This window comes from Pseudorca crassidens, chromosome X (assembly GCF_039906515.1).
Source record: "Pseudorca crassidens isolate mPseCra1 chromosome X, mPseCra1.hap1, whole genome shotgun sequence".
Taxonomy (NCBI): domain Eukaryota; kingdom Metazoa; phylum Chordata; class Mammalia; order Artiodactyla; family Delphinidae; genus Pseudorca; species Pseudorca crassidens.
Genome location: NC_090317.1, coordinates 43,834,003 through 43,906,091, shown reverse-complemented (window position 1 = coordinate 43,906,091; position 72,089 = coordinate 43,834,003). Strand labels below are relative to the sequence as shown.

The window sequence follows — 72,089 nt, the reverse complement described above, 5'->3', positions numbered from 1 at the left end:
ATGAGATTTAAGAAATGTAACAGCAACTAATAGAGTATGTGATCCTTGATTGGAACCTGGTTTGTAAAACTGCTGTATACCACATTTTGGAACAACTGGGAAAATTTAAATATGGAGGGGATCAGATACGGGGAATTATAGTTAATCTTATTATAGCAATGATGGTATTTTGATTATGTAGGAGAATGTTCTTATAGTATGAAGATGCATGGTAAATTATTTAGGTTGACATGGTATAATTTACTTTGAAAAGTTTAGACAAAACTGTAAAAGAAAATATTTATTTATTGAACCGAGGTCTGTATATAGGTGTTTATTTTCTTATTCTATCTTTATGTATGTTCTAAATGTTCATTAAAAATTTAATGAAAAGAATGAGGTTGAAATAAAGGCATTTCTGATAAATAATAATAGAGATATTTTCCAAAAGTAAGTTCACAAAAAGAAATTTTAAAATTGTATTTTGGGCAGAAAAGATGATGTTTTGAGATGCAGTAAGAATGAAAAGCAGCAGAAGTGGTAAATATGTGTCAATCTAAAGAAACATTGGCTTAAAAAGAATATCTTGCAAGATGAGAACATAGTAAAGTATTAAATAAATGACAATACAAGATTGTGAGTTGGGAGGAGGTGATTAGAGTTTAAAATGTTTTGAGTTTGGGAGGAACATTAAGAGTTCTTCATTTTATTTTATTTTTTAATAAAAATGTGTAGGGTAACCACTAACATAGTAGAAATCGAGTATGTAACTTTTGAAGTAGCAGATTCTTAAAACATGGAATGAGGAAAAATACTCAAGTCAATTCATAAGACAGAGGGGAGAAAAGTAGATGAGGTTAGAAAGGTAGAAAGCACAAAATAAAACGGAAGATACATTTAAATAGGTCATTTGTTACAAAAATGTAACAAGATTAACACTCAAAGGACAAAGATTTTTCAGACTGGATACAAAAAGAATCTAATCATATCCTGTTTGCAAGAAACATATCTAAAACTAGGGTACAGAATGATTGAAACTAAGAGTATAAAAAATTACATGTCGTGCTAGCTAATCAAAAATTTCTGGTGTAGCTTTATTAAACTCTGAAAAATAGAACTTCATCAAAATGGTAGCTTCAGAGGCTTCCCTGGTGGCGCAGTCGTTGAGAGTCCGCCTGCCGATGCAGGGGACACGGGTTCGTGCCCCGGTCCAGGGGGATCCCACGTGCCGCGGAGCGGCTGGGCCCGTGAGCCATGGCCGCTGGGCCTGCGCGTCCGGAGCCTGTGCTCCGCAATGGGAGAGGCCGCAGCAGTGAGAGGCCCGCGTACCGCAAAAAAAAAAAAAAAATGGTAACTTCATAATGATAAAATATCTAATTCATCAGGAATGCATAACAATTACATTCTGTAATCACTTAATAACAATTTCAAAATATATAAATAAATATTCAATGAATTACATGGAGAAATAGATATGTCCATCACCATGGTGGAAGATTTAAAGATTTTAAGTGTTAGATTACGGAACAAAAAAAAACAAGTGACACAGAAGTTTCAACAATACAATAAGCTTAATTTAAAGCATGCATATAAAACACTGCACCTAACAATTGCCAGAATATACATTCTTTAGAACAAAACTAGAACATTTACTGAAACTGACCACACAAAAGTTTACAAATCAAATCTCAACAAATTTCAAAGAGTTGTTCTATAGATTATGTTCTTTGACCATAATACAAAGAAGTTAGAAATCAATAGCAAAATGACAACTAGAAACAACAACAAAAAGTGTTTTGAAATTTAGGCACACTTCAAAATAATCTATGGATTAAAGAGGTCAATATGGAGGTTATAAAATATTTACAACCGAACAGTAATAAACATATTTTACCACAACTTCATTAACGTCTTGGGATCAAATTTGCATTGGGTTGACCCTAACAAACACATTATGTCATTACATCTTCAGGAAAATGTTATGAGATTTTCCATTTTGTAGACAAGGAAACTATCTTCAGGAGGGTGAGATCTAGCCTTGTCAATATACATCACAATATTACTCATATTTTCAGGTTTTTAACTCAATCACTTCTTTCTGGCTACAAAAGTGTTAAACATTTGTTGTAAATTAATTCCAGCAACACAGATGCATACATCCCCTGTGTCTTCTCTCCTTCTACCTCTCTATACAAAATATCTTGGGCTGATTTTTGGATTAACAATACATCTAGTCTATCTTTCCATGCTTTTTCACTTAATATATCATGCCAGTCTATTGCAGTTACAAATCTAATCTCTTCTTTTTAAAGATTGCCTAGTTTTCCATTTGTTTCTGGGTGAGGGACATTGTGCTTCTTTCTGATTTTTACAAACTAGCTACAGTAATCAACTTTCCCCATACAATTTGCAACTTGAGGAGGGAGTATATCTACATGATGTCCTAGACCTAAAACTTTTACCAAAAAGCCTGAAAATTGTATATTATTTATTTCAAATAAATCTTCCAAACATTGTAAATATATTCCTGCCAAAAATGTATTAGTGTCTAGTTCCTCACACCTTTGCAAGCATGGGCTGTTCTTTGTATTTTTAATTTTTGTGGAGTTTGATAGAAAAATTTTTCAGTTAGCAATATAACTTATTTTATATTTTACATTTTAATAATATAACTAATTTTAATGCTCATGTAGCATTCTATCCTATGACTGTGACATGATTGAACCAATTCATATTGTTGACCGTCTAGGATGTTTATCATTTTCCCTATAATAAAATATACAGCAGTGAACATTGTGGTAGGCTAAAAGTTGCCCCCTGAAAGTTATCCATGTCTTAATTCCTGGAACCTGTGAATGTTATCTTACATGGCAAAAAAAAAAAAAAAGGTTATTTTGGGATTTGAATAAGGAAATTGAGATGGGGAGATTATCCTGGATTAGTAGAGATGGCTCTAAGTGCAATCAGAATGTCTTTTTAAGAGAGATGCAGAGGGATATTTCACACAAAAGAGGAGAAGACAGACACAGAAGAGGAGAAGGCAATGTGACTATAGAGGCAGAGATTGGGGCATGCCGAGGAATGCTGGCAGCCACCAGATGCTGGAAGAGGCAAGAAAGGGATTGTTCCTGAGAGCCTCTGGCACAGTTCTGCCAACACCTTGATTTTAGCTTGGTTATGCTTATTTGGGATTTCTGCCCTCCAGAATTGGGAGAGAATAAATATCTGTTGTTCTCAGCCACCCAGTCTGTGGTAATTTGTTACATGAGCAATAGAAAACTAATACTAACATCCTTTTAGTTATTTTTATTTCTTAAAGTATATTTTTCATATATATCATTTGACTCAACTTACCAAAGAATTAAGAAATTTGCCCTCTTTCTTCTGTCCCCAAATTTATGATTTTAGTAACAGAACCTACAGAACTGTATATATATGTGTGTATGTATGATTGTGTGTGTGTGTGTGTGTGTGCACGTGCATGTGTGCGCACATTGCATATCTGGTGATGTCTAAAGAATTTCTCTTTCCCCTTGCAACTTTATTGCTGCCCTGCCCCTGCCATTTCTAAATTCTGGGTTATAACAGATGAATTAAGCTGGTGATTTTCAAAGATGACAATTTTAATTAGTTTTGAACATCCTTTACTGTTTCATTAGGATAAATTTTTATAACTGGAAATGCTGACTTAAATAGAATGTCCCAATTTAATTCAATTTCATAAGTGGCACCAAGAAAACTACCAATTTACAGGACATAAATTGCAATTGAATAATAAGGCATGGGGGAGTGAAGAATGTAGCCATCCTGACATTATTTCACAAAGGATGGGCACTAGTTTTTGTCAAGGACCATCTTTCAGGCTTTAGCCACAGTTAGTTGACTTACTAGTGATTAGTAATTGACAAGAGCTTATGCACAAGTGCCTCCTGAAGCAGCTTTGCAGTAACTCATGAGAAGACCACAATGCTTGGATTTAACCAACCTAGGTATCCATCTCAGCACCAGGAGGGGGAAGCACAAATCTTAAGGAACATATGAGGATATTTAAAGCAAAATTGAGGCAAGAGGTAGATGGGTCTCCCCAGGGTAAGCAACTGGACATTCATTCCCTGTGGGCTGATACTCCAAGATAAGAATAGCAGGACAATCGAGAGAGGAGGCTGGGCCCTGCCCAGATAGAATATAAGAGACCACATATTTCTCATTCTCGAAGTCAATGAGACCTTCCTGACTAACACAGGGTATGGAGGGATATAGGGAGGTGGATTTGGGGATCAGTCAGAGGGACCGAGAGAAGTAGGTGGCTCTGGAGAAGTAGGGATATTATCAGCCTTAGGAGGAGCTAGGTTTCCCCCCTGAGAGACGGGAGAGCTTAGAAGGGGATCGTCTAAAATGTCAGGAGAGTTCTGGTTCCCCAGGTTTTGAATTACAAGAGCTGTATAGGGCGGGATTTTGGTAAAGGACCGTGAAAGCCTGAATATAGGGAAGCCTCAGTCCACTTTCCCATCCTGTGGCAATAAAGACCTAATTGTAGAACAATATTATAATTTAGAGACCCATTTTCAGGCCATTTTTCTCCATTCCCCAACTTTTACAAAGGCCAGGCACTGTTACAGTAGAACTTAAGTTTTTCCTTTCTTAGCCCTCTATTTTAAAAAAATTCCATTTCTAGGACTTCCCTGGTGGTGCATTAGTTAGGAGTCTGCCTGCCAATGCAGGGGACACAGGTTCAATACCTGGTCCATGAAGATCCCACATGCCATGGAGCAACTAAGCCCATGTGCCACAACTACTGAGCCTGAGCTCTCGAGCCCATGAGCCACAACTAATGAGCCTGCACGCCACAACTACTGAAGCCTGAATGCCCTAGAACCCACGCACCGCAACGACTGAGCCCACGTGCCACAACTACCGAAGCCTGCACATTCTGGGGCCTGTGTGCCACAACTACTGAGCCGACACGCTACAACTGCTGAAGCCTGCGCACCTAGAGCCCATGCTCCACAGGGAAGCCACTGCAATGAGAAGCCCACACACCACAACAAAGAGTAGCCCACGCACAGCAACAAAGACCCAATGCAGGGTCCCCCCCCAAAAAAATTCCAATTCTTAAGGATACACTCCAGAGGTATTCCTTCTGGCTTGGAGGGGGATCCTGCCCTGTTGAGTAACCTACAAGAGAGGTTGTAGTAACCTACAAGAGAGCTTGTTGAGTAACCTACAAGAGAGCGCTCCTAGAAATGGAATCCGGCGTCCCAGAAACATTTACCAGGAGGCTTTAACCTGAAGGGGTTCAGGGCATCCCCCAAATTCCCTTTGAACCTGATGGGGTTTCAAGCATCCTCTACTCCTCATCGATTTCTGACTAGACGTCTCTGGTCTTCCGTGGTACCTTGCCCAAGGTGTCTCCCCACGTAACCAGGGGAGGACATTTGAACTAATGCAGACCGGTTGCCAGGACTTTCCTTAGGAGAGATCCCATGGCTATAGAGCTTATATCCTATGATGTCTTCCTATGCTGGGGTGTATTCCTCATGACTGAGCATCTACAAAATTTATAATTCGGGCTTCTGGATGGCGGCCAGCCCAATAGGCTGTCCGTAGCAGTGTGTATGCTGCCAAGGCCTGGACTAAAGGGGGTCCGATAGATGCGAAGAAGAACCCTTGGAGAAATTGGAGTTGAGTGCTATGGAAGGTGGCATGGGGTTTAAGGCTTGAAGGGCAGGAGATGGAGAAATTCTCATAGTAAATTTCCGGGTGTTGAGTGAGGTGAGAGACTAGACAGCAGAAGAACCCCAAATCCTTTGTCCTGTCTGGCAGCTAAGATAGAATTGGGAATTGTCTGACAATTTTGTCTGACACAGCAGCACTGGGTTTGGCAGTGGTAGGGCCCAGGAATCATTTAAGAATGATATCCAGGAAATCCTTCCCTAAAAGGGCACAGAGATATGAAGTGAGAAAGAGACCTTCTTGTGTGAGTAAAGTGGGAAGGAAAAGCATAATGGAGTGTTCCATACGGGGCAGTGAGAGAGGGAGAGTGAGAGAAAGAGAGAGAGACCCCTGGGGCTCCTGCACGGTCGGAAATCACATTTCCACCAGGTCCCAAAGGACAGCGTCAGCTGTCACCCAAGCGTTATTTTAATCTGCACAGCCTGGGGAATCCCCCTGCCACCCCCAGTGTTGGAGGAAGCCATAACACTGCAGGCAGACAGAGGTTATGCCCTGCAGGTCTTGAAAAGAATGCAAAGCGGAGAGTGAAAGAAAGAAAGCAAGTGCAAAAGTCAGAGCCCTCAAGCCTCAGCTGGGTGAAGCCCACAGTTTACCTTGAAGTCCCAGGTTTCGGCAACAAATATGATCTCTGGTGGCCTCGGCCTTCAGCAGCTTGAAGCAGGGTTTTGGTTCCCACACCGGCAATCCAATCCAGGCCACAATGGCGAAAGTGCCAAACCCTAACCGCTAGACCACTGGTCGGTGACAAGGCCCTGGCCCTTCAGCTTTGCAGAAAAGAATTCCCACAGAGATGGAAAGCAGTGACACAGGTAAAGTGTTTATTAGGAGGAAAAAGTGTACAGTATGTGTAGATAGACGCACAGACAGACTCAGAGAGTCATGCCCTCATGGTAGTTTAAATCACTTATATGGGGCATTTCTTCCATGTTTCCTTTGGCCAATCATTTTGATTTGCCTGGTTTAGAGTACGTATTTGGTATATCTCAGGATCCTCCCATGTGTGCACATGCATCTCTCAGCCAAGATGGATTCCACCAAAGAGGCCTATGGGTAGCTTAGCATCACTTGCCTTTTGACCTCCAAGGAGCTTTCTAGTCGGGAAGGTCTCCTTGACTTCAAGGATGAGAAATATGTGGTCCCTTATCTTCTAGCCTCCTCTCTCGATTGTCCTGCTATACTCATCTTGGAGTATCGGTCCACAGGGAACGAATCTCCAATTCCTTACCCTGGGGGGACCCATCTACCTCCTGTCTCAAAATGAGTAAAGACCATGAAGAGATTTGTCACAAAACAAGAAATAAAGATTGCCAAATAAAGTATTAAAAGTATCTTTAAATTCACATGTAATAAAAGAAACATACTGATTTTCATCTATTGGTGAGGTTCACAGTGGTAAGGTTTTTCATTTAAATTACTGAGTACATAAAATTAGAGGAATTTTAATTTTACAGGCATGCCAATACCTTGCTGTAAGGACTGTAATATTGTATGAATTTTAATCAGGAGTAATTTGTGGTAAGTATCAATGAACAGAGGAGGCCCAAACTTTTGGCTTCAGCACTTTCACTTTTAGAAATACCTCATTAGGAAATTAGGTAGACAAGTGTGACAAGATAAAATATGTCTATGGGTTGGTTATCACAGCTTAATACATTAGCCTCTGTTTATTTTTTCATATTAATATTTTAAAAGTGAGTGACAGTTTAGCTTTCTGGTAGCACTAATAAGTGCTATAGGTAGCATCTAAACCACCAATAATGGGGAGCTCTGGGAGCTTTTAAAGGGAAATGCAGATGCTGATGAGAAGGGACAGTGTGTCCACCTAATAAGGCTCATATCCAAATGTTAGATATCAATTGCTTTCCTCCTTTCTGGATAATTTTATAAATGTCACAAGAATTGCCTCACATTCTCTAAACCTAGACTGCATCATACCAAGAAGGCAAAGGGTTAGGTTCTCCTATCAGCTGCTGTCATTAGACTCTGAAAGGGAAGGCAAAAACTGTTAAGAAGAAAGTGTACTCAGAGTGTGTACCCTTCTAGGCAACTGAGGACATTACTTCCATGCGTGAAGAACTGCTATCTAAGAGATTCTGCCCAGGAATTCTCATCTTCTATCAAGTAGTGACACTGTGATTAGCACCATGCAAGGCACTAGGTTAAAGTGACAAAATGCACAGACATAATTTGGTAGTGATCATGAAAACTAGAGTGTACCATGAATTTCACTAGTATCTTTTATTATTTCATTCCTCTTCTAGTGTAATACTACCTTAAACAGACCTTAAATTCAAAATGTGAAATTGAATTTAAAATAGGTGTTTATCATGAAACTGCAATAATTAGATGATTTCATGATAAGTTAAAAATAGAACTATAAAGCAAACCACATGATCATATCAATCGATGCAGAAAAAGAATTTTAAAATATTCAACTCCTTTTCATGACAAAGACACTCAATAAGCTAAAAATAGAAGGAAACTTCCTCAACATAATAAAGGTCGTATGTGAAAAGCCTACAACTATCATTGCACTCAGTGGTGAAAGCCTGACAGCTTTTCCTCTAAAATCAGCAACAAGGCAAGGATGCCCACTCTCACCACTTCTATTCAACATAGTATTGGAAGTCCTAGCCAGAGGAATTAGGCAAGAAAAAGAAATAAAAGGCATTCAATTTGGAAAGCAAGAAGTAAAATTCTCTCTGTAGATGGCTTGATCTTATATGTAGAAAATGCTAAAAATTACATACACACAAACACTGATAGAACCAATGAACGAATTCAGCACTATTCACTATAGCCAAGAGGTGGAAGCAACCAAAATGTCCATTGAAGGATGAGTGGATAAACAAAATATGTATATGCATACAATGGAATTTTATTCAGCACTAAAAAGGAAGGAAATCCTGTCACATGCTTCAATATGGAAATAGCCTTAATGACATTATGCTAAGTGAAATTAGCCAGTCACATAAAGACAAATACTATATGATTCCACTTATATGATGTCTCTAAAGTAGTCAAAGCATAGCTGCAGAAAATAGAATAATGGTTTCCATGAGCTAGGGGAAGGGGAAAAGAGGAACTGTTTAATGGGTAGAGTTTCAGGTTTGAAAGATGAAAAAGTTCTGGAGATCTTTTATACAATAATGTGAATATACTTAACCCTATTCAACTGTACACTGAAAAATGGTTAAGATGTTAAATTTTATGTTATGTGGGTTTTACCATAATAAAAAAAACTCAGTATACCTAAAACAAATAAAGAGATTGAATCAGTAGTCAAAAACCTCCCCCAAATAAAAGTCCTGGACCAGTTACTTTCACCAGTGAATTCTATTACATATTTAATGAAGAATTAACACCAGTCCTTTGCAACTTCTTCCAAAATAACTGAAGAGAAGGGAACACTTCCTAAAACTCTTTCTGTGAGGCCAGCATTACCCTGATACCACAGCCAGATAAAGATACCACAAGAAAATAAAATTACAAACTAATATCCTTTATAACTATAATACCAATATTCTCAACAAAATATTAGCAAAGCAAATCCAACAGCATATTAAAAGGATTATTCAGCATAACCAAATGGGATTTATCCCGGGAATTCAAGGGTGTTTCAACATAAGTAAATCAACCAATGTAATACATCACACTAATATAAATGAAGACAAAATGATCATCTCAATTGATATAGAAAAAGCATTTGACAAAATCCAATACCCTTTCATAATAAAGACACTCAGAAAACTAGGAATAGAGGGAGATTTTCTCAACATGATAACAAGTATTTATGAAAATTCCACAGCTAACATCATACTCAATGGTGAAAGTCTAAAGGATTTTCCCCTAAAATCAAGAATAAGACATGATTGCCCACTTTCATTGCTGCAAGTCAACATTGTACTAGAAATTCTAGCCTGAGCTATTAGACAAGAAAAAGAAAAGACATACAAATTGGAAAAGAAGAGGTAAAACTATCAATATTCACTGCTGATATGATCTTTTTTTTTTTTTTTTTAATGGTACGCGGGCCTCTCACTGTTGTGACCTCTCCCGTTGCGGAGCACAGGCTCCTGACGCGCAGGCTCAGCGGCCATGGCTCAGGGGCCCAGCCGCTCCGTGGCATGTGGGATCTTCCCAGACCGGGCACGAACCCGTATCCCCTGCATTGGCAGGCGGACTCTCAACCACTGCGCCACCAGGGAAGCCCCTGATATGATCTTTTATACAGAAAATCCCAAATAATCCACAAGAAAGCTATTAGAGCTAACAATCCCAACTCAGCAAAGTTGTAGGGTACAAAACACACTCAAAAAAATCACTTGTGTTTCTATACAGAAGCAATGAACTATCCAAAAAGGAAATTAAGAAAGAATTCCTTTTACAATAGCATCTAAAATAATTAAATACTTTGTAATAATTTAACCAAGGAGCTGAAAGACTTGCTTGCTGAAAGCTACAAAACATTCCTGAAAGAATTAAAGAAGACCTAAATAAATGGATAGAGAGTCTGTGTTCATGATAGGAAGACATAACATTGTTAAGATGTCAGTGCTTTCCAAAGTGATCTACAGATTCAAAGCAGTAAAAATTCAAAGAGCCTTTTTTTGCAGAAATGTGAAAGCTGATCTTCAGATTCATATGGAATTGGAAGGGGCCTTGAATAGCCATGACTGTCTTGAAAAATAAAAATAAATTGAGGACTCATACTTCCCAACTTTGAAACTTACTACAAAGCTATGGTAATTAAAACAGTATGGAAAGCCCATGTGCAGCAATGAAGACCCAATGCAGCCAAAAATAAATTTAAAAAAAAAACAGTATGGTAGTTGCATAAGGACAGACACATAGACCAATGGAATAGAATAGAGACCCCAGATATAAACGGAAAATCAGTAGTCAATTGGTTTTCTACAAGGGATGCCAAGACCCTTCCATTGAGAAGGGACAGTCTTTTGAATAAATGGTGCAGGGAAACTGGACATCCACATACAGAACAATTAAGTTGGACCCTTATATTACACCATATACAAAAAATAACTCAGAATGAATCCATGACCTAAACTTAAGAGCTAAACCTGTAAAACTCTCAGAAGAAACATTTGAGAAAATTTAATGATACTAGATTTGACAACAATTTCATGGATATGACATCAAACAGCACAGGCAACAACAACAACAAAAATACATAAATTGGACTTCATCAAAACTAAGAACGTTTGTACATCAAAAGACACTATCAAGGAAGTGGATAGACAGCCTACTGAATGGGAGAAAATATTTGGAAATGGTATATCTTAAAAGTGATTCATATCCATAATATATAAAGAACTCCTAAAACTAAACAACAAAAAAGCAAACAACCCAATTTAAAAATGGGCAAAGGACTTAAAACGTGTCTCCAGAGAACATAACAAATGGCCAATAAGCATGTGAAAAAATGTTCAGCATCATTAGTCATGAGTAAAATGCAAATCAAAACCACGAGATACCAGTTTACACCTACTAGGATACCTATAATTTTTTTAAACTAAAGTAGCAAGCATTGGCAAGGATGTGGAGAAACTAGAACACTTGTGCATTGCTGGTGGAATGTAAAATAGCATGGCTGCAGTGGAAAACAGTTTGTCAGCTTCTTACAAGGTTAAACATAGAACTATCATATGACCCAGCAATCCCACACCTGGCTATATACCCAAAATAATTGAAAGCAGTAACTTGGAATATGTATACACCAGTGTTCTACCATTATTATTCACAATAGCCAAAAGGTGGAAACAACCTAAGAGCCCATTGGTGGATGAATGGTTACACAAAATATGGTATATACATAAAATGGAATTTTATTTAACCATAGGAAGGAATGAAATTTTGGTATGTACTAAACCATGGATTGGCCTTGAAGACATTATACTTAGTGAAATATGGCAGACACAGAAGCACAAATATTATAGTATTCCACTTGTGTAAGGTACCTAGAATAGGCATATTTATAGAGACATAAAGTAGAATAGTGTTTACCAGGAGCTTAGGGGAGGAGAAAAAGAGTTATTTTTTATTCGGTATAGTGTTTCTGTTGGGAATGATGAAAATGTTTTGGTATAAATAGTAGTGATGATTATACAACATTGTGAATGTATTTAATGCCATTGAATTATACACTTACAAATGACTAAAGTAATAAATATTATGTCATGTATATTTTACCACAATTTGGTAGAGTGGCAACCTATTTGGAGATAAATAACATAAAATACATTACACCACAATAAACTGCAATTAGTTCAAATATTTAAATGCAAATATTGAAACATAAAAGTACCAGGAGAATTTTTTTTACTTAAATTCTTGGTGAGAGAAAATGCCATGGCTGGTTAGATAGAAATCAATGGGGGCATTAAAAAAAAAGATTGATAAAGTTAACTGATAATGTTGACATGATTCATAATACCAAAACATTTGCAGGTGAATTAATCTTATATTTAGAAAATCCTAGGAAATCCACTAAGAAACCAATAAGTTGAGCAAATTCACATAAAATATCAACATACAAAACACAGTTGTATTTTTATACAGTAGTAATGAGCAAACCAATAAAATTTTAAAAACAACTACAATACCATTAAAAAGAATAAAAAACTTAGCAATAAATTTAACCAAAAAAGTGTAAGATTTGTACACTGAAAACCTACAAACGATTGTTGAAAGAAATTAAAGAACTAAAGAAATGGAAGGACATCCTGTGTTCATGGATTGGAAAACTTAGTATTGTTAAGGTACCAATACTGACCAAATTGATCTATGGATTAAATGCAATCCTTACCACTTTACAGCTCTGGTTTTTTTTCAGGCATTCACAAGCTGTTCCTAAAACTTATGTGTAAGTGCAAGGGATCCAGAATAGCCAAAATAATCTTTAAAAAGAACAAAGTTGGAGGATTTACACTGTGAGATTTCAATACTTATTACAAAGCTACAATAATCAGGATTGTGCAGTACTGACATAGGGTAGACATATATATATATACACAGACACATACACACACACACACATATCAGTGGAATAGAATTGAGAGTCCAGAAATAAATCTTTATATTTATTGAGTTTTGACAAGGATTCGAGGACCATACAATGGGGTAAGAATTGTCTTTTCAACAAATGATGCTGGCACAACTGGATAGGCACATGCAAAAGAATGAATTTGGATCCCTACCTCACACCATATTTTAAAACTCAAAATTGATCAACGTCCTAAATGTAAGACCTAAAACTATAAAACATAGGTATAAATTTATGTGACCTTGGATTAAGTAGTAGTTTCAAACATATGACATGAAAAGCACAAGCAACAGAAGGAAAAATAGACAAACTGGACATCATCAAAATTAAAAACTTTTGTGCTTCAAAAGGCACAATCAAGATTGTAAATGAAACACCAACCCACAAAATTGGAGAGAATTTTGCAAATCATACATTTGGTAAGGGACTTGGATCTAAAATGTATAAAAAACGGTTCCAACTCAATAATAAAGGTACAAATCAATAATAAAAAGATAGTCCAATTTTTAAATGGTCAAAGGACCTGGATAGACGTTTATCCAAAGAAGATATAAAAGTGGCCAATAAGCACATGAAAAGATGCTCAACATCATCAGCCATTAGGAAAATCAAAACCACAGTTAGGTACCATTTCACGCCCACTAGGATGACTATAATACTAAAGACAGATAATAAAAGGTGCTAGAAAGTATAGGGAGATACTGGAATCCTCATACACTGCTGGTGGGAATGTAAAGTGGTGTGGTTGTTTTGGGAAACAGTAACTTCAAAAGGTGACCATACGTTCCATCAATTCTACTCCTGGGTATACATCTAAGAGGAATGAAAACATATGTCCAAACAAAATGTTGAACACAAGTGTTCATAACAGCATTATTCCTAATAGTCAATAAGTGGAAACAACCCAAATATACATCGCTGATAAATGGATAAATAAAATGTGGCCTGCTTATATCATGGGATAATTTTCAGCAATAAAACAATGATGTACTGATACATGTTACAAGTGATAAGTGAAAGAAGCTAGTAAGGACCACATATCACATGATTCCATTTATATGAAATGTCCAGAAAAGGCCAATTTACAGAGACAGAAAGCAGATTCGTTGTTGTCTCTGGTTTAGGAATAGGGGCAAGGAGTCTGATAGCTGAGGGCTACAGGGTATATTCTTGGGCTAATGAAAATGTTCCAAAATTGATTTTGATGATGCATTCACAATTCTGAATATATTAAATGCCATTGAATCGTACACTTTAAATTGGTGAATTGTATGGTAAGTAGACTGTATCTCAATAAAGCTGTTGTAAATTACCATAAGCAAGTGAAAAGATAGAATATACTAGAAACACTAGTTAGAACATATATGGCAATCTAACCAAGATTTCCTTCTGTGTAATTTTCAGACACTTAGTCTTGCACTTCCCCATTCCTTTTGAACACAGCTATGGCCATATAACTTGCTTTAATTAGTGGAACATAACAGAAAAATTTTTGTCAGTTCTGGGGGTAAAATTTTAATAGCCACTGTGTGATTTGTCATGATCTGTCTTTTCCTATTCCATGGTAACCAGCAATGTTCCATATAGTGACTGTTCCATCACTTTAATCTTAGTAAGTGTAGCCCCAACCAGCCTGTGTTGGGTATGTAGTATGAACAGAAATACATTTTTGTTGCTTTAAGTTACTGAGATTTGAGGGTCATTTGTTACTGCTACCTTAATGTAGTATGCCCTGATATGCTTCTGCACAATCGTAGAAATACAAATCAAAATAATAGTATTCCATTTTTTACCCAGCATATTGACAAAAATAAAAGTTGGATAAAGCCCAATGCTGACAAGGTGTTTCTGAAACAGACACTTCCATTTATTGTTGGCATAGAATCCCATCTACCAAGCTTGCCACAATTAACAAATTTCCTATACTCATATATTTAGGTTATCTCTATTTTTTCCTATTAAAAACAATTCTGTGTTGAACATTCCTATAGTAAATTTCTGTCACTAAATGGTACATTTCACCTGTTTGTTTTTATTTATTTCAGTCAAGTTATTGTTTTTGCCCTTTTATACCCCACATGATCACCTGGATGAATTCCAGAATACTGAGAACAGATCTTGAAAAACAGATCTGTGGATCGTGTAGGTGTTTGTGTTTGCTGCTGTCTAGACCACTTATCTCAGTTTTTCTGTTTCCATCTATGCCTTCAGTGCACTCCCTCTGTGATATTTTTCTTCTCTACAATCATCCCATAGTTGAAGGGATAGCAGAGGACTGATACACTGGTAGCTAAACTGGCTTGCACATCCTTAACTATTTCTTTAGGGCATACTCCTAGAAGTAGAATTCCTGGTTCAAATAATTTCTGTTAAATAGCTCTTAGTTGTAAAATAAAAAATTACTATCACCTTCTGTCACTTCCTTTATGGTGGCGCAAATAACACTTATTCAGTGGTCAATTTGAGTAAGTACTTGAATAAGGAAGAGGAATGAGTTAAAGGGTATACAGAGACTTGAGGGGAAATAGCTGTCAACACATCTTCAAACAGCATAAGTTAAGTCTTCCATCCAAAATTTTGGTTTCAGTTGCAATATATAAAGAGCCTGGAAGTCGTGACTCCCAAAGTCACAACAAGAAAAATCTGAAAACACTGAAAATACCTGGCTTTTCTTGGACCCATCAGATAACTAAGATCATAGACCAAACCACCACTACAAAATCTGGAGAAACAGACAAATTCAGAGTCATAGTTGAGATCTGCTTACCTGGAGTAGAATCCACTGGAACCAAAACTGGTAGGAACACTTAAATGGTAATTTTGATAAATTGCTGGAGGCTGAGTGTGGACCATCAAGGGAGTGAGAAATTCTGTGTGTCACAGTCTTACAGGAGCTTTTGTGGATTTGACCTCCAGGAAAACCACTCAGTTCTCATGATGAAGAGCCAAGAAGTATTCCCTCATGGATACAGCAGGAGGATGGGAAGAGCAAACATTTTGAAATACACTCAGAGCATTCTCCATGACAACTGCCTGCTCTGAATGGGAAAAAACTACTAGAGCCTTATCCCACTAGGGGAAAGGCTTTTTTTTTCAATTCCAGCCCCATCTAGCATTTCTTATCTTGCCTTGAGGGGAAAAAAATGGTAAGAAACACTTGTGAGTTCACAGACTAGAGGAAAATACACAACACTAGCCCCCTATAGACCTCCTGTCTCACCTAAAAAAGAAAAAAACTGAGAAGCACTTGTGAATGTCACAAACCAGGGACAAAGGCTCACTGAAACACTGAGACCAAATAATAGAACCATAGAATGTTTCCCATTCCCCCCACACCTTCCAACCACATCAATAAGGCTCATGTCTAATAAGAGCAGATTAAAGCTGAAGGAAGTGTACATCTCAGACCTTCTTTAAGAAAACGTCTCTACCCCACATCCTAGGATCTACAGGACTAGGGTCATGGAATTCTGGAGTGAGAAAGAAATTCAGAGTTACCTTCCTGGCAGCTTCAGGCAGCAAGACACATAAATCATCCTTAAATGGTTTTTTGCCTTTCCTATCATGTGTCCAGAGTTGAAGATGATATGCTCTCTTACAATAATAAGTTAATATTTTTCTCTCACAACCTCACTATGCAGTCCATTTCTGACCCATCTCTCTCTTGCTGCAGTATGTCAACTTAAGACTTTATGCAGATAAGGCAGCTGTGGTATATCTAGCTTATAATAACCCTCCAACTACTTACATCTCCCCTCAGCTTTATTTTACTCCTAAAAAATCTCTTCTTTTTTAAACTCTATTCACAGGTCTTTCACATCATTTTAATCAAAATATTTCAGGGTCTTCTATAACATTTCCCAGTTTCATTAGACCACGTTAAAAAATGGAATGCCACTTAACATCCTGATGGCCTCATGTTCAATGGAATAATATTTGGGAAACATGGTTCTGTGATGTTTGCACATTCCTTTCTAAATATTAAGATAAAAGCTAGATGTGATATCCTTGTAAGGGCATCATTTGTATCACATACAGTACCAAGATGCCTCCCCAGCCTCGGCAAGGTCACATTTCTGTTTTAAAAAGTCTCTAGGGAAACCCAAAGACAACAGGAGAAACTAAAACAAGGACAACAGAATATTTAGCCTCTGACACATAGAGCTATAGCAAACAGTATACACAGCTTAACTCCTAGCCAGATAAACATAAAACCTCATGCTAACAGCCTATTTACCTCAGTTTCTTTAACCCATACTGTCTACCTTTTAACAAAAAATTACAAGGCATACTAAAAGCCAAAAAATCTCACAAAAACAAAACAAATGAACAAAGAAAAAACCCCAGCACACCAGTATCAAGAGACAGAGCAAGCATCAGAAACAGATCCAGATATGGCAGAAATTTTGGAATTAGACCAGGAATTTAAAACAACTATGGTTAATATGCTAAATGCTCTAATGGAAAAAGTGGACAACATGCAAAAACAGATGGTAGTATAAACACAGAGCTATAAACCCTAAGAAAGAATCAAAAAGTAAATGCTAGAAATCAAAAACAGTGTAAAAGAAATGAAGAATGTTTTTGATGGGCTCCTCAATAGACTGAACATGGCTGAGAATAAGTCAATGAGCTTGAAGAAATGTCAGTAGAAACTTCCAAAAGAGAATACAAAGCAATAGAAGAGTGAAAAAGACTGAACAAAATATCCACAAATTGTGGGACAGTTACAAAAGGTGTAACATACATGTAATAGAAATACCACAAAGACAGAAAAGAGAGAAACAGATGAAATATTTGAGTAATGATGGCTGAGAAGTTTCCAAAATTAATGACACACTTCAAACCATAGATCTAGGAAGCTCAGAGAACATGAAGCAGGATAAAACCCAGAATATCTATACCTAGGCTATTATATTCAGATGGGAGAATATCAAAGTCAAAGAGAAAATGTTGAAAAAAACCAGAGAAACCTACCACATTACCTATAGAGGAGCAGGAGCAAGAATTATATCAGATTTCTCTTCAGAGACCATAGAAGCAAGAAGAGAGTGGAGAGAAATGTTTAAGTGTTGAAGGAAAAAAAATACCAATCTAGAATTCTGTATTCAGGTAAAGTTATTCTTTGAAAGTGAAGGAGAAATAAAGACATTCTAAGTCAAACAAAAATTGAGAGAATTTGTCCCCAGTAGACTTGTCCTGCAGGGGATGTTAAACAAAATTCTTCAGAGAGAAGGAAATGTATATAGATCAAAAATTCATATCTATTGAAAAAAGGAAGAGTGTTAGAGAAGGAATAAATGAAGGTGAAATGAAGTCTTTTTATTCATAGTTGATTTAACAGATTACAGTTTGTTCAAAATAAGCATATCAACAGTGTATGTGGTGACTACAGCTTATAGATAAGTGAAATGAATGACACGTAATGTTATAAGGGATAAGAGGGAGGAATTAGAAATACTCTGTTGTAAAGTACTTGCACTACCTGTGAAACAGTATGGTGTTATTTGAAAGTGGCCTTGAATATTGCAAACTCTAGGGCAACCACTAGAAAAGTAAAATTAGAAGTATCATTTATATGCTAAGAGAAGAGAGAAATGATATCATATAAAATGTACAATTTAAAACAGAGAAGGCAGAAAAAGATAAGACAAAAACAGAAAAAGGGCAACATATGGAAAACAGTGACAAATATGGTAGGTATTTATCCAGCTGTGTCAATGATCATAGATGTCAATGGTTTAACACCAATCAAAAAAGATAGACTGTCAGGGTGGATTAAATAAATAAGATCCAGCTACATGTAGTCTAAAAGAAACCTACTTGAAATATAAAGACACCAATAGATTAAAAATAAAGGGATGGAGAAAGAAATACCATTAAATGAATTTACATTAAACAAGTGAAAGCCAGAGTAGCTCTATTAATTTCAGATAAAACAGGATGCAGAGCATGGAACATTACCAGGAGAAAGGGGGAATTACATACTGATAAGTGGCCCAGTTCTCAAAGAAGACATAACAATCCTTAATGTGTATGCACCTGACAAAAAAGTACAGAAATACATAGGGCAAAAACGGACAGAATTGAAGGAAAAAAGACAAATCCACTATTATAGTGGGAGACTTCAACACCACACTATCAGTAATTGACAGACTCAGAAGGTAGAAAAATCAGTAAAAACAAACTTGAATTGAACAGCACCATCAATCAACAGTACGTAGTTAATATTTATAAATTTTTGTGTATTCTGTTTTGTTCATCCAAAGCAGCAGAATACAGATTCTTCTCAAGCTCACATGGAACATTCAGCAAGATAGACCACATCCTGGGATATAAAACATACCTTAAAATTTTTTAAAGAATAGACATCATTCAAACCATGCTCTCAGATCACAATGAAATTAAACTAAACATTAATTACAGAAGAATAACTGGAAACCCTAAAACACTTGGAGATTAACCAACACACTTCTAAATAGTACGTGTGTCAAAGAACTCTCAAGAGAAATTTTTAAATATTCTAAAAAAAATTGTGAAAATTTATCAAAGTTGTGGGATGTTTAGAGGGAAATTTATAGCATTGAATGAATGTATTAGAAAGGAAAAACAATCTAAAATTAATAACTGAATTTTCCACCTTAGCCACTAGAGAAAGAAGAGCAAATTAAATCCAAAGTAACCAGAAGGAAAGAGATTTTAAAAATTAGAGCAGAAATCAGTGCTATTAAAAACAGGAAATCAGTAGAGGAATTCAATAAAACCAAAAGTTGGTTCTTTGAAAGATTAATAAAATTTATATGCCTCTAGCCAAGTTAACTAAGAAAAGGGAGAAAAGACACAAATTGCTAACACCAGAAATGTTCCCATGGACCTTAAAAGGATAATAATGGAATATTATGAACAACTTTGTCCCAAAACATTGACAACCTAGAAGAATTACAATTTGTTGAAAGACACATCTACCAAAATTGACACAAGGATAAATAGGTACTCTGCATATACCTATAACTATTAAAGAAATTGAATCAATGATTAACCTTACAAAAGAGGAAACACCAGACTCAGGTTCACTGGTGAATTATATCAAACATTTAATGAAGAAATTATACCAACTTTACACAATCACTTAAAGAAAATAGAAGTTGAGGGAATAATTCCCCCCCCCAAATTCTATGAGAACAGCATTAACCTAGTACCCAAACCAAGCACATACATTACAAAAAGGAAAAATTGCAGGCCAGTTTCCTTCATGCACATAGGTATAAAAATCCTCACAAAATGTTAGCCAATAAAACCCAACAATGTATAAAAAGAATTAGACACCACAACCTAGTGGAATTTATTCCAAGTATACAATGCTGGTTCAAATTTTGAAAATCAATTAATGTAATCCATCTCATCAAAGGCTAACAAAGAAAACTATGATCATTTAGAGCAGAAAAAGCATTTGGAAAAATTGAACACCCATTCATGATAAAAAGTGAGAAAACTAGGAATAGAGGAAACTCCTTAAACTTAATGAAGAACATCTACAAAAAAACCTACAGCTAACATCACAAGGCTGAGCAACTAGATGCTTTTCTGCTAAGATTAGGAACAAGGAGAGGATGTCCCCACTCATCATTCCTGTTTAATATCACACAGGATGTCCTAGCTGTTGCAATAAGAGAAGAAAAATAAATAAAAATGTACAGATGGGGAAGGAAGAATTAAAACTACTTGTTCAAAGATGACATGATCATATTTGTAGGAATCTCAAAGAATCAACCAAAAAAACCCTGGAACTAATAAGCAATTACAGCACTGTTGCCAGATACGAGCTTAATATACAAAATTCAAATTTTCTTATATACCAGCATTGAAAAAATGGAATTTGACATTAAAAATAATACCATTTATATTAGCACCAAAAATGAAATATTTAGGCAAAATCTAACAAATTATGTACAATGCTTATATGAGGAAAACTACAAAACACTGATGAAAGAAATCAAAGATCTAAATAAATGTGGAGCTTTTTCATGTGCAAGTATAGGAAAACTCAATATTGTCAAGATGTCAGTTCTTCCCAACTTATAGGTTCCATGCAATCCCAATCAAAATCCCTGCAAGTTATCTTATGGATATCAGCAAACAGATTATAAAGTTTATCTTGAAAGGCAAAAGACCAAGAATAGCAAACATTGAAGGAGAAGAACATCAGAGGACTGACATTACCCAAATTCAATATTTTCCATAAAGCCACAGTAATCCAGACAGTGTGGTACTGGCAAAAGAAAAGACAAATAGATCAATGCAACAAAAGAGAGAGACCAGAAAGAGACCCACACAAATATATTCAACCAGTTGTTGATAGAAGAGCAAAGGTAATTCAATGGAGAAAGGATAATCATTTCAACAGATGATGCTAGAACGACTGGTCGTCTACATGCAAAGAAAATCTAGACTCGTACATTACATCTTTCAGTAATACTAACTTAAAATGAATTATAGACTTACATGTAAAAGGCAAAACTATAAAACTCCTAGAAGACAACATAGTAAAAGATCTAGGTAATTTTGTGTTTGGCAAGGACTTTGTAGATACAACATCAAAAGTGTGATCCAAGAAAGAAAATATTGGTAAGTTGGACTTCATTAAAAATAAAGCTTCTCTGCAAAATACTCTATTAATAGAATGAAAAGACAAGTGGAGATTGAGAAGAAAACTTTGCAAAACATCTGATAGAAGACTGGTATCCAAAATATACAAAGAACCCTTAAAATTTAACAATAAGAAAACAGTCAATCTCGTTTTAAAAAAAGGTCAATGATCTGAACAGATAATTGACCAAAAAAGATATACAGATGGCAAATAAGTATATGAAAAGATGCTCAACATTCTATGTCATTATGGAATTGCAAATTAAAACAACAGAATATAGCCAAGTTAAGCTTAATAGACAAAAACAGGTCTGTGTCCATGGTGATTAAGAGGGAAGAGGAGTAGATCATGTGTGTTGCATAGGCAAGGAATATGCTAGTGTGAAAGTTCACGTGCATAAGTATGTAGGAGGTGGGGTGGGGTGAGGGGCAGAGCTGTAGGTATGATATAACACAGCTGCATCTGTATCCTGGGCTTAATGCTTGGGGGTTATTTGGTTCTGAGATTTAGATTTCAGGGGTAAGTCAGGGTTACACAGGTCTGTTGGAGACACAGGGGAGTGGAACCTTGGCCATCAGAATCTATTAGACTGGAATCCATTTTAGAATGAAGTAAATAGTGCCTACCAGTCAGACAGACATAGGTCAGCATCCTTTTAATATTTTACTCTTTTATTTTTCCCTCTGACTTTAAAGATGAAACAACTCATCCGAGCTGGTTTCCTTCCCTGTTACATGAAGGTAACAGATTATTTTGATAGTAGTCCATAATGTCCAATAGTTTTGTGAGTTAATACACATAAAGAGCTTAAAATAGGACTTTTCTCAGTTCAATAAATGTTAATGAGTCGTAGTGTTTGTTCTCTAAATGAATTAACAATAAATTGTCCAACAGGTATTTCAAAATCTCACAGTATAATCTGTCAGCTAGTGGTAGATTCACTCTTCTGTCAGAAAGTATCTTGGAATCAAGATTTCACAATATCCAGAATTGTCAGATAAGCTTGCTGGTATGACTTTGGATAAATCTGTAAATTTTTAGACAAGAAATTAATAAGAATGAAATTACAAATAAATGTCACCTCCACGAGAACAGAGATTTCTTTCTTTTTTGTTTGTGCCTATGACAAAGTACATATTCATATATATTTGTTGAACAAATAAAAGGCACCAGAGGAAAAAAAGGCACCAGACACTTTCAGAAGGAGAAGGAACAGTTCACAGAGGCAAAGAGATTCATGCACACGCACAGATCCCAGAAGAGCTCAGACTCCCTTCTTCCACCCTGGCATTCACCCAAGAGAGTATACTTTGGAACAAAGAAAATCCACAGTTCAGCTAAGGCCATTGAAAGAGCACAGTGAAAGACTTTCCTCTGAAAACTGACATCTGTTGTCTCTAGATATAGTATAGAATCATCTCTAGGTTTTTTCTCTATCACCTAAATATTGTACACTTATAATAAATATCTAATAACAAGTAAAAGCTGATATGAAAATTCATGGTAAGAATAAGGTTCCCTTTTCATCCTGGTAAGCATCCATGATATTCAGTAAATAGGGACTCTCTCCAAGACGAACCTCAAAGATGATTGCAAAATCTCTCTTCTTTAGAAAAGAGAGAAGGCGCTTAAGAGGGTGGTTATAGTGGTGAGAGATGAGCGCCCAGATTGATCCTCCCAGGGGCTGAAGCCCAATTCAAGAAAGTGAAGGGGAATGGACTTTATCAGAATGGTGAGTGAATTCGGTTCCCACTGCTGCTGTAACAAATTACCACAATCTTGCTGGCTTAAAAAAACAAAAACAATAAAATATTATCTTACAGTCCTGAAGGTTGGAAATAGGAAAAGGGTCTCTCTGGTCTGAAATAAAGGTGATAGGAGGACTTCATTCTTCCGAGGGGTTCTAGGAAGAATCTGTCTCCTTGCCTTTTCCAACTTCTGGGTCTGCCTGCAGTCCTTGGCCTCTAGCTTCCTTCCATGTTCAAAACTAGTGATATCCCGTCCACTTGTGGCGTCTTTCTCATGCAGCTTCACTGTGACACTGACTCTTCTGCCTACCTCTTCCACATTTAAAGTAGCCTTGCCATGGCATTGGCCAAGATACAGAAGTGTAATCTTACTTTACATTCAGCTGATTAGCAATCTTAATTCCATCTGCAACCTTAATTCTCCTTTGCCATGTAACATCACATATTTACAGGTTCAGGAAAACAGGACGTGAACATCTTTGGGGGACCTTTATTCAGCTTACAACAGCGAGGGTGCCATTTAGGTGGGTTTTAAAACGGGCAACAGTGCCAGCAGGTTTGTGCTCAACCACAGGTGTGCTTAACCAGGGTTGCTGTTTGCCCCATGGAGCACAGAAAGGAGGGGCTGGAGACTACAGGAAGGATATAGGAGTGCAGGAATCAGAGGATTCAAGGGCCAGCAGGTTTCTGTCTTAGGGAAGTGGGTGCCTGGTGGGTCGTCCTCCAAAGAATGGCTGGGGAAAGTAGACTGGTGTGTATGGCAAGTGTGTGAGATCCCAGTTGGTTCTAATCCCTGCCACATTCCCACCCTGCCAAAGATGATGAGCGCTTGGAGGCAACTGCAGGAGAAGACCTGACAGAACCCGGGGAGAGAAGCCAGGACCGGCCCTACCTGGTGCCTGACACCTGGCTATGGGATGAGAGACAGGGAGGACTGTCTGAGCCGGTGCGTGTCCTGAGAGGGAAAGGCCCTCTTTCCTGGGCAACTGCGGGGGCGGCGAAATGGCAAAGTGTGCTACCGTGCTACCACTGCGACTGAGAAAATGGCAGTGTGGCAGACAGGATGACGACACTGGCGCAGACAGGTGGTTTGTTTCCTCAGGCCAGAGGTCTATCTAGGGCTGCCTTCCCTTAGAAGAGGGGCAGTGGCTCGGCCTCCACGGGCGCCGCCTCCCACCTTCCTCCCGCGGCCCCAGAAGGTGGAAAGCAGACCCAGGCAGGGCCGTCCTCACAGCTCCTCTGCCGCTGGCGCCCAGGGAGGATGGCACGCGCGATGGGGGAGGGTAGGGGGGCGGACTCCAATCAGTCCGGTACACACACACACACACACACACACACCCCGGGACGATCTGTATCCATCCGCTGCTCCCTCCAGCGCGGCCCCTCCCTACCCTCCCGACCCCGGCCCCCACTGCCCACCGCCCAGTGGCCCCACACGCTGCGGTGCCAGAAGTGTGCGGGATGGGAAGGGTGGTCGCCCGACGGGGGGCGGTGGAGGGCCGGCGTGGCCCCGCCCCTGAGGCCGGGACTCCTCCAGGCCCCGCCTCTTTCTGGGTCGGAACTACGGTGGGTCTGGGAGGGGGCGTCGAGCCCATTCGTGCAGTATCCCTCCGCCCCCTTCCCGACACCCTCGCCGCGAGCGGTTGGTGCCGCAGCCTTCGTAGCCCCTGCCGGGTTTGGCGCAGCCGCGCGGGGGGCTGGACGCCTCTTTGCCATTCTGCCCGCACGGCGAGCGGTGGGAATCCGAGTGAGGAGCTGCGACAGGAGGGGGAGGCCGACCATCGGGACCCTGCGCCTGCGAAGGCAAGTGGGGGTGTCTTGGGGGCGACGAGCGGCTCACACCCTGCCCCGCGGACCCTGACAGCCTGACGAGGGGGAGGCAACCGGGTCGTAGTGGGTCCCTGAGAGAGGTGCGCATCGTTGGGGGACCCCTGGCGCTGAGGGGGCGGCGACCGGCGGGGACCGGTCCTGGGGCGCGAAGTCTTGGCCACAGGGTTTCCCTCGGATCCTGGGGAGGCGAACGGCGCGGCCGCTCCCCGGCGGGCTTTCTGGGCGCCCGCGCCCCGCCGTCGACGGTGCCTGTGCCAGGAGAGGGCTGTGGGGGAGGCTGCTGCGGGCGAAATGGCGGAGGGGAGCCGGGTTGGGGGCGTTGGGGAGGCCGCCGGGGGTGGCGGTCGGAGCCGGCTGACAAGCGGGAGGGCGCGGGGGGCCGCCCGCCCGGGCCCTGATTCTGGAAAGGGGTCTGTGGGACCCCGCGTGCCGGGTGCTGTCCCTTCCCACAGGCGCCTCTTTGATGCCAGAATGTCCTGTGTGCGCGGTAGGTCTGGCGATTTCAGGCCACAGGGTGCATCTGTACAGGAGAGGCTTGAGAAAAACTAGGGACGGGAAAACGGCCTATATTTCTGAAGTTGTGTGGGGATGGGGGGTGAGGGTGGGCAGCAACCAGTGACTGGACACCCGAATTGGGATGGGGTGACTGCGACCAGAGCAGGTCAGGCATCCAGGAATGCCTCTTAAAATTCTCCTGTCCACCCGGTTTCTCCACACTTCCTGGCCTTCCTCCCTCACCTCCATCCAAAATTGGGGGTGGAAAAGATGGACTGGGAGGTGAGGGTGGGACAAATTATAAATACAAGTACCACTGCACAACCTGTTTTCTAGAATATGCGGGCGCCCTTCCCCCAATTTATAATGCGCAAGGCAAAGGATGTGGTGCACCTAGTGGTGAATCCTCAGAATTGGAGAAGGGAGCAATGCGAAAAATATGACGTCAAGAGATGTTTGTTATCTGGAATGCTGAAATAGAGGGCCAAGATAAAATGAGAATATTCTACTAAGAGGACTCTGAATATTGAAAGACAGTATATGGAGTCCTATCCTTGATATTGGTCTGTCCATCAGGCGCTTAGTTGCTATCATGGTCTTCTGATTGTCTTAACCTTTTTATCTTTGGTCCATAGGTCTGCTTTAAGGCTGGTTACTTCTGCAAAGAAGGAAAGAAGGAAAAGACTGCCTTAAATCTCTGGAGGTTTGTGCAAAGTGGGGCAATGCAAGGGGCAGCTACAGAGGAAGATTGACAGGTGTTTTTGATCCAGTTGGGTGTCTTTGATTCACATGTCTTACTCTCTTTCTGATTTGCACACTGCTGCAGAACCCGTTTCTCATTTCCTGCAGGAGTATTAGGACTATTGGGGTAGGTGTGGATTGGGCTGTGAATGGGCGGAGAAGACCTGAGAGCAGGAATCAAGTGACAGGAAACATCAGACAAATTAGACACTTAAACAGAAAGAGATATTTGCATCAGGGATCAGGGTGTCTGCCTGTCAACCAAGCACTCAGACTTAATTTCTCCTGTATGTTTACTTATCCATAGGATGGCCTGCTGTTTGCTTAAGGCTTAACACCACTGGAACAAAGCAAGGAGAGGAAAATTTCACCACAACAGTGCAGGTATGAGAATGGGTACAACTTTTGGGTGGGGTAGAGGAGACCAGCACAGGTCCAAGGGTGATTAGGGTCTGGTCTGAGGGCTCCTCAGCCTCTCCCATTGCCAAGATACTTTCCCACCATTTTCTCACCTGTGTTGTAGCAAGCAAAGCAGTGTGACAGCTCTGGGGGTAAAGGGTGTGGGGTGAAATGAGGATAACAGAGAGACTTTCTGATAGCCTAACTCTCCCAAGAAGCATTCAAGGTCCAGTCTCTGTGTGTGGGTCTTTGCATGGAGTGACACAGTTGGAAGAGACTCAAAGCCGCACGTCGTTCTCGATTCCTAGATTGATCTTCAGTGGCATCTCTGGTGGTGGTGGAATTGCTGCTAACCACCACCCTCAACAGGTGTGCACCCACCCGGGAACCATCCATCCTCTCCCAGTTTGGTTGTGCTTCTTCTGCACTCTGTCTGTAATATTGGCTGAGACTGGGATTGGAAAGGAGGCTGATTGACTGCTGGACTGGTGATTGACTCTAACTTTTGTTTCCAACTGTATCACCTGAATCATCGAAAGATTAGAGTGTGAAGATAGAAAACTGTGACAGATCTGTGGTAGAGGCTGAGACTGGGATAGTGGTATTTAATCAGGACTCCTCTGTAACTTGTATTATGACTGGGGCTGAGATTGAGCCTGGTGTCCAGGCCAAGCCTGAAAAGAAGCCTGGAGAAGAGGTTGGAGGTGGGGCTGAGAGAGAGAATGAAGTCCCAATGGTGGTCAGACCAAAGGTTAGGACCCAGGCCACACCTGGGGCAAGGCCCAAAACTGAGTCCAAGGCTATGGCTGGGGCAAGGCCCAAAACCGAGTCCAAGGCAATGGTTGGGGCAAGGCCTAAAACAGAGTCCCAGACAATGGCTGGGGCAAGACCCAAAGCTGAGTCGCAGACAATGGCCGGGGCAAGACCCAAAACTGAATCCCAGGCAATGGCAGGGGCAAGACTCAAAACTGAAGCCAGGGCAGTAGGTGGGGCACGTCCTAAGACTGAAGCCAAGGCAATCCCTGGGGCAAGGCCCAAGGATGAAGCCCAGGCTTGGGCCCAGACTGAGTTCGGGGCTGAGGCAATGTCGCAATCAGAGGGCGTGTCTCAGACCAATGCAGTAACCTGGCCACTGGTCAATACTGAGTCTGGGTCAGCTGCTAAACCTATGGCCCTATCTGTGGATAGGGAACTGGTCAATGTAGACACTGAGACCTTTCCTGGCTCCCAGGTTCAGACAGGAATCCAACCCTGGTTTGGATCGGGGGAGGAAACTAATATGGGGTCTTGGTGCTATCCCAGGTCCAGGGCCAGAGAGGAGGCCTCTAATGAGTCTGGATTCTGGTCAGCAGATGAGACCTCTACAATGTCCTCTTTCTGGGCTGGAGAAGAGGCCAGTATCAGATCATGGCCTAGGGAAGAGGCCAATACCAGGTCCAGGCACAGGGCCAAACATCAGCCTAATCCCAGATCCAGGCCCAGATCCAAGCAAGAACCCTATATTGATTCCTGGTCTGGGTCTGAGGAAGAGTCTGGCAACCCATTCTGCTTGTGGGCTGGAGAAAATACCAATAATTTGTTCAGGCCCAGAGTCAGGGATGAGGCAAATATGAGGTCCAAGCTCAGGACAAAGAGAGAGGACTTTTTTGAATCTGAGTCTGAAGACGAGTACTATAAAGAGTCTTGGTTTTTACCTGGAGAAGAAGCCAATAGTAGATTCAGACCCAGAGACAAGGAAGAGTCTAACACTGTCTTGAAGCCCAGGGCCCAGAAAGATGTTAATAACAGTGACAGGGTCAAACAAGAGCCCAGGTTTGAGGAGGAAGTCATTATTGGGTCCTGGTTCTGGGCAGAGAAAGAGGTCAGTATGGAGGCTGGGGCTTCAGCCATTTGTGAATCTGAGCCAGGGGCCGAGGAGGGGGCCATTGGTGGATCCTTGTTCTGGGCGGAGGAAAAGTCCAGTTTGGGTGCTGTGGCCAGAGAAGAGACCAGGCCAGAGTCTGAAGAAGAGGCCATATTTGGGTCCTGGTTCTGGGACAGGGATGAGGCCTGCTTTGACTTAAATCCCCATCCTGTGTACAAGGCTAGCCCCAGGTTCAGAGATACAGCTGATGAGGGAGTTAATGTATCATCCAGGCCCCAAACCTGGGAAGAGGTCACTGTTGAATTCAAACCTGGTCCTTGTCATGGGATTGGCTTCCCATCCCCAAGCCCCTTTAGAATTCCTGAGGAAGCAGCATCCGTATACTCTGAAATGTTTGAGGGAAAGCCCAAGAATGTGGAAGTTACCCCAGAAGGGGAAGAGCAGGGATCTTTGCTTCAGCCTGATCAGCCTGACCCTGAGTTCCCATTTCAGTATGATCCGTCCTACCGGTCAGTCAGGGAAATTCGAGAACATCTTAGGACCAGGGAGAGTGCAGAGCCAGAGAGTTGGTCCTGCAGCTGCATACAGTGTGAGCTTAAAATTAGTCCTGAAGAGTTTGAAGAACTCCTTCTATTAATGGACAAAATTCGAGATCCTTTTATTCATGAAATATCTAAGATTGCCATGGGTATGAGGACTGCTTCTCAGTTTACCCGTGATTTCATTCGCGATTCAGGAGTTGTCTCACTTATTGAAACTTTGCTCAATTATCCCTCCTCCCGAGTTAGGACAAGTTTTTTGGAAAATATGATTCATATGGCTCCACCTTACCCAAATCTAAACATGATTGAGACATTCATATGTCAAGTGTGTGAGGAAACCCTTGCTCATAGCGTGGGTTCCCCTGAGCAGCTGCTTGGATTAAGGATGCTTAGACACCTCACTACAACTACAGACTATCACACACTCGTTGCCAATTATATGTCTGGGTTTCTCTCCTTATTAACCACAGGCAATGCAAGAACAAAATTTCACGTTCTGAAAATGTTATTGAATTTGTCTGAAAATCCTATGGTGGCAAAAAAACTATTCAGTGCCAAGGCTCTATCGATATTTGTGGGTCTCTTTAACATAGAAGAGACAAATGATAACATTCAAATTGTTATTAAAATGTTTCAGAATATCAGTAGTATTATAAAAAATGGAACAATGTCCTTAATTGATGATGATTTCAGTCTTGAGCCGCTTATTTCTGCATTCCATGAATTTGAGAAGTTAGCTGAGGAACTGCAAGTCCAAATAGACAATCAGAATGATCCTGAGGTGGGACAGCAAAGCTAATATGATTAACCACCTGCCTCTGATCAGCCTTATGTTCCCAAAGAACCCTGAGTAGTGCTTTCGTTTTCAGTCTGGTTTTATTTTGTAACTTATATTTTAATGCTGATGTTAACTTTGTCCAATTCTTGGTTTGAGCTGGATCATTTTGTGGATGCCAAATGACTATTAGTGCTGAAAAAAATTTGTTGATATTTGTCTTGCTGTCCATTGCTGTATTTTTCAGTATTGAGCTTCCAATGAACTGAGCCGCCTGTGTAACCTACCCTGCTATTCATTGTTTAAACATATGGTTCTCTATTCAAGTCTGTGTTTTCAATAAAGTTCTGTGTGAAAAGTGGCAGAAGTGACCCTTCTTCAGTTCAAAATCGAGGTGTAGATACAATGTGCACAGTTACAAACATAGACAATGAGTAGTATGACATACATACCTTCATTGGAAAATCCCATTCCTGGATCTTAAGAAGGAAGAGATTACAGTGGGTTGTGGTACTTGAGGAATGCTTCAGAGAAGAGGCACGCACTTAAATTTGGTCACTGAAAAGTAGGATAAGACAACCCATTAGGTCATTCTTGGAAGTGAGCAGTGGCGGTGTAAAGAAAAGTGTGTAATTGGAAAATCTGTTCCAGTAGTATGGATATAACCTGTCTGCCTGGAATAGGTGAGACAAGTTTAATGAGGGATGCAGTTGGAATGAGGCCACTTTGGAGAACTAAGTTGGGCCAGATCTGCACATTTTGCAACACAAAGTACAGGTGTTGCTCAGTGCCACCTGAAGAGTGAAAGAGTACAACAGCACACCAATTAAATGGAGTCAGGAATAAGCTTTCCTTTGTGATCCTAATCCAAGGAAAGTATTAAGGAAATACCATGCAGCTATTAAAAATGTTCTATTTATTGGCATGAAATGACACATGCTTTTATATCTGGTGTAATAGAGAAGACTGTGACATCATCTGTGGAAAATTAGATCCCATTTTAAAAACTGTGTAAATAGACACAATTTCTGTGCAATTTCAATATGACTTTCTAAGAAACTTCATATATTCCATAATCTGGAAGAAAATACACTATGCTAAATAAGTTTTCAGTGACAGACATTGGGGAGATACAAAAATTAATTAGACAAGGATTTTTTTCTTTTAATATGCTTACATCTAGTGCCTCAAGTTGTAGGTGGACATGTTGGAAAGGATACAGTTATGTAAATGAATATATGTTAAAAAGAATTTTTAAGAGATAAACTCATTTAGAAAAGTTGAAAAGGAATGAGACTTCAGAAAGATTAGCTTATGAAATGTTTTAAAGAAAAGTAAAATTACCAAGGTTGCTAAGTTTATACTAGTCTCTTGTACAAAGATGGCAACCTTTTTACATGACTGTTGCATTTGAAAGATCATCACGTTTCCTTTTGGAGTGACAGCAAAGTTCCAGAAGTAGATAGTGGTAATGATTGCACAGCATTGTGCATGTACTTAATGCCACTGAATTGTACACTTTAAAATGGTTAAAATGGTAAGCTTTGTGTTATGTGTGTTTTCCACAGTAATAAGTAAAAACATCATACCATACCTTAAGACAAGAATTGCGGAAGTCAGGGATAGAGTTGGTTTGGAGAGGGAATACAGGCTTATGGGAAATATCATATGTTTTATTATTTTTAGACATGGTGAAATGTTATTTCTGTTTTGTCTGAGGATGTTAATTTTTGAAAAGGTAAAATTATGATTTGTAAATTAGAAATGAACACATGGAAGTTTTTTTTCAACACAACAACTGCTAAGATTATGAGAATGGTTGAAGGAGATGTGTATATACAATATACACAATAATATAAACAAAACATGTATATTAAATTTCATACACACATAGAAAATTAATAAATGTTAGTATAACATTGCTGGATCAAGTACAAAACTGATTGATATCTTAAGGGCGATAAATTGAAACCATTTATGTTATCTGTTCCACTGGACATAAATCATTTCCATAGCTATTGGACAAAATACCTACAAGTTAACATAAGTCTCTTAGGGTTGAAAACTTGCTCTATCAACAGAAAGTGAAGCCCAGCACTGCACTGAACAAGTATCCAGTAACCTATGTTGTCTTTTCCCAATTTTTGTATAATTTTTCTGACAGTGCAACCTGCTTTCCCCACCACCACCCGATTCTAGGCTGCAAGGTTTATGGAAGTAGGGCAAAGTGGCAGTTTTGCTTCCATTCACAAACCACAAGTGCTAACAGAGATCGTCCTGGTGGTGGAAATTGGAGATTGAATGTTTGTTTTGGCTATCAGTATTTTTCAAGACAGATCCTGTGTGTGTTTTAATACGTCACCCGAGTTTTGCACAGAATACTGAAAGTCAGTTGGTCTCCAAACTCCTCATGGGGTGTTCCTCGCCAGCCCTGTGCTCCTACAGAGCAAGGCCCAGGCTTAGGGCTGGAAGCTTTGGCTCCGAATCCAGCCTTCCTTTCAGCTCTCTATCTTCACCCCATCAGGAGCTTCAGATTCTTCTAGCAAGCAGCTCAACCCCAGAGGCACAAGACTGTGCCCTGCGTGCTGCGGCGGACTTGCCGACTGCGCGGTCACGTGGGGCTAACTGTGGGTCACGTGACCGCACTCTCACTTAGACCGGCGTGGAGGTGTGTCGCACTGAAAAGGGATGGGAAAGACTTGCACCTGACGCTTGACAGACGGCAGTGAGAGGAGTGGTCGGACGTGATGGTGGATGCGTGGGTGAGTGTCTCTCCATGCTGCATTAGCCTGAAAGCTAATCCCTCAGGCGCCCAGAATTATGGCCTTTGTTGGCTGAGGACACAATCCCTCAGCCAATCGCGAGCGTCTTAGCCAGGGTCTGTTTCTGTCCAGGAGCTGAAGAGGCAGGAAGTCATCCTGCGGGAGGCATACGTGGAGGGAAGCATCGGCCGCTGCTAGAGGAGGTGGGCTCGACGCCGGATATTGGCATCCGTGGGAGGTGGTGGTGGAGACTAGGTCCGGGTAGAGGAAGTGTCTCGGAGCCTCGCGCTCCCTCCTGCCTTCTGCAAGCCCCTACCCCACCCTCATCTCCCCGCCCAGCGCTGCGTGACTCTGTTTCTCTGTGTGGGTGGGAGAGGTGGACACGTGGAAGCAGTTGGCTTCAGGGGAGCCCAGAGAGAGGAAATGGTGAAGTGACAATTTGTGAACACCGGTGGCCCTGGATCAGTAAACGCAGGTGTGAGGATACGAACTGTGAGCTACACTGCCTTCCTCCCACCTAGCTGGCACTCATTCTCTACTGTTTGTCTTTTCCAGATTGTGAGACAAGCTCATAATTGGGGGAGGGGGGAGATCCAAGGCTCCAGCTGCCTGGAGATGCAAGAGAGGAATGAACCCCAATCTGGGCAGCTCTGGGGAATGGGAGCTAACAGACTCAGGAGGAGGGAATCTGGATGCTTTGGGCCCTTCACATAGGATTTCTCTTTGGGATACTGCCAAGCTTCTCAACTCCCAAGATGATACCTGGACCTGAGCTCCAGGCAGCAGCTCCCTCCCATCTAGGAACTCAAAAGCTGATACTCCATCTAGGCTCCCTCCTGCTACTGTGCTGGGCCTCAGAATAGGGTTTTTCTGGGAACCATCTATGGAAACTGTTTTATGGATGGTCTCATGTGTCCGCTCTGCAGACACTTCGCTCTCTTCCTTGTGTTTTGCTCTCTGTCCCCTTCTTAGGGCTTGTTCCTTTGGTCTTATCCTAGGTAGCAGCCTTTGGTAAGTCCTTGTCCTCTTTCTAACTGAATTATCCCCACTCCCCCTACCCACCTCTCTCTCCCTACCCTGGCATCCACTGGATACCAAGGCAGTTTAAGAAAGTGCCACTAGGAAGTAATGAATTTTCCTAAGCCCACTCATATCCTTATTTTTATACTCACTATAGAGTTGAAACTATGCAGTAATACTACTTCAGGCCCTCCTGTTTATATATATATATGTTTTTTGTGGGTTTTTTTTTTGTTTTTTTTTTTTTTTTGCGGTACGCGGGCCTCTCACTGTTGTGGCCTCTCCCGTTGTGGAGCACAGGCTCTGGACGCGCAGGCTCAGCGGCCATGGCTCACGGGCCTAGCCGCTCCGAGGCATGTGGGATCTTCCTGGACCAGGGCGCAAACCTGTGTCCCCTGCATCGGCAGGCGGACTCTCAACCACTGCGCCACCAGGAAAGCCCCTTCCTGTGAGCATGTGGGTAAAATTAGAGATTGAGGCCTTAGGACTACCTCCTCCTCTCTTACCCCCTGCCTCCTTTGTATTATCCTCCTCCCTCCACTCTCCAGAATTCTGGTAATATAAGTATCAGGACCAATGTTTAGGTTGTGGCCTTTCCCCTCAAGCTTTGTTGTCTTGTCTGTGCTGTTTTAGAGTTTGACAAACACCTCAAACATCATGTGGTATAAGAAAAAGTATATCTAACCTTTGTCCTTGGTTCCTGGCACAGGGCCTGAAAAAACCTTGGAATTTCTTGAGCCCTGGGAGTATCTTTGTTATGCTAATGAACGGACTGTGGTGGGTCCCTAGTTAGCTTCTGGTTGTGAGGATGTGATCTGGTCACTAGAAGGACCAACCACGTGATTAGAGTTGGAGCTTTAGGCCAGCAGGAACTCCAGGGAAGGAAGGAGGGCTGGATTTGGGGTTCGATCACATGAACAGTCCTGCCTATGTAATGAAACCCCAGTGAAAACTTCCTGGTTGGTGAGCACACTGATATCCAGGGAGGGTGATGTTGCCCTGAATCCATGTGAAGAGGACATGGAATCTGTATATCTCAGACCCTTCAAGACCTTGTCCTATGTATATCCTTTCTTTTTTTTTTTTTGCCATACACGGGCCTCTCACTGTTGTGGCCTCTCCCGTTGCGGAGCACAGGCTCCGGACGCGCAGGCTCAGCGGCCATGGCTCACGGGCCCAGCCGCTCCGTGGCATGTGGGATCTTCCCGGACCGGGGCACGAACCCGTATCCCCTGCATCGGCAGGTGGACTCTCAACCACTGCGCCACCAGGGAAGCCCTATCCTTTCTAATAAAACTATAATTCTACATATAGCACTTTTAGTGCTTTTATCAAACTTAGAGCAAACTTGCTTTTATCAAACTTATAGCACTTTTATCAAAACTGAGGGGGTCGTGGGAACCCCTGAATTTATAACTGGTCAGTCAGAAGTATGGGTGGTCCCCCAAGTCTTGCAACTGACACCTGATCTCAAGTGGGGGCAGTATTATTGGGGACTGCACCCTTAAACCTGTGGAGTCTGATGCTAACTCCAGGTAGTTGGTGTCAAAGAACTGATGTCAGAATAATAGTGTCACACATCCTTATTTTTAGCAGCCACCCCTAGATTAATATCTGTAAACTGACCTTTGATCCTATGCATCATGCATAAGCAAGTTAAAATAAAGGAGGCAGAGCCTACCAGTGTATTATGGGTGAAAAAAGCAGCATATGTTTTTGTGGCATGCGTCTACAATTTAGATGATTTTTAAAGTTCTCTCTATATTTTTTCCTTATCAGAGTTCCCTCAGCCTGTATTTCCTGTTGGGGGTACTGCATTTATATTTGGGGAACTTCACACTGCAGTCTGGAGAGATACCTCTAAGTCCCACATGCATCCCAGGGCAGATGCTTAACAAACTCACGCCTGTGGGTTTTTTCAGTCTCAGCCAAAGCACTGGGTAAGTGTGTGGGGGGTGTCCATGCATGAAGATGATTATCTCTGTTCTGATCACTCCTTGAGTAGCACTTGTTAGGGCCAAGATCATCCCTCAGTTTTTTCCTGGGAGTGTAGTTGAAGTAAATACCTCAACACTCATATAGCCCTTTTGTTTCTGCCCCCTTTCGGGATAAATATTATGGGCTATCTCATGTAATAAATATCAGGGCCTGTTCAGATGTCATTTGACCTACAATGTTGCTGCCTGGGGATAAAATTAGAGTGAATTTGTCATCTGTCCAATCATGAATGAAAGAAGGGTATCTTACAGCACAGCTGACCCTCTACTCTGCCCCCAATTTCAAAAAAGCAGCCTTCAGTGGGATCTCGTCTATAAAATACTACCAGGTCCCCAATGGAGGGTTTCAAGTCCCTGTACTTTCCCATACAATTCTACCTTTCCATCTCCATTTCTAACACATTCTTCCAAGTCAGGGCCAGGACCAGAATGAGATAAAGATACAATTTAAGGAGGCACTCACTCGTGCCTCACCCAGTCCATGCCCTGCTCCACTTTGCCTGCACTCAAGCCACATGGGACTATCTGCTATTTTCCAACCCAACTATACTCTGTGCTTTACTACTTTTGTGCATTTCCCCAGGCTTTTCCCTCAATCTTCAATGCCCTCATGCCCTTTCTCTGCCTGTAGGAAACACAGTCATCCTTTTAGGCTCAGCTCAAATGCTAGGGCCTGTTTGAAGTCTTTCTGATACTCTCACCCTTACTCTTTGCCCCTTGGTAGAAAGTAATGCCTCCATCCTATGTACGTACACAGTATTTTATTCACCCCTATTTTAGCATTTGTTTCTTTGTATCATGCACTGGAGCGTTTTTTATGAATAAGACAGAACTAGTGTTGAGGGCCAGGTAGCATAGAGGAAGAAACTTGGACTCTGAAAGTGTGAATCAGACCCCAGTCAGTCTGACCTCAATGCCTGAGCCTTTTACTACTTTTCATAGTACAGTCGTCCTTCTGTATCCAGGGGGGATTGGTTCCAGGACCATCCAGAGATACAAAAATCCACAGATGCTCAAGTCCCTTATATAAAATGGCATTATTTGCACATAACCTGTGCGCATCTCCCCATATACTTTACTTTATTATTATTATTTTTAAACATCTTTATTTTATTTTTTTTGGCTGCACTGGGTCTTCCTTGCAGCACACAGGCTCTTGGTTGCGGCACATGGGCTTGTCTCTGGTTGTGATGCTTGGGCTTAGTTGCCTGGTAACATGTGGGATCTTAGTTCCCCGACCAGGGATCGAACCTGCGTCCCCTGCATTGGAAGGCAGACCCTTAACCACTGGACCACCAGGGAAGTCCCCTCCCCATATACTTCAAGTCATCTCTAGATTACTTACAATACCTAATACAATGTAAATTCTGCGTGAATGTTGTAAATACAATGCCAATGCTACATAAATAGTTGCCAGTGTGTGTCAAATTAAAGTTTTGATTTCTGGAACTTTCTGGAGTTCTTTGATTCAAATATTTTTGATCCCTAGTTGGTTGAATCTGTGGATGCGGAACCCGGGATATGGAAGGGTGACTGTACTTATTGTTAATATCAAGATTTAATGAGTGCTTTATAAGTGCCAGATACTCTTCTAAGGGTTCTAAATATATTAACTTATTTAATCCTCAAAACAACTGTATAGAGTAGATGCTGTTATTGTCTCTGTTCTACACATGAGGAAGCTGAGGCACAGACTCGTAACTTGGCAAGCTCAGTTAGCAGAGCTTGATTTGATTAGCGGAGGAGCTGAGATTCAAACCTTTGTAGTTTGAATCTGGAGCTGGCATGTGTTGCCACTACACTACATCTATTGGGTTGGCCAAAAAGTTCGTTCAAACTTTTTTGCCAGCCCAATATATCCCTCTAGTGCTAATTATCACTAAAAGCTGCCATCATCACCATGACTATCTTCATCATCAGATTTTCTCCTCCTTACAGCTTGTAGCAAAGTACTTTATTCATCATAAAGAAACTTGAACCTGAGTGTTGCTAGACTCCCTGCCCCTTGTCCCCTTCTACCTGTGAATCAGCATACTCCGGATTTTCCTTCCTTCCCAACTTAATGGGCCATCATTTTTACTACTCACCTACCTCATCCTCTAGCGCCTGGCTCCACTGTCCTGGCAAAATCTCAGCTCTTGATAAATCCCAAATATCCACCTCCTTCTATACCTGTGTTGCTTAGTACAGTGCACCTGGGGAAAGTTAACCAAAACTTTCTGGCTGTTGACACTATGAATTTATCTTTCTCTACCTCAGTTCAGTCCTCAGGATAGAAAGCAGATAACCTTTGATATCTTTACACTATGGATATTTCACATGGGTGCACTTCCACACAATGACTCTCTGAATTGAAACTAGGCTTATCTATAAGCTCACGTATTTAATGTACCTCTGAACCCCCTAGATAAGTAAGGTTTAGGTTTTCTGCCTGAAGCCTTCCTTTTCAATCTAAAACAGAAGCCAATCACAGTTGTCAGACCTCTAGCAATCATTAGGCAAGATGTTCAGAATCTACAGTTTTCCTTTCATGTGGAAACATGAGTTCTGCCACTGGTTTTAAGAGGTAGGGCTTACTGACAGACAAAAGTCAGGAACTATTACTCACTGAAGCATTGTTTTGTGCCTGAGCATACATAACATTTAGGATTGTTCCATATAACAAGGAATTCAACTAAAACTAACTTTATAAGGAAATTTATTATCCACAGATCAGAAGTACTGAGGCAGAGAAGTCTTGGTGATTGTTTGATTCAGCTAAGGACTCAGCTTTTATCCATCTCTTTCTTCTGCCATTCATAATATCAACTTCCATCCTAAGGCTGGAAACTTGATGGGTGCAAGGAGTCAAGCAACTTTCCAAGGAAGAAAAGGAGATACCTTTACTGATGGCTTTGTCTTATGAGTGAGGACACTTTCCTCAGAAATCCTTCTGCAATCTTCTCTTCTTCATGTCTCATTGAGCAGAGTTACATCACCAGCCATTCCTGAACCAGAGTACCAAGGGGATGCATTATCCTTAGACCAAGCAGACTCACTTCTGGAATTTGGATCAGCCTCCCTGTGGCACATCACCACAAGGAGGAGGGAGCATACTTATGTAAAAGTGATGTTCTTTTAGTAAAGGGTTATGTTAAGCAACACAGAATATACAAAGCACCAAGGTTGCAGTAAGAAAGAGCACAGCGGTGATGTCTTAGCAATCATGACCTCTAAAAGCCACCGTGGAGATAGCATCTACTCTTTTTTTTTTTTAACATCTTTATTGGAGTATAATTGCTTTACAATGGTGTGTTAGTTTCTGCTTTCTAACAAAGTGAATCAGTTATACATATACATATGTCCCCATATCTCTTCCCTCTTGCGTCTCCCTCACTCCCACCCTCCCCATCGCACCCCTCTAGGTGGTCACCAGGCACCGAGCTGATCTCCCTGTGCTATGCAGCTGCTTCCCACTAGCTATCTATTTTATGTTTGTAGTGTATATATGTCCATGCCACTCTCTCACTTCGTCCCAGCTTACACTTCCCCCTCCCCATATCCTCAGGTCCATTCTCTAGTAGGTCTGCGTCTTTATTCCCGTCTTGCCCCTAGGTTCTTCATGACCTTTTTTTTTTTTAGATTCCATATATATGTGTTAGCATACGGTATTTGGTTTCCTCTTTCTGACTTACTTCATCTACTCTTACTGCTTTCCCCAGCCCACCCCATAATATGACTAGATCACAATTTTAATAGGAACTAGAAAGACCTGACACTTGCAGATATTTCAGAATATCAGATAGTTTCTCAGTTAGTGTGTACAAGAATCCTGTGAAGTAGTTATTACCAATCCCCTTTGAGGGATGACTTAACTGAGTTATAAAAACATTACGTACCTTTTCCAAAATGACACAAATAGTTAGTGGTAAAATCTCTATTTAAACTTTGGACTGCCTGGCTCTGAAGTCTGGCTAAGTCCCAGAGTAGAGCCCAGGGGAGAAAGTCAGAGAAACGGGTCTCTGAGAGAGGTGCGCATCGCTAGAGCCCAGGGGAGAAAATCCCATGCAGCCTCCTTTTAGAAAGTGCTTCCAGCGATCAGAAACTGGTAACTCTAGTCTAAGCAAGCACCTAGTAGTATAGTGCACTGCCGCTTCATGGTGGTGGTGGTGGTAACAGAGATGACTTTTCTACTGGGGTTAAGTCACAGTTGCTCAGACCTCACCACCAGGAACTTTGATTCAGGAAGTCTGAATTCTAATCTGCACTCCACGTTAAGAATTTGGGGGCTGAGATGCCAGGTTCAGGGAGTCACGTAAATTTTCTATACCTGTGAGGGAAAAGAGCAGGTATTTATGGAGCAGCTAGGCTTTCAAGGGCAACTTTATTCCCAGATCTGAAGTTCAGCTGAAAAGAAGAGGATGAAAGCTGTGTTCATTCGTCTTTAGTTATTCTGTTAAAATCCATAGGACACACTTCCAGTTTCAGTTCTGACATATAAAGAGCTTGGAAGTCATTGTTCCTGTACTTACAAGAAAAAAGCTGAACAAACTGAGAATCAATGACTTATCTTAGACCCATCAGAGAACTGAGGTCACAGGGCAAATGACCACCCCAAATTCTGGAGAAAAGACATCCAGAGAGTCACAGCCTATATCTCTTTACATAGAGCAGAAACTGCTAGACATAAACAGGTAAGAACACTTAAGTGGGAATTTTGACAAATTGATAGAGACTGAGGGTGGAATAGCAGGAGAGTGAGAAACCCCTAGGGACCTGCAGTCTTAGCAGTGTTGTGGGCTTTACCTCCAGGAACTCCAGCAGGTTCTCATAGTGAATATTCCAGAAAGATCTCCTCAGGGCTCTGGCAGTGGGAGGGGAAGTGTACACTCAATAAATACACCCCCGGGCTTCCCTGGTGGCGCAGTGGTTGAGAGTCCGCCTGCCGATGCAGGGGACGCGGGTTAGTGCCCCGGTCTGGGAAGATCCCACATGCCGCGGAACGGCTGAGCCCGTGAGCCATGGCCGCTGAGCCTGCGCGTCCGGAGCCTGTGCTCCGCAACGGGAGAGGCCACAACAGTGAGACGCCCGCGTACAGAAAAAAAAAAAAAAAGATAAATAAATACACCCCCGAGTCTTCTCCATAACAAAGGCCTAATCTCCAGCGGAAAAGACTTTCCCAGAGCCTTATCCCAGCTGAGGGAAAGGCATTCCTCCTATCCAGCACACTCTAGCCTTCCATTCTCCTGTAAAGGGGAGAAAGATGCTAAAGAAACACTTGTGAAGGTCACAGTCTAGAGACAGGCCCACAAAAGACTGGAATTTAACCAGAAGATTATATAACACTTCCTCTCCTCTACATGCTAACAGGCCTCCAGTGTAGTAACAATGGAGTGCAGCTGAAAGAGTTGCAAGATGCAGACTCTCTCTGCAAGATGTAATTAGGGAAACACAAAGTTAAGAGGAGAGACAAAAATAAAGACGCTAGAGGAATTTGAAGACTGACACCTGCAGCTACAGCAAACATTACACACAGCCCAACTGCTAACTAGCTTAACATAAAGCTTCTCACTGAACGTCTATTTACCTCAGTTCCTATTACCCAACACATCATATCCAGCTTGCAACACAAAATTATAACACATAATAAAGGCAAGAAAAAGCATTATTTAAGGACACAAATCATCAGAACCAGGCTCAGATATAATGCAGATTTTGGAATTAAAAATAAGAATAATTTATTTGTTAATAGCCCTAATAGATAAACTAGACTGGTGTGTATGGCAAGTGTGTGAGATCCCAGTTGGTTCTAATCCCTGCCACATTCCCACCCTGCCAAAGATGATGAGCACTTGAAGGCAACTGCAAGAGAAGACCTGACAGAACCCGGGAAGAGAAGCCAGGACCGGCCCTACCTGGTGCCTGACACCTGGCTATGGGATGAGAGACAGGGAGGACTGTCTGAGCCGGTGCGTGTCCTGAGAGGGAAAGGCCCTCTTTCCTGGGCAACTGCGGGGGCGACGAAATGGCAAAGTGTGCTACCGTGCTACCACTGCGACTGAGAAAATGGCAGTGTGGCAGACAGGATGACGACACTGGCGCAGACAGGTGGTTTGTTTCCTCAAGCCAGAGGTCTGTCTAGGGCTGCCTTCCCTTAGAAGAGGGGCAGTGGCTCGGCCTCCACGGGCGCCGCCTCCCACCTTCCTCCTGCCCGCGGCCCCAGAAGGTGTAAAACAGACCCGGGGAGGGCCGTCCTCACAGCTCCTCTGCCACTGGCGCCCAGGGAGGATGGCACGCGCGATGGGGGAGGGTAGGGGGGCGGACTCCGATCAGGCCGGTACACACACAGACACACACACACACACCCCGGGACGATCTGTATCCATCCGCTGCTCCCTCCAGCGCGGCCCCTCCCTACCCTCCCGACCCCGGCCCCCACTGCCCACCGCCCAGTGGCCCCACACGCTGCGGTGCCAGAAGTGTGCGGGATGGGAAGGGTGGTCGCCCGAAGAGTAGTGGCGGAGGACCGGCGTGGCCCCGCCCCTGAGGCCGGGACTCCTCCCGGCCCCGCCCCTTTCTGGGTCGGAACTACGGTGGGTCTGGGAGGGGGCGTCGAGCCCATTCGTGCAGTATCCCTCCGCCCCCTTCCCGACACCCTCGCCGCGAGCGGTTGGTGCCGCAGCCTTCGTAGCCCCTGCCGGGTTTGGCGCAGCCGCGCGGGGGGCTGGACGCCTCTTTGCCATTCTGCCCGCACGGCGAGCGGTGGGAATCCGAGTGAGGAGCTGCGACAGGAGGGGGAGGCCGACCATCGGGACCCTGCGTCTGCGAAAGCAACTGGGGGTGTCTCGGGGGCGACGAGCGGCTCACACCCTGCACCGCGGACCCTGGCAACCTGACGAGGGGGAGGCAACCGGGTCGGAGCGGGTCTCTGAGAGAGGTGCGCATCGTTGGGGGACCCCTGGCGCTGAGGGGGCGGCGACCGGCGCGGACCGGTCCTGGGGCGCGAGGTCTTGGCCGCAGGTCTTTCCTCGGGTCCTGGGGAGGCAAACGGCGCGGCCGCTCCCCGGCGGGCTTTCTGGGCGCCCGCGCCCCGCCGTCGACGGTGCCTGTGCCAGGAGAGGGCTGTGGGGGAGGCTGCTGCGGGCGAAATGGCGGAGGGGAGCCGGGGTGGGGGCGTCGGAGAGGCCGCCTGGGGTGGCGATCAGAGCCCGGTGCCGAGCGGGCGGGCGCGGGGGCCCGCCCGCCCGGGCCTTTATTCTGGAAAGGGGTCTGTGGGACCTCGCGTGCCGGGTGCTGTCCCTTCGCACAGGCGCCTCTTTGATGCCAGAGTGTCCTGTGTGCGCGGTAGGTCTGGCACATTCCGTGAAAGGGGAACTGAGCGAGTAGATTATGAAGACACCAAAATGAAAAGTTTATGTGCCTCTTAATACAGCAGTTTTGTTGCCTTCCATATTTAGGTCTTGGACCCAATTAAATGCAAGAAAATGGCAGGTTGAGGAGTCAATAGGCTTTCACAGGAAGGATCCGTGTAAATAAATAATGTATTAATCCATCTTTCTCATTTGGGATCTGTTTTCTCAACATCCTAGCCCACCTTAATATGTTAAGGTGTGAGAATGGCTCTTCAGAATAGAGAGGAAATTTTTCTGAAGGGTCAATTTAGAACGCGTGAAGTCAGTTTGCATCTTCATTTTCTGTTTTTGGAAACCCAAACCCCAGCTACCCTTCACAGCCCCCTCTCATTTTGGTGCAGAAGCAGTCCCACAGAAGATTTTGTGGAGTTCCTGGGAAATTCTGAGACCTGAGAGACATTTATTTACTTATTCCTTGATTCTTCAAAAGGAGGTTTTAGGACCTGAATTCTGGGAATCTGTTCACTAACCTGATACTTTTCTACCATTGTCAACATACTCTCTTGGTGTTTTGCTGAATGCCCCTTCTCTTTCTATAGGGCGTGACTCTTCTCCAGCTAGTGGACTGTTCTGTAGTGGTAAGGGTAGCATCTCCTGAGGACACCTGCTATGTGGGCTGGCTGGCATAGGTGGTGAATGAGATAGGAACTATGTATGTGTGGGGAAGGGGAAAAGGCAGGGGCATGCAAGATGGTATTGAAATAGTAGTCCCCATTATGTTCACTGCCTGTCTTCTAAATACAGTTGTTCCACTACCCATTCTTGCACCTCATCTTTTTGTTCAAGGAAGGTGTGGCCTCTGCTAGGAAAATGACTGACTTTAGTGTTGGGAGGTGTGATTAGACAAGCTGCAGGTCTTTGGGGAGTGGATGGGGGATCATTTGGGAGGAGAAGACAGGTGGGAGATATTTAACATGGCCTTGAATGTACAGAAGCATATGTTGTAACACTTGTCATGGGTGTTGGGCCATCTCAGTCTCTTTTGTTTTCTTTCCTCTTTTTGTCTATCCATAGGTTTGTTCCTTTATAGAGTACTGTAGAAATCTGCAGGTAGCTGTTCACTTTGAATTTGATTAAGAAAGAGGACAAAAGCTATTCATTTGGATCCAAGGTGAGTGTGAGCCTGAGCACCCCTATTGATTGGGAATGGGAATTGGCTGTTGGCGAGTAAGACCAGATCATATCTTGGAGCCATTGTCTTCCAACTTCCCACACACCTCTGCCCTCACATTTATGTATAGGAAATGGGGCTAGGGTGAGCCAGGATTGTGCCTATAGGGTAATTGATAGATACCTAGGAAGTGGGGAAGGAAGCCATGAGGAGGACCAAGGAGGCCAGAAACATTATATTCACAAAGCCTTAGATTTGGAAAGGCAGGTATTGGGTTTAGAAGCCAGAATGCATGTCTGTCTACCAAATACTTAAAATTCCAATCCCTCCTGTGTTTTTGTCCATAGGTCTGCCTGTGAGTCGACTATAGGGCTTATCAACACTGGAAGCAAGAAAGGAGAAAATTGCACCAGATCAGTGCAGGTTGGTGTGAGGCCTACCAGATAGACCTATAGAGTATAGTGGTATATACCAAAGGGGCTGGACACTCCTTAGCCTCTCTCACTTTCACCAAGCTTTCCCATCGTCTCTGTTCCTATTTGATGCAGAGACAAGAGTATGGAAGTGCCTGGGCAGGGCATTGTTGGGCATTAGTGGGACTGTGGAAGGGATAAAATGAGGTAACAGAGTTTTATACTATTCTACTTCTCCTACCACACAATCTATCTCTACTTTTACATGTCCTTTGTGGCTCTCTGCATAGAAAAGCACAGTTGGAAGAGACTCAAAGCCCATTTTCTTCTTCCACCTCAGGCCTATCTCCAGTGGTGGCTGTGGTGACCTTGAAGTGACAGAAGATCATCACCTTCAACCCAGTAAAAGAATATTAAGATACTGACCTGGGACATATTGAGAACCAAAGCCAAGACTGTATAGAGCTATCTACATAACTGGGCTTCAACTATGGCTGGGGTTAAGAATGCAAGTAGAAAGAATAGGAGTAGAAAGAATGAGAGTAAAAAGAAGACCAAAACTGAAAATAGGGCTGGTGTACAAGCTGAAGCCAAGAGGGAGGCTACTGGCGTAGTCAGATCTGTAGCCAAGACCCAGGCCAAAGCAATAGCCAAGGCAGGGACTCAGGAAGATCCAGTGGCAGAGGTGAAGGCAGCGTCTAAGAACAAGATTGTTACTGAGATGAAGGAAGGAGCTCTGGCAGATTTCAGTCCCAAAGCTGAAGATGAGGCCACTAGAGCATCTCGGTTTTGTTCTGTGGCTGAGGCTAGTGCTGAGTCCAGTGCTGAGTCCAGGTCTACGTGTAAAGATAAGACTGGTATTGATACCTGGTTTTGGGCTGAGGAAGAAGCCAGTGTTGGTTCCTGGTTCTGGAATGGAGAAGAGGCTGGTAATCGTTTCAGTGCTAAGGATGAAGGTAAAGCTGATATTTGTCCCCCATCCTGTGCTAAGAATTTGGAGCCTGTGGCTGGGGCCAACTGCAAGGCTAGGCCAGGGGCTGAGGAGGAGGAGGAGGAGAACGTTATTGGGAGCTGGTTTTGGGATGGAGATGAAACTAGTTTTGACCCTAACCCTAGACCTGTGAGCAGGATAATTAAGCCCCAGCCTGTGGATGAAATTAATGAAAAAGATAGGCCCAAGGACTGGTCTGAGGTAACTATCTGGCCCAAAGCTCCTGCTGTAACTCCAGCAGTGTTAGGCTTTAGATCCCAAGTCCCATTTGAGAAAAAGCCTCCTTCATATGTTGTCCTGGCCTCCGCTGAGGAAAATACCCATTCTTTGCCTGTGGCAACAGCGTGCCCTTCTAGGAGCACTCCCTCAAGCTCACAGCCTGTCTCTGAGTACCCATTTGGTTCTGACCCTTGTATCCAGACCATAGAGGAGATTAGACGCCAAATCAGGATCAGGGAGGTGAATGGGATTAAGCCATTTGCTTGCCCTTGCAAAATGGAATGCTACATGGATTCTGAGGAGTTTGAAAAACTTGTTACCTTACTTAAATCAACTACTGATCCTCTCATTCATAAAATAGCTCAAATTGCAATGGGGATCATTAATGTTCATCCATTTGCCCAAGAGTTCATTAATGAGGTGGGTGTAGTGACACTTATTGAAAGCTTGCTTAGTTTTCCTTCCTCTGAAATGAGAAAAAAGGCTGTAATTACTCTGAATCCCCCCTCTGGGGATGAAAGACAACGCAAGGTTGAATTACATGTTAAGCATATGTGTAAGGAAACCATGTCTTTTCCCTTGAACTCACCTGGACAGCAATCCGGATTAAAGATACTAGGACAACTGGCTACTGATTCTAACCATCACCACATTGTTGCCAATTACTTTTCAGAGCTTTTTCATTTGCTCTCCCTGGGAAATCGTAAAACCAGAAATCTTGTTTTGAAAGTACTTTTGAATATGTCTGAAAATCCAACTGCAGCCAGAGACATGATCAATATAAAAGCATTAGCAGCATTAAAACTCATCTTTAACCAAAAAGAGGCAAAAGCCAATCTCGTTAGTGCTGTGGCCATATTTATTAACATAAAGGAGCATATCAGAAAGGGCTCAATTGTAGTTGTTGATCATTTGAGTTATAATACACTCATGGCCATTTTCCGTGAAGTTAAAGTGATCATCGAAACAATGTAAAATGAGCTAGATATAGAAGAGAACCCTTTGAACAATCTCCAAACTCTAACAGGCTGTGTGTTCCCAAAGAGCCATGCGTAATGTTTTGGTTATTACAATGTGCATGTTATAAATTACATCTTTAACACAATATTACCTGTGACAGTCTAGGTCTGAGCTAGACCATTTTGGGGTGTCAAATTAATATTTCATTGTGAGTTGAAAACATCTGTTGATTATTCTCTTGTGTAGATGGGGAGCTTTTTAACATTTAAGATAGCAAATTGGTGCATCATAAGTAAGCTAACTTTTCATTAGTATCTGCTTAGATCCATTTGCAGCTTCAAATGATTTAAAAAGATAATATCCTTGAATTTATAATCTAGTTGTAGAAACAAGGCATATACACACAAAAAGATATCTAACAGTACACACACACACATATATATGTATACACACACACTCATTGCCAAATGTGCACTCTCAATACGTAAAGAAAGCAGGGTTGCTACCGGCTGTTTAATGTAAAAGGAATTGCTGTTTTTCCCCTATTCTACCTGCATCAGATAACTCATTCTACAACACACAAATGGCCCTGAATCTCAGATAAAATGTAATATTCATCTTTTATTTTGCTGCTACATTTATAACTCCTATATTGTTAGGCTATTTCATTTATGTCAAGTAATCTTGCAGAAGAGAAAGGAGGTAGATGTAGGGAGGAAACATTTCCTGAGTACCTACTCATGTCAGATACTGTGTTGGCATTATATTTTACAGGTTTCTTCTTCTCAACAATGGTTCTCTGAGCTATGTACTGGTATTTTTTTTATGATTATAACTCGTTATTCTGGATTGCCTCCAATGGCAGTTAAGGAGGTTGAATACTTATTCCTAGATTCCCACAGCAGGCAAGTGTGGCATAGCTGTTTTGTCTGATACCAAAACCCGCTCTCATTGCACTACCTTATAGTCCTCTTCCACTTTTTGTGTGGCAGCCTTCAAGGCTCACAGACTGGTTTTAATGATTCAATTTTGCTGTAGGTAATGTCCCTGCCAGTCTTGCAATTCTTAACTTCCTCTAAATGCACATGTCCATTAGGCATTTGGCTAAACCTTGCTGGAGTAAGAAGAAAAGTCTGGGATGAGCGTATGGATTTGAACTGGCAGTGTCTGGGAAACAGTAGGTGCCCCAAACTGTTGAATGAATGAAATGTAGATTTGGAGCCAAACAACTGAAATTTGCTATGTGTCCTTCCTGTCTTCTTCAATAAAGAACTGGAATCATTCTGTACATTGTTTCATACCTTACAGTTTAAAAGATAATTGCTTTTTTCTTCCTTGCAAAATTATACCTTAATTTGTTTACCATTTATAATTTATTCTCCTGTGTGTCATATGAAAAGATAAACGGTTCTATCTTTTACTAGTAGGCAAGCCTACTCTCTGCATTTGTACCAGCTAAAACTGTACAGGATAAACTTAATTGGAGAAATTTAGGCCCAGGCCCAGAACTGCAGCTTCATCAACACAAAACAGGAAAGCTAGGAGAGGAGCTGCTGCCTCAATCTACGTGATAGTGATTCCTGGAAGTCTGCGGTCCAGAAAGCATTCCCAGGACTTGGGCTATAGCTATAGACTCAGGGTAGGAATTATAACCCCTGGTCTGAGCTGAAGAGAATGTTTCAGTGTGTAAAAATATTGGGTTATATGCTTTGAGATTTTTAAACAGTTAAGAAATTAAAACAAGATCATACTGTAAATACTGTTTGTAACTTGCCTTTCTTCCCACTAACTGTATATTGTGACCATCTTTCCATATCAATAAAGAGGCTTCTACAAATATTTTTGAATCTCTTAATGTTTTTCCTGTGTTAACATTTGGTGCATAGTGCCCTAATCTTTCATTGCATATCATCTGAATAAAGAATATGCATAAATTTATTCTCTTACAGAAATAGAACTACAGTATTCTGCAACTTGCCTTTTTGTCTTTTCAGTTATCTTTCCAATTTAGTATTATACAGATCTACCACATGCTTTTATTTAATAGCTTTATTGAGATATAATTGACATACCTCAAACCACACATATTTAAAGTATACAGTTTGGTAAGTTTTAACATATGTATACAGACACGAAACCATCACCACAATCAAGATAGCAAACATACCCATCACCCTGAAAAGTTTCTTCATGCCCCTTTGTAATGCCTCCTTCCCACCTCTCCCTGTTTTGTCCCCAAACAACCACTGATCTGCTTTCTGACAATATAGAATCATTTTCATTTTCTGTAGTTTTACATAAAAGGAATCATACAGCATATATTCTTTTGGAGGGAAGGGGATCTCACTTCTTTCACTCAGCATAATTATTTGAGATCCATCTATGTTGTTTTGTGTATCAATAGTTCATTGCTTTTTATTGCCAAGTAGTATTCTACTATATGTCTATACCACAGTTTGCACAGTTTATCCATTCATCTGTTGATGGGCATTTGGGTTTTTTCCAGATTTGAGCTACTGCAAATAAAGCTGCTACAACTGTTTCTTGTAGAACTGTTTGTATGGACATTTGCTTTTCTCTTGGATAACTACCTAGGAGTGGGATGTGGGTCATATGGGAGGTATACATTTAACTTTTACATTTTCCAAAATGGTTGCGTCATATTACATTCCCACAGCAGTGCATGAGAGTTCTGATTCCTCCACATCCTTGCTAACGCTTGGTATGGTTGATCTCTTAATTTTAGCCATATCTCATTGTGGTTCTCATTTGCACTTCGCTAATCACTAATGATGTTGAACATCTTTTCATATGCATATTTGCCATCCATATATATTGGGTGAAGTAGGTATAAATATTTTGCCCCATTTTTTTAAAATTGAGTGGTTCCTTTTTATTGTCGATTTTTAAGAGTTCTTTATATATACTGGATATAAGTGTATTATTAGATATATGTTTTACAAATATTTTCTCCCAGTCTGTGGATTGTCTTTTTATTCTCTTAAAAATGTCTTTTGGAAAGCAGAACTTTTTAATTTTAATGAAGAACAATTCTTTTACCAATTGTGTTTTTGTGTTAAATATAAGAAATTGTTGCCTAACCAAGGTCATAAAGATTGTATACTATATTCTAAAAGTTTTACAGTTTTAGGTTTCATATTTAGGTCTATGATCCATTTTGAGTTTTTATATATGGTACACCTTATATATAGGTTGAAGTTCAATTTTGGCATAGTGATATCCAGTTGGTACAGTGTCACTTGCTTAAAAGACTCTTCTTTCTCCACTGAGTTGCCTTTGCATCTTTGTCAAAAATCAGTTGTCTCTGTATGTAATGGGTCTGTTTCTGGACTCTTTATTCAGTTCCATTGATCTACTTGTGTATCTTCATTACAATGCTACCTTGTCTTGATTACTGTAGCTTTATAATGTCTTGAAATCAGGCAGCGTGAGTCCTCTATTATTTTTCAGTTATTTGGGTTATTCTTACTCTTGCTTTTCCATATGAATTTTAGAGTCAGCTTGTCCATTTCTACAAAATCTCCAGCTGGGATTTTGATTGGGATAGCTTTGAATCAGTAGATAAATTTGGGGAGAACTAACATCTTAACAATATTGAATCTTCTGTTTATTTAGGTCTCCTTTAATTTCTCTCAGCAGCGTTTTATAGTTTTTATGCAACATACTTATTAGTTTATTCTTTCATATTCTTATTCTTTAGCATATTCTTATATTTTTTCTTCTGTGAGAAGTGACGCATCATTGTTTATGTCTTCATGCCTGTTTGAATATTTCTGTATGACAAATTCCTTGAAATGGAACCACTTTGTCAAAGATCATGAATGGCAATGCCCTCAAATAGAGCCACTTTGTCAAAGATCATGAATGGCAATGCCCTCCAGCCAAAACCACCAATATTTGAACAAGTTAGGTTATAGAGAGGAAGAACACACACCATGGGGAATCATGGGGTGCTTCAGTAAGGGGGTTTTAGAAACAACTTATTTTAGGATTAGGACTTGTGTTAGGTGATTTGGAGGAGGGTTTAAGGAAGTGAGGCTTTGCTGTAGATTGAAAGCTGTCAGGAAATATGAGTACAGTAGACCCTTGAAGAACATGGGTTTGAACTGAGTGGATATTTTTCAATAAATAGTGCTACAGTACTACATGATCATGGTTGGTTGAATCCGTGGATGTAGAATCACATGTAGGGAGGGCCGACCGTAAAGTTATACACAGATTTTCAACTGCGTGGAGGGTCAGCACCGCTAACCCCCATGTTTTTTCAGGGGTCAACTGTAATTCTATGATTTGGTATCTAAATAAATCTTGTTCTACAAATGGGGAAGACTAGGTCAAGGCTAGAGTTGTGATAGGTAAAGAAGCAGCAGCCACTTATATTAGCCAGAATAGGAGGATATTTGGCCATTTTTGTGAATGGGACAATGTTTCTCTGTGTTCATACATGATTACAGATTACATGATTACATTTGTCTTGATATATCACAGTTGCAGAGTGGCCTTATCGGATGTTAATGTTCTGTGAAATTGTTTATATTCGACAAGAGAACACCAAGACTTAGCTGAGAATGCTGGGCCAGCTCATGGATGTTAAGGGCTGATTTTCTTCTTCTCATGGATATTTTCAAATTTTTACATATATTTGCTTACTGACCTTCAAAATACATCCCCTCAACCCATGGTGCATGAATGTCTATTTCTTCATATTCTTATCAACATTCAGTATCAATATTTTCAATCGTTGCTATCCTCAGAGGCAGAAAAATCATCTCTGTTGTTTTTATAACATTTTAAAGGCTACATAAATATTCTGTATATGAATGTGACAGTTAAATCGCACCTCTATATTCCATTGGGTTAATTCTAGGGATGTAAGGATGGACCCTATCACCTAGTGGGAGAAGGAGTGGAGTATATACATGCATGCATCACTTTGCCTATTTTACTCATGCCCCCTCATTGCTGCCCCTCCCATATGATCTCCAGATTCAAGCCCTGACAAGTACCACCAACTGACAACCAGAACAGAAAAGTTGTACCACTTTACACTTTGTGAACTAAATTTAAAACAGAAGAGTGAAGAGTTTAGCTTGCTGACATTGTGTTACAGAGTTTAGGTCCTGAACTCTCTTACGGGCCCACCCTTAGGCAACAACCACAGTCAGTAGACTGGCAACTGATATGTACATGCAAATACAACTCAAGACAGAATGGGGGTTATTATTATTGAGACAAGCACAAGCTTTGCAGTGAGCAAAACTGCTTTCCAGTTATAGCCTTATAAAGATTATATAAATATTTCAAGTTCTTCAGATTAAAGAGATTGGTCATTATTTTATAAAATAAGCTTCAAAACATCATCATAATTAATCATGAGTTGATAAAACATCTTTAGTAAACCAACATGCAGATTTTGCCTTAAGAGTTCATAGGACCCTCTTAGCTTATCTCTGGACACCTACTCTCAGCTGGACAGTGTTACATACCCTGTCAGCAAATCTGAAAGAATCTCTGGCTACCTCTTTCCTAGAGGTGCCACGTCCCTCTCGATAGTCATTGCCAAAGTTTCCCTGAAGGAGAGGAGAACTCCAGAAATTTGAAAAATGTTTGTTGTGCATGTTGAACATTCAGCAAACTAAACTTGGCTGTTCTCATGTTGTGGTATTCAAAATAAAGCACAGTATAAAAGCGTGGGGTAGAAATTTTTTTCTCCAGAAGTTGTTAATCCTCCATCTGGACAGGGGAAACTTGCTATTCTACTCCCCACAGCCCAGTTAGGTACTTTGTGAAAACTCTAAAATATGTCAAGAATAGACAAAATGCCTAGTATGGTAGCAATGGTTGGGAGGAATAGTAACGCAAAATGAAATGTGTTTCCAGGTGCATTCTTTGAATCAAGAAAGTGCTAATCCCTCTCCTCCTTGATGATGGAATGTCATTTTAACATGACAATGGAAAGTGAATGTTGCATTGGAAAGAGTACAGTAGACTCCTCTAGGCCCATGAAATATTATGTAACTTTCATATATAGCTATGCTATTGTGGTTTAAGAATATGAAGCATTAATCTTTTATCAGAACTATCTTGATTCTATACAATATGACAATATGATATGAGATTGATTGTACTCCTTAACAAACATCAAACTGTAAGCGCCCATGAATATTATTCTTTACAATGGCCCCCATGGAAAGCCCTACACTTATGCTGTAATTGTTTGAAACATTGAAACTACTTTCAGAACCAGTTTCTGAGTCACACAAGAACACCAGAACCATTATTTTATAGCCATGGCTATATACTGAATAGTTCTGTTCTCTAGATCAGTGCCCCCTAATCTTTATCATGTAATGGCACACATAGAAAATGATCATATTTGTACATTTGCTCTCCATTAAAGGCATCAGCCCCAGTGACTCTAGCTGGAGTCGCTGTTGCATTCCCTGCTGCAACTACTCGGAGCATTGAGGGAAGCAGTATCTCTGATACACCTATAACCCACTTCTAGTATACCAGTGGGATGCTCTACCCCAGGACAGGGGTTTTCAATCTATGTTTCCTTGACTTCTAGGATTATCTGAAAATGCTTCAGAAGGCACTGCAGAGGATTAGGGGAGGGTGCATGGGTTGGTTCTGTGTGTTCCACAGCACCTTCAATCAAAGCAGCTTCACTTTGCGGTTATGCTATATATATATATATATTTTCCCAAGTTGTGCGGCTTGTGGAATCTTAGTTCCCCAACCAGGGATCAAACCCGCACCCTCAGCAGTGACAGTGCGGAGTCCTAACCACTGGAACACCAGGGAATTCCACTTTGCGGTTATGAGTAAGAGTGTGTTTGGGAAAAGGTTTCCCCAGTTAGAAATTTTTGTGACCACTTCTATAGATATCCATCCGTCTTTTAAAAGAATCTGCATCTAATGGTTGAATTGCCTTTCTGCATATTTGTAAGACTGACATTATCAGTGTCTACTAAGTTTTTTCAGTTGAAGAAAATGATTTATGTTTCCCAAAAGATTCCCCTGTGTTCAGGCTTTACATTCTTTATTGAAGGCTCTATACAATGCTTTCAAATATATAGTCTGAGAACTTACACAAATTCTATTTTTGAACGAAGATGTCACACACATGGCAGACCAGAGTAAGTAGCGGTTTTGAATACAAGCCCCAAATTCATTATTTTCTGCTATTTTAATACCAGGGTCCTCAACTCCCTTACCTTATTTTCTTTTGCCAAAGGTAGAGCCCTGGACTGTACACACACTCATTTGCCCAAGTGTTCTAGAAAATTTTCTACAAATAGAATTTCTAGGTCAGAGCAAAACATTTTTCATTGTTGGCGAAAGCATAACAGTGATTCTCAATCCTGGTTGCATTATAATCACCTGGAGAACATTTAGAAAATACAGGCGCCCAGGATTCTTCTCCCAGAGATGTTGATTTAATTCTTCTGGAGAGGAACTTGTGTGCTGATAATTTTTTTTAAAACTCCCTAGGTGATTCTAATGTGCAGTCAAATTTGAAAACCACTGTTGCAAAGAATCAGGCAATTTCATATACTATTGGAGGTAGAGGCGGATAATTTGATATAGCCATTTTAATGGTCATTTCCCAATATCTAGTAAAATATAAATGTTCATACTTTTGAATGGTAAATTAGTAGATATATGTCCTACAGAAAAATTCATAAAAACCAGCAAAATTTATGTATAAATATGTTAATTGCAGCATTGTTTGTAATTTAACAACTAGAAATATTCCAGCTATCCATGAATAGGAGATGAGGTAAATAATTTATAGTATTTCCATAACATGAGATATTATGCCTCAGTTAAAAATAATCAAAGACATCTATATGTACTAAAGCATGATCTTTTTTAAAAATAATAGTTATATGCAAAAAGAGAAACTGGAATGACATACCAAAAATCCAACTGATTATAGCTGGAGAGACATGAATGTTTTATTATTATTTTATTTAGCTTATTTTTAATTTTTCTTAAGTAAACAAATACTACTTCTGTAATAAAGTTATAACATAAGGAGATCTAATAAGGAAGCATTTGTTATACAAACTGATGAGCATATACCCATAAAGAAAATATTAGTTAAATAGTACTTCTTTAGGGGTGAATTATTGGAGCAAGATACAAAGTCAAGTTTCAAGTACCCATATTAGTCTAGGAATTACAAAAATATCATAAAAAGGAAGGCATAAATATGAGCTAAAACCTATAGTGATCCCCAAAGTAAATCAGATGTTTAATTAAGCAAGCCAGAATCTTCCTTCATCAAGATGATTAAGGGGGATTATCTCCCAAGATGCTGGGAGACTTACAGGAATTCGTAAGTTTTGTAAACAGCTAGAACTCAAGAAACCTGATTAACATAAACACGGAAAGTGTATAATGGGAAGAGAAAAGCTGCTTTGTTCCCTGGAGGAATTGATCAAGGGAAGTGGAAGTTCACAGATAGGCATTGCATACATTATTGGCAATGCAAAAAGTTATTTTGCATTCAGAGATCAGACTTTCTTTTTTTTAAAAGATGACTGTATCAAGTCTTGTCAAAAGCAAAGAATAAAAAAATTATTATGTTTTTATCTTTCGCCAGCCACACAGAAATTGTGAAATGGTTGTGGCTTTATGTTGAGTCGTACCTCCCCAGACAGTTAGGATTATTCTGTGATTGGAACAAAAAGCAACTAACGAAGACGTTTCTTCTCCCTTGAAACTGACATTCTGTACACTCTCACCCTTTGGTTAAGGTAATATGGTTTCAGTATCAGGGAACACAATTGATTAATAATTGCCATAAGACCCTCACTACCATCTAAAATCCTACAACGTAAAAAGCTGAGCACTTGGTCACTACTGAGGGTTCCTTTTTTTACGTGAATAAAGGAATGAATGAATGAGGTACAAGGCCCTAGATATTGAAAAAACAATTCCTCATCTGTAAAATGTAAGTTGAGAAATAAATATTAGTTCCTTGGATAGCCTTTGCCACCAGGAATTTTATTGAGACAAAAATCTCTTGAATGGAATGGACATCTTCGAGATATTTCAAACTGATAGAAACAATGCACTGAATTTGAGTAGGTCCCTTCTTCAGTCATCATTCATACACCCCATCATCAGGTAAACTTCGTGATTCAAATGAACCAATTCAAACTGCATATGTGAAATTTTTCCCAAATGTTCTGTACATATAGGCATAATTGAGGGCTTTTTTAAATTAAATATTGGTATATTAATGAACATATGATTTTAAATAATACTTTTATCATTTGACATTATATCCTATATAATATGCTGTGATGAAGGAAATCTAACTTTATTTTCTTTTGAATATTTAATAAAAGTATTTTTAAAGTTGTTTGCTTTACCCAGCGACTTGAAAATGCCACTTTATCATAATATACATTTATAAATACTTTGGTCTCTTCCTGGGCTTTCTATTCTATTTCATTAAATTATATATACTTTCATTGGTTTTAATTATTCTAGACTTGTAATTATTTTAGTATAAAACTGAGCAAGTTTCTCTTCATTATGCTTCTTCTGGATGGCCATCAGGTCTAAGTGGTATTATTACTGTTTTGATGGAAGTAAGGAAGGGTGGAATGACTTACTCAATGGCATAATGTGAGAATGTGGTGAATATAGCCCTGGGACCCAGATTTCCTGCCTCTCATTATAGTGTCCTGTTTGGCAGAATCATTATTTTGCTTTGTTCTTTTGTGGGATCCTGTTTCTCTGTAACTTGAAGGATACAACCAACAGAAAAGAAAACAGGAAGCAGGAATGTACATACACCATCTACAGGGAAATGGGTGATATTTTCATCCCTATCCCAATTATATCACCCTAATCATTCTACAACACAAAAATGGTGCTGAAGGTCATATATAATGTAAATGTGTTATTTCCCTTCCTGACTCTACAAAATCTCCGATGTATTTACCATTGTCCTTATTTGATAGATGGAGAAACTAAGGCTGAAAAAAGTTAAGAAACCTTTCAAAGGTTATTGCTAAGAAGTGGCAGAGCCAGAATTCCCATATAGTTTTGTTTAATTTCAGTGACTGTGCTCTTAATGCTCAATGAATCCTCCCTTATACATAGCAGTTTTTTTGTGGTCCAGGGACTGGCTGGTTTAAACCTTAACTGGTATGCTGCCTATGCTCTGTCATTAACATATAGATACTCACGCAACACCCCAGAAGTAATGTGCTTTTCTTGGGGTGTTGTGTAACTATATGTTAATGACAATACTGTAATGTGCTTATTCTTTTCACAATAAAACTCAATCTAGGATATGTATTTTATGTTCCTCAAGTACCAAGAGGTGTAGCAATTAGAGCAAAAAAGCAGGGTTGAGGGGAGGGCAGGATTTTTTAATTATCTTCCATGTGCCAGGCACCGTGCTAAGCACTTTATGGCATCTCATTTCACCATTTTCAATCATATTCCCTAAAGGAAACTATTTCAGAGATAAAGTCATTTGCTCAAGGTTGCACAGCTGTAAAGTGGCAGCCTACCTGGTACATCATTATTTTCATCACCCTGAAACACTTTGTGTTACATTTATCATGTTATCTTTTACTGCCCTTTTGTCACTGGTGGGTGCTAAGTAAATATCTACTGGTTAATGAGTGGACAAATATGAGGAAATTCATTTGTTGAGTGCAAAGAATGGACTAGAAATTAGATGCTGCCATTAAAAAACAAAATAGGATCAGATTCTTTTGATTTTCCTGCAGTTCTCCAAAATAGGCACAAAAATCCAAATGAGGGTATATTTGCCAGTTATATCCATATTAACTCTTCCTAATAACTTCAAAACAACTCCTATATGGGCAGTGACTAAAAATAGCCTCAGGCAAAGGAAAGGATTAAAAACCCAAATTACTTCCGAAAGAATGAGAACAGTCAGAACATAACTTACCTCTCAAAACCTAATGATAATAAAGTAGAAAACTCATAGCACACAGAAACACTAGATGCTAGTGATTTTCCCTAGTTCCCTAGAAGACAGGAGACTCGTTATTTTAGGTGACCTTAGTATTCTACCTGCATCAATGGACTTCAATAAATAACATTAATAATAAGAACTAATGATGACCTTGCACTCAACAGAGTTCCTTCTTTTCTTTCTATCAATACATCAGAGTAAGCAACAGAATGCAACTTTCTTTTTGTTTTGTTAAACTTTTCCATCCATACTTAAAATAATTCCTTGGCTTTAACAGAGTTCCTTCCTTCCTACCTACCCTGCTGAGAACCCAGAGTGTTTTCCCAGCTGGGATCTTGTGGGTCTCCACAATACTCCAGGACAGCTGGGCAGCTTCCCCAATTTCAACCTGGTGATCAGTTTGGGCCTGTAGAAGGGAATTGACTCACCCAATGTCCTATCATTGGTGATGCCTCTGGCCATGGGACCCAGGAAACTCTCCTGACACTTACCCCAGCATCTTGGCCAGCAGATCTGTCATTGTTTTTCTAATATATTGTCTTTCTGGATCTCCAAGAATATCACAGACACCTAGCTTATGTGCACACTATAATCAGCAGTAGCTCAGACACCGGGACCCAGTTAGATCTCCTAATCTTCACTCCAGTTGCCCTCTGTGCAAACCCATGTCATAGCTTAAAGGCTATCACAGATACCCAGCTCATGTGTATGCTTGAGATTCACCTAGAGCAGCAGTTCTTAAACTTTTGGTCTCAGAAGACTTTTGCACTTTTAAAATTATTGAGGACCCCAAGGAGCTTTAGTTTATATGTGGGTTATATTGATTGATATTTACCATATTATTAAGTAAAACTGAGAAAAAATTAAATATTTTTAAATAATTTTGGGAATCATCAGCAAATATAACTTACTATTTATCCTAACAGTCTTGTCCTATGCGTATGTATTATATTTTTCAAAAATAATCAGATTACCCTGCCTTACAAGAAATGCTAAAGGGAACTCTTTAGGCAGGAATAAAAGGATGCTAATAAATAACATAAAAACATATGAATGTAGGTGTAAAACTCACTACTAAGGGTTAATATATAATCAAAGTCAAATTCTCTAATATTGTAATGGTGTTGTGTAATTCACTTACAATTGTAGTATAGAAGAAAATGTGTTAAAAATAATCATGACTACCATAATTCATTATTGGATACATAATATAAAATATAAGTAAATTGTTACATCAATAACCTAAAATGTGAAGAGGGGTCAGTAAAAGTGTAAAGTTTAGGAATGCTATCAAAGTTGAGTTGTTATCAGCTTAAAATAGGGTGTTGTTATAAGATATTTTAAGGAAGCATCATGGTAATCACACTCAAAAAAGTTCTGTAGTATTTACACAAAAGATAATGATAAAGGAGTCAAAGCACAAAGCTAAAATAAGTCATTAGATCACAAAGGAAGATAGCAAGATAAGAAGCAAGGAATAATGGACCTACAAAATGGTCATAAAACAATTAACAAAATGGTAATAGTAAGTCCTTAAACTAACAATCATTACTTAAAAGGTAAATAATTTAAATTATCCAATCAAAAAAATAGAATGGCTGAACACCAGATAACAAAACAGAATGCAACAACATGCTACCTACAAGAGACTCACTTTAGCTTTGAAGACACAAATAGACTGAGAGTAAAGGGATGGAAAAAGATTCAATCAAATGGTAATCAAAAGAATGAAGGGGTAACTTTATTGTTATCAGGCAAAATAGACTTTAAGCTAAAAATGGTGAAAGGAGACAAAGAAGGTAATTATATAATGATAAGGAGTCATTCAAGAAGATATAACAATTGTAAATATTTATGCACCCAATATCACAGCACCTAAATAAATAAAGCAAATACTAACAAAACAGAAAAGAGAAATAAACATCAACACAATGATAGTTAGGGACTTTAATACCCCACTCTCAACAATGGATAGATCATCCAGACAGAGAATCAATAAGGAAACAGCTGATTTGAACAACACTATAGACCATTTCTACCTTACAGACATATATAGAACATTTCGTCCAACAACTGTAGAATACACAGACTTATCAAGCACACATGGAACATTTGCTAGGTCATATGTTATCCCACAAAATAAGTCTTAGCAAATTTAAAAAGATTGAAATCATACCAAGAATATTTTCTGACCATAATGATATGAAACTAGAAATCAATAACAGGAGGAGAACTGGGAAATTCACAAATACATGGAAATTGAACAACATGCTCCTGAACAACCAATGGATTAACCAATTTAAAAAGAGCACCTAAATAATAAGCAAAATTATAAATGAAAACTCAGACTTTACAACTGATACTACTAAAATACAAATGGTCATAAGAGACTACTATGAACAACTATACACCAACAAACTGGACAACCCAGAAGAAATGTATAAATTCCTAGAAGCATACAACCTACCAAGACTGAATCAGGAAGAAAGCAAAAAACTGAACTGACCAATAATAGTAAGAAGATTGAATCAGTAATCAAAAACTTCCAAGGCAAAGCCCTGGACCAGATATCTTCACTGGTGAATTCTACCAAACATTGAAAGAGGAATGAATGCCCATTAATCTCAAACTCTTCCAAAAAATTGAAGTAGAAAAGACTTCAAAAATCATGAGGCCAGCATTGCCCTGATACCAAATCCAGAGAAAGACATTACAAGAAAAGAATACTACATGCCAATATCCCTAAAGAATATAGATGCAGGGCTTCCCTGGTGGCGCAGTGGTTGAGAGTCCACCTGCCGATGCAGGGGACACGGGTTTGCGCCCCGGTCCGGGAGGATCCCACATGCCATGGAGCAGCTGGGCCCGTGAGCCATGGCTGTTGAGACTGCACGTCTGGAGCCTGTGCTCCGCAATGGGAGAGGCCACAGCAGTGAGAGGCCTGCATACCGCAAAAAAAAAAAAAAAAAAAAAAAAAAAAGAATATAAATGCAAAAATTCTCCACAAAATATTAGCAAGCCAAATTCAGCAACACATTAAAAGGATCATACACCATGAAGTAGGATTCATCCCTGGGATGCAAAGAGGGGTCAACATATGTAAATCAATAAATGTGTTATGTGACGTTGGTAGAATGAAAGATAAAGGTCATATGATCATAATAGATACAGGAAAAGCACTTGGCAAAATTCAACATCCTTTCATGATAACAACTCTCAATAATTTAGGTATAGAAGAACCATATCTCAACATAAAAAGGGCATATATGACAAGCCCACATTAACATCATACTTAACAGTGAAGGGTGGAAAGATCAGGAACAAGGCAAGGGTGCTCACTCTCACCACTCCTGTTCAGCATAGAACTGGAAGTCCTAGCCAGAGCAATCAGGCAAGAAAAAGAAATAAAAGGTATCATAACTGTAAAGGAAGAAGTAAAATTTCTCTATTTTCAGAGGACATGATTTTTTATATAGAAATTCCTAAAAATTCCACCAAAAAGTTGTTAGATCTAATCAACGAATATCATATAGTTGCAGGATACAAAATCAACATACAAAAATCAGTAGCATTTCTATATACTAACAACAAATTATCTGAAAAGAAAACAATCCCATTTACAATAGGATCAGAAACAATAAAATACTTAGAAATAATTTTAACTAAGGAGACGAAAGATCACTAAACTGAAAGCTATGACATTGTTGAAAGAAATTGAAGAAGACACAAGTAAGTGGAAAAATATCCCATGTTCAGGGATTGGAAGAATTAATATTGTGAAAATGTTCATACTACCCAAAGCCATCTATAGATTCAGTGTAATCCATATCAAGATTCCAATGAGTTTTTTACAGAAATAGAAAAAAACAATCCTAAAATTTGTATGGAATGACAAAAGACCCCAAATAGCCAAAACAATATTGAGAAAGAATAAGAGAGCTGGAGGCATCACTCTTTCTGATTTCAAACTATATTAAAAAACTATAGTTTATAGCTATAGACTATAGTTAATAATAATGAATTGGATATTTGAAAGTTTTTCAGAGAGTAGATCTTAAACATTGTTATCACAAGAAAAAAAAGTTTTTTGCAACCATATGATGAATGTTAACTAGATTTATTGTGGTCATAATTTCACAATGTATACAAATATCAAATCATTATGTTGTACACATAAATGTTATATGTAAATTTATGCAATTTTAAAACATGCATATGCATTTATACAAAAACAAAAAATATAGTAATTAAGACAGTATACTACTACTACTACTGGCATATAAACAAAGAGATGGACAAATGGAACAGGATTGAGGGCCCATGCATACACAGTCAACTAATATTTGACAAGGGAGCCAAGCATACTCAATAGAGAAAAGATAGTCTCTTCAATAAATGGTGCTAGTAAAACTGGATATTCACATGCAAAAGAATGAAACTAAACCCCTATCTTACACCACTCTCAACAATTAACTCGAAATGGATTAAAGACGTAAATGTAAGACCAGAAACCATAAAACTCCTGGAAGAAATCATAGGGGGAAAATCTTCTTAACAGGAGTTCTTGACAATGATGATTTTTTGGATATGTTACCTAAAGCACAAGCAAGAAAATAAAAAATAAACAAATAAGACTACATCAAACTAAAACACTCCTGCACAGCAAAAGAAATGATCAACAAACACTCCCTAATACCATACACAAAAATAAGCTCAAAATGGATTAAAGACCTAAATGTAAAGCCAGAAACTATCAAACTCTTAGAGGAAAACATAGGCAGAACATGCTATGACATAAATCACAGCAAGATCCTTTTTGACCCACCTCCTAGAGAAATGGAAATAAAAACAAAAATAAACAAACGGGACCTAATGAAACTTCAAAGCTTTTGCACAGCAAAGGAAACTATAAACAAGACCAAAAGACAACCCTCAGAATGGGAGACAATATTTGCAAATGAAGCAACTGACAAAGGATTAATCTCCAAAATTTACAAGCAGCTCATGCAGCTCTATAACAAAAAAACAAACAACCCAATCCAAAAATGGCCAGAAGACCTAAATAGACATTTCTCCAAAGAAGATATACAGACTGCCAATAAACACATGAAAGAATGCTCAACATCATTAATCATTAGAGAAATGCAAATCAAAACTACAATGAGATATCATCTCACATCAGTCAGAATGGCCATCATCAAAAAATCTAGAAACAATGCTGGAGAGGGTGTGGAGAAAAGGGGACATTTTTGCACTGCTGGTGGGAATGTGAATTGGTACAGCCACTATGGAGAACAGTATGGAGGTTCCTTAAAAAACTACAAATAGAACTACCATATGACCCAGCAATCCCACTACTGGGCATATACCCTGAGAAAACCATAATTCAAAAAGAGTCATGTACCAAAATGTTCATTGCAGCTCTATTTACAAGAGCCAGGAGATGGAAACAACCTAAGTGTCCATCATCGGATGAATGGATAAAGAAGACTGGCACATATATACAATGGAATATTACTCAGCCATAAAAAGAAATGAAATTGAGTTATTTGTAATGAGGTGGATAGACCTAGAGTCTGTCATACAGAGTGAAGTAAGTCAGAAAGGGAAAGACAAATACCGTATGCTAACACATATATATGGAATCTAAGAAAAAAAATGTCATGAAGAACATAGGGGTAAGACAGGAATAAAGACACAGACCTACTAGAGAATGGACTTGAGGATATGGGGAGGGGGAAGGGTAAACTGTGTCAAAGTGAGAGAGTGGCATGGACATATATACACTACCAAACGTAAAATGAATAGCTAGTGGGAAGCAGCCGCATAGCACAGGGAGATCAGCTCGGTGCTTTGTGACCACCTAGAGGGGTGGGATAGGGAGGGTGGGAGTGAGGGAGACACAAGAGGGATGAGATATGGGAACATATGTATATGTATAACTGATTCACTTTGTTATAAAGCAGAAACTAACACACCATTGTAAAGCAATTATACTCCAATAAAGATGTAAAAAAAACAATAAATGAAAAGGCAATCTAAGAAATGGGAGAAAATCTTTGCAAATCATATATCTGATAAGAAGCTAATATCCAAACTATATAAGGAACTCATACAACTTAATAGCAAACAAACAGAAAATAATAATCCAATTTAAAAATGGGCAAAGGACCTGAATAGACATTTTTCCAAAGAAGATATTCATATGGCCAACAGGTACATGAAATGTGCTCAATATCACTAAAATACAAATCAAAACCACAATAAGATGTCACCTCACTGTTAAAATGGCTATCATCAAAAAGACAAGAGATAGAAAATGCTGGCAAGAATGTGGAGAAATGTGAGCCCTTGTGCACTGTTGGTAGGAGTGTGAATTGTTATATCCACTATGGAGAACAGTATGGAGATTCCTCAAAAAATTAAAAACTAGAACTACCAGGGACTTCCCTAGTGGCACAGTAGATAAGTCTTCATGCTCCCAATGCAGGGGGCCTATGTTCGATCCCTGGTCAGGGAACTAGATCCCACATGTATGCCACAACTAAGATTTCACATGCTACAACTAAGAAGCCCGTGAGGCACAACTAAGACCTGGCGCAACCAAATAAATAAATAAATTTTAAAAATTAAAAAAGAATATATAACTGATTCATTTTGTTGTGAAGCTGAAACTAACATACCATTGTAAAGCAATTATGCTCCAATAAAGATGTTTAAAAAAAAAAAAATTAAAAAAGAAGTACCATATGATACAGTAATTGCACTTCTGGACATATATACAAAGGAAATGAAATCACTATTCCAAATAGATATATCTACACCCCTATGTTCATTGCAACATTATTTACAATAGTCAAGACATGGAAACAACCTAAGTGTTCATCAATGGATGAATGGATAAAGAAAGTGTGATATATATATGTGTGTATATATATGTGTCTGTGTATATATATATATATATATATATATATATATATATATATACCATTATAATAGAATACTATTCAGCCATAAAAAAGAAGGTAATTCTGCCATTTGCAACAACATGGATGGACTTTGAGGGCATTATGGTAAATAAGTCATACAAAGACAAATACTATATGATCTCACTTACACGTGGAATCTAAAAAAAAAAAAACTCATAGGAACAGAGAACAGGTTTGTGCTTTCCGGAGGCAAGGGGTCTGGGTGGAGGAATTGGATAAAGGTGATCAAAAGGTACAAACTTCGGGCTTCCCTGGTGGCGCGGTGGTTGGGAGTCTGCCTGCCGATGCAGGGGACACGGGTTCATGCTCCGGTCCGGGAAGATCCCACATGCCGCAGAGCGGCTGGGCCCGTGAGCCATGGCCGCTGAACATGCGCGTCCGGAGCCTGTGCTTCGCAATGGGAGAGGCCACAACAGTGAGAGGCCCGTGTATCACAAAAAAAAAAAAAGGTACAAACTTCTAGTTACAGAATAAATAAGTTCTGGGGATGTAATGTACAACTTGATGACTTTAGTTAATAATACTATATTGCATATTTGAAATTACTGAGACTAGACCTTAAAAATTCTCATCACAAGGAAAAAATGTGTATGTGAGGTGATGGAATTAATATCTTAAACTTATTGTCGTAAACATTTGGTAGTAAAAACATATATCAAATCATGTTTTACGCCTTAAATATATACAATGCTATATGTCAATTATATCTCAAACTGGGGAAAAAAGAATCATATTATACTGTAGTTTCATAATCCACTTTCCAAAATTAACAATTATTTCTTGTATTCTTCTCTGCAAAAATAATACATATTCATTAAAGCAGATTTCTGAAAACTTATTTTACATACAGATCATCTGTGTATCTTATTAAAATGCAGATTCTGATTCAATAGATTAGCCTGTGACTCTGCTGTATTTATAACAAGCTCCCAGATGATTACAATCCATGGAACACACATTTTAAAAACAGCTTTATTTATTTAATGGGTATAAAGTTTCAGTTATGCAAGGTAAATAAGTTCTAGAAATCTTTTGTGCAACATTGTGTCTTTAGTTAACAATACTGTATTGTACACTTAAAATATGTTAAGAGGGTAGATTTCATGTTGTGTCTAACCACAAGTTAAAAAACAGCTTTATTGAGGTATAATTTACTTAACGATAAACTGTGCATATTTAAAGTATACAGTTTCATAAGCTTTGACATATGTAAATACACATGAAATTATCACCACAATAAAGATAATGAACATATCCATCACCTCCAAGTTTCTTTCTGCCCCTTAGTAACCTTACCTCTCGTCTCTCCATGTACCAACTTCCCCTCATCCAGGAAACCACTGATCTGCTTTCTGTCACTATGAATTAGTTTTCATTTTCTATAATTTTATGTAAGTGGAATCATACAGTATATACTCTTTTTGTCTGGCTTCTTTCATTCAGCATAATATTTTGTTGCATGTGTTAATAATTCATTCCTTTTTCATTGTGGTAAAATACACATAACATAAAATTTACCATTTTATCCATTTTTAAGTGTATAGTTCAATGACATTAAATACATTCACACTGTGGTGCAACCATCATCACCATCTATCTCTAGAACATTTTTTGTCTTCCCAAACTGAAACTCCATACCTGTTAAAAAATAACTTCCCATTCCCCACTCCACCCAACCCCTGCAACCCCATTCTACGTTATGTCTATAAATATTTGACTACTCTAGGTACTTCATAGAAGTAGAATCATAAAATAATTTTCCTTTTATGTCTGGCTTATTTCACTTAGGACAATCTTCACGGTTCACCCATGTTGTAGGATGTGTTAGAATTTCATTCCTTTTTAAAGCTGAATAATACTCCAGTGTGTATGTGTGTGTAAAAAAAAAAAATATATATATATATACATATACATACATACATATATATGTAATTTATCAATTCATCTGCCAGTGAACACTTGGATTGCTTCTACTTCTTGGCTCTGTGAATCTGTGAATAATACTGCTATAAATATAGTATCCAGAATGGAATCACTGGGTTTTATGTTTAACTTTTTGATGAACTGCCGTACTGTTTTCCACAGCCAGTGCATAATTTTAAATTCCCACCAGCAAAGCACAAGTTTTCCAATTTCTCCACATCCTCTCCAAAACTTATTTCCTGTTTTTTTTCCTTAACAATGGCCATCCTAATGAGTGTGAAGTGATATCTCATTGTGGTTTCAATTTGCGTTTTCCTAAAGATTAGTGATGTTGAGCATCTTTTCAGGTGCTTATTGGCCATTGATGTATCCCTTTTGGAGAAATGTGTATTCAAGTCCTTTACCAAGTTTTAAATCAAGTTGTTTATTTTTTGTTGTTGAGTTGTAAGAGTTCCTTATATATTCTTGATGTTAATCTCTTATCAGATATATGATTTGTAAATATTTTTCCCATTCCATAGGTTGCTTTTTCACTCTGTTTATAGTGTTCTTTCATGCACAAAATTTTAATTTTGATGAAGTCCAATTTATCAATTTTTTTCTTGTGCTTTTGGTGTCATACTCAAGAAATCAGTGCCAGGTCCAATGTCATAAAACTTTTCCCTTTTGTTTTCTTCCGACAGTTTTATAGTTTTAACTCTTACATTTAAGTCTGATGCACTGTGAGTTAATTTTTGTGTATGGTGTAAAGTAAAGGTGGAACTTCATTCTTTTGCATATGGATATCCAGTTTTTCCAAAACCATTTGCAGAAAAGACTATCTGTTCTTCACTGAATGGTACTGGCACTACTGTTGAAATGCAATTGACCATATATGTAAGGGTTTATATCTGGATTCTGTGCTCAATTCCATTGGTTTATATGTCTGTCTTTATGCCAGTATCACACTGTTTTGATTACTGTAGCTTTGTAGTAACTTTTGAAATCACTAAGTCTGAGTCCCCCAACTTTCTTCCTCTCTTTCAAGATTATTTTGGCCATTTGGTGTCCTTTGAGATTCCAGATGAATTTTAGGGTGGATTTTTCTATTTCTGCAAAAATGTTGTTTGGATTTTTATAATGATTCATTGACTGTAGATTGCTTTGGGTAGTATTGACATCTTAACAATATTGTCTTCCAATCCAGGAATGTGGGCTGCTTTCCAATTACTATGTCTTTTTAAAATTTTTTTTAGCAATGCTTTGCAGTTTTCAGTGTACAAATCTTTTGCCTCCTTGGTTAAATTTATTCTCAAGTATTCTATTATTTTTCATGCTACTGTGCGTGAAATTATTTTCTTAATTTCCTTTTCAAATTGTCAATTGTTAATGTATAGAAATGAAACTGATTTTTGCATGTTTTATTTGTATCTTGTAACTTTGATGAATTCATTTATTAGTTTTAACAGTTTGTGGAATCTTTAGGGTTTTCTACATACAAGATCATGTCATCTATAAACAATGATGATTTTATCTTTTCCTTTCCAATTTGGATGCCCTTTATTTCTTTTCCTTGCTTAATTGCTCTGGCTAGAACTTCCAGCACTATGTTGAATAGAAGTGGCAAAAGTGGGCACCATTATCTTGCTTCAGATTTTAGCAGAAAACCTTATTGTTTTAACCATGGAGTATGCTTTTAACTGTGGGTTTTTCATACATGGCCATTATTATGTTAGGTAGATTCTGTCTATTCCTAGTTTTTTGAAGTTATTATCATGCAAAGGTGTTGAATTTTGTCAAGCAACTTTTCTACATCGAGATGATTGTGGGTTTTTTCCCCTTCATTCTGTTAATGTGGTGTACTACATTGATTGACTTTCATATATTAAACCAGCCTTGCATTATAGGAATAAATCTTATTGGTTATGGTATATAATCTATTTAATATGCTGATGAATTCAGTTTGCTAGTATCTAGTTGAAGATTTTTGCACCAATATTCATAGAGATACTTTCCTGTAGTTTTCATTTCTTGTAGTGTTTTTGTCTGGCTTTGGTATAAGGGTAATGCTGGCCTCACAGAATAAGTTAGGAAGTGTTCCCTACACTTCAATTTTTTTGTAAGAGTTTGAGAAGGATTGGTGTTAATTCTTTAAATGTTTGGTAGAATTCACCTGTAAAAGCAATCTGGTCTTGGGTTTTTCTTTTTTTGGGGGGGGGGCTTTTCTTTATCAAGAAGTTTTAAAAATTATTTTTACTGATTCAATCTGCTAAATATTTTGATCTCTTCAGACATTTTATTTCTTCATATTCAGTTTTGGTAGGTTATGTGTTTCTAGGAATTGTTCATTTTATTTACGTCATACAATTCATTGACATATAATTTTCATAGTACTGTGTTATCTTTTTTATTCTGTGAAACTGGTTGTAAATATCCCCACTTTCATTTATGATTTTAGTTGTTAGAGTCTTCTATCTCTTTTATTAGTCAGTTACCTAAAAGTTTGTCCATTTTGTTTATCTTTCTGAAGAAATTAGCTCTTGGTATCATTGTTATTTTTCTATTATTGTTATTTTTCTGTTAATATTTCTATTCTCTATTTTATTTATCTCAGCTCTAATTTTTATTATTTTCTTTTTCCTACTAGCTTTGAGTTTAGTTTGTTCTTCTTTTTCTAGTTCTTTAAGGTGTAAAGTTAGGTTGTTCATTTGATGTCTTTCTTCCTTTTAAAATATAATAGCCATACATATCCCTCTTAGCACTGGTTTTATTGCATCCTATAAGTTTCGGTGTGTTGTGTTTTCATTTCATTTGTCTCAAGACATTTTCTATTTTCCTTTGTGACTTCTTCTTTGACCCATTGGTTTTTCAGACTGTGTTGTTTAATTTCTATATATTTGTAAATTTCCCTATTTTCCTTCCATTACCGATTCATTCCATTGTGATTGGAGAACATACTTTGTACAACAGCTATCTTTTCAAGTCTAGTGAGACATGTTTTGTGACATAACATATGGTCTATCCTGGAGAATACTCCACTTGCAATTAAAAAATTGAATTCTGCTCTTCCTTGGTGGATGTTCTGTATATGTCTGTTAGATCCAATAGGTATGTAGTGTCATTCAGGTCCTCTATTTCTTTATTACTCTTCTCTCTGGTTGTTCTATCCATTAATAAACGTGAGATACTAAAGTTTCCTACTGTTATTGTAAAGCTGCCTATTTGTCTCTTCAATTATATCAATGTTTGCTTTATATATTTTTGGGCTCTGATGTTTGATGCATCTATGTTTGAAACTGTTATATCTTCTTTCTGAATTAACCCTTTTATCATTATATAATGTCCTTCTTTGCTTCTTACCACTTTTTGTATTAAAATCCATTTTGTCTGTTATTAGAGTAGCCACCACTGCTCTCCTTTGGTTACTATTTGCATGGAATATCTTTCTCCATCCATTCACTTTCAACCTATGCATGTCCTTAATTCTAAAATGGTCTCTTGGATACAATGTAGAGTTGGATACTGCTTTGTTAAAAATCCATTCTGACTATCTATGTCTTTTGATTGGGGTATTTAATCCATTTATATTTAAACTCGTTACTGATAGGGAAGGACTTACTTTGCTATTTTATTTTTTCTGTATAGCTTATAGCTTTTTTGTCCTTCATTTCCTTCATTGCTGCCTTCATTTGTATTTAGTTGATATTTTTGTCACTACACATTTTTATTCCCTTCTCTTTGCTTTTTGTGTATATTCTATAAATATTTTCTTTGTGGCCATGATTGGCATTACATATACTATCCTGAAGTTATAATGATGTAATATAAATTGAAACCAACTTCACTTCAATCACACACAAAACTCTACTCTTTATTGTTCTGTACCTCACCCCCCAACTTTATGTTACTGATGTCACTAATTTCATTGTTATATATTGAGTACCCATTAAAATAGATTTGTAATTAATTTTTGTGCATTCGTCTTTTTTTGAACATCTTTATTGGAGTATAATTGCTTTACAATGGTGTGTTAGTTTCTGCTGTATAACGAAGTGAATCAGCTATACATATACATATATCCCCATATCTCTTCCCTCTTGTGTCTCCCTCCCACCCTCCCTATCCCACCCCTCTAGGTGGACACAAAGCACCGAGCTGATCTCCCTGTGCTATGTGCATTCATCTTTTAATTCCTGTATAAAATAAAGAATTGAGTTACAAACCAAAATTATAATCATACTTGTTTTCATATTTGTTCATCTATTTACTTTTGCTGGAGATCTTTATATTTTCATATGACCTCAAGAAACTGTATGTCATCTTTTCTTTCCAATTTGAAGGATTCTGTTTAGCATTTCTCATAAGCAGGTCCAGTGGTAATAAACTCCCTCAGCTTTTGTTTGTCTGTGAATATCTTAATTTCATCCTCATTTTTTTCAATCTTCAAAATATTTTATTACAAAATACAGTACAGTGTTGGTAGAATGTTTCCCAGTGTTCTCTGATATATACATTGTTGAATGAAGCACTTCAATACCTGACAGTGGCCCACATGAATCTAAGAATTTCTATAATAATTTCAATCCCCTTAGAGTTACAGACAAAATCTGTAACCAGAAATGGAATGGGGAGACAATTTCACCCTCATTTTTGAAGGACAGTTTTGCCAGATTTAGAATTATCAGTTGACTTCTTTTTTTTCCTATTTTATTTTATTTTGATAAGAACACTTAACATGAGATTTACCCTCTTAAAAATATTTAAGTGTGCAATACAGTATTGATAACTATTTATATAACGTTGTACAGCAGACCCCTAGAACTTATTCATATTGCTTAACTGAAACCTTATGACCATTGACTAATAACTCTTCACTTCCCCATCCCCCAGCCCCTGGAAAACACCATTTTACTCTTTAATTCTATCAATTTGACTATTTTAGATATCTTAAATAAGTAGAATCACACAATGTTTGTCTTCCAGTGCCTGGCTTGTTTCATTTAGCATAATGTATTCAAGGTTTATCCATGTTGTTGTATATTGCAGAAAATCTTTCTTTTTTTAAGGCTGAGTAATAATCATATGTATATGATTATAATAATCATATGTATATGTCACATTTTCTTTATTTACTTATCTGTTGTTTCTATATCTTGAGTATTGTGAATAGCTTTTTTTTTTTTTTTGCAGTACGCGGGCCTCTCACTGTTGTGGCCTCTCCCGTTGCAGAGCACAGGCTCTGGACATGCAGGCTCAGCGGCCATGGCTCACGGACCCAACCGCACCATGGCATGTGGGATCCTCCCGGAGCGGGGCATGAACCTGCGTCCCCTGCATCAGCAGGCGGACTCTCAACCACTGCGCCACCAGGGAAGCCCCTGTGAATAGCTTTAAAATAAACATGACAGTGCAAATATCTCTTTGAGATCCTGATTTTCAGTTCTTTTGGATAAATAACCAGAATTGGGATTGCTTAGTCATATAGTATTTCTATTTTCAAGTTTTAAAAGAACCTCCAT

At 39.5% G+C, this 72,089-nt stretch overlaps 2 protein-coding genes across 6 annotated transcripts; both read left to right on the top strand.

The window, feature by feature from the left end:
• Positions 1–26,134: 26,134 nt before the first annotated feature.
• GPRASP2 (G protein-coupled receptor associated sorting protein 2) lies at positions 26,135–30,177 on the top strand. 2 transcript variants are annotated; one of them, XM_067722622.1, is made up of 3 exons: positions 26,135–26,198; positions 26,544–26,620; positions 26,944–30,177. In XM_067722622.1, the coding sequence occupies exon 3, from the start codon at positions 27,270–27,272 to the stop codon at positions 29,838–29,840; it is 2,571 nt and encodes an 856-aa protein (XP_067578723.1). In that variant the 5' UTR covers positions 26,135–26,198; positions 26,544–26,620; positions 26,944–27,269; the 3' UTR covers positions 29,841–30,177. The 2 variants fall into 2 exon arrangements, with proteins under 2 accessions (XP_067578723.1, XP_067578724.1); XM_067722623.1 differs by having other exon boundaries at positions 26,854–30,177.
• GPRASP3 (G protein-coupled receptor associated sorting protein family member 3) lies at positions 26,137–48,512 on the top strand. Of its 4 annotated transcripts, XM_067722633.1 has the most exons (7): positions 26,137–26,198; positions 26,544–26,620; positions 32,473–32,578; positions 32,711–32,781; positions 44,001–44,097; positions 44,445–44,520; positions 44,851–48,512. In XM_067722633.1, exon 7 carries the CDS (start codon positions 45,001–45,003, stop codon positions 46,693–46,695), a length of 1,695 nt encoding a protein of 564 aa, XP_067578734.1. In that variant the 5' UTR covers positions 26,137–26,198; positions 26,544–26,620; positions 32,473–32,578; positions 32,711–32,781; positions 44,001–44,097; positions 44,445–44,520; positions 44,851–45,000; the 3' UTR covers positions 46,696–48,512. The 4 variants fall into 4 exon arrangements, with proteins under 4 accessions (XP_067578734.1, XP_067578735.1, XP_067578733.1 ...); XM_067722634.1 differs by lacking the exon at positions 32,711–32,781; XM_067722632.1 differs by lacking the exons at positions 32,473–32,578; positions 32,711–32,781 and having other exon boundaries at positions 26,138–26,198.
• The last annotated feature ends 23,577 nt before the right edge of the window (positions 48,513–72,089 follow it).

Excerpts from the sequence above, each read along its gene's own strand:
- GPRASP2 (XM_067722622.1), top strand. The coding sequence starts at position 27,270 with ATGACTGGGGCTGAGATTGAGCCTGGTGTCCAGGCCAAGCCTGAAAAG.
- GPRASP3 (XM_067722634.1), top strand. The coding sequence starts at position 45,001 with ATGGCTGGGGTTAAGAATGCAAGTAGAAAGAATAGGAGTAGAAAGAAT.